Source organism: Adiantum capillus-veneris, chromosome 16 (genome assembly GCF_014529385.1).
Source record: "Adiantum capillus-veneris isolate H3 chromosome 16, ASM1452938v2, whole genome shotgun sequence".
Lineage (NCBI taxonomy): Eukaryota > Viridiplantae > Streptophyta > Polypodiopsida > Polypodiales > Pteridaceae > Adiantum > Adiantum capillus-veneris.
In genome coordinates this window covers 19,850,707-19,916,623 of record NC_140946.1, presented here as the reverse complement: position 1 = coordinate 19,916,623, position 65,917 = coordinate 19,850,707, and the positions used below count along the sequence as shown (strand labels likewise).

Here is a 65,917-nt window from a genome sequence, read left to right as displayed (position 1 = left end):
TCGTAGCTCTGAAGACTACCCTGTACTCAGCTTCACAACTGGAAGTGTCCGCAGTAGGTTGCTTCTTGCTTATCCATGATATACATGAATTGTCGAGCATGAAACAAAACCCACTTGTGGACACTTGCATGTCATAACAACCATCCCAATCTAAGTCCGAAAAAACATGCAAATCTAGTACCAATGATCCCCCCTTGGGATAAAACAACCCAAGATGTAAAGTGCCACTCAAATACTGAAAGATTCTCTTGATAGCCTACCAATGCTTAGACCATGAGCTATGCATAAATCTGTTGATCTGTGATACTAAAAACTGAATATCTAGCCTCGTATGGTTTACATAAATAAGGCATCCAAGAGAAGTTTGACAAAGAGTGACATCAGCAAGATCACCAACATCATGAAGTTCAATTTGGAGTAGAAAATCTTGAAGTCCAAACTTACATAGTAATGTTTCTATGTAGCTTGCTTGACACAAGGCAATACTTCCATCACACTCCTTAAGCTGTATGCCCAAATAGGCATAGGATGAAGTTTCTCAGGGTTGCTCTTGCTTGAAGGCACATGGGCCTTCAAGTGGGAGGCTGCTAGGGCTAAAGGCCATGTCGTCAATTGCCCAATGTGGAAACACACACATAGTGTATTCATCCTATGAGTAGTCTAATGGATAAGACTACTCTCGCTACACTTCTGTGTGTGTGTGTGTGTGTGTGTGTGTGTGTGTCTGTTTGTGCATGCACCATGAGTGCAACTACATTGTGACAAAAAAGCATTGAGTGTTATCGTTGTAAGAATATGGGACACATCAAGGAAATTTGGGAAGTTAAAAGAGAAAAAGAAGAAGGACAGGCAAGGAAGTGGAAAGATCAAGGCTAAGGTTGAAGAGGTTAACTTAGCCACAACCGATGTCAATGATATCATGTTTTCCTTCTCCTTACTTGCATGTTTCTTGACAAGAAAACATGGATCAATTAACCCAAGATTGGGTCTTGGATACTTATACATCATTTCATGGTACTCCTCATAGAGAGTGGTTCTCTACACATGAAAGTAGAAAATGTAAAAGAGTTGCTGGGGCAATGAATTTACTTGTGACATAGTTGGTGCAAGAGATATATATTGAGGCTTGTCAATGGTTCTCCATTTGAGACTTGCCACTAGTTCCCCACTTGTTTTCCTAAATGTGAGATGTGTGTGCTCAACTTTTAAAGTTTGAGCTATGTGAACATTGCATGTATGATAAGCATGCTAGATAACCTTGTACAGGCATCATCATAGCAATAAGAAGCTGAGAAGTGAAACCTAGCTCATTTGGATGTGTGTGGGTGTGTCTACCAAGTCACTAGATGGTGTTTCTTACTTTATTAACTTCATAGATTATGCAACCCATAAGGCTTGGGCATATCTATTAGAGCATAACAATGATTAAATTTATGTTTCTTAAACATGTTTAATATCAATTAGATAAGAAGCTTAAGTGCTTGAAGTCTAATACTGGTGAATAACATGTTTCTAATGACTTTCTACATTTTGGTGGTACACATGGCATTAAAAGAGAGCTTACTTCTCCTCGCACACTTACCCAAACTAGAGTTTTTAAGAGAACTAATTGCATGATTTTGAAAGAAAATTTATAGTATTTTACTTAATGCTAATTTCCTCACCTAGTTTTTGAGTTTAAGCATTAAAAAATGATGTTCCTGTAATTCCATAGGAATGATGTTCCTATGTGAATACAACATTCATGAATGCATTAGATGGTGGTGTTGTAGAAGAAGCATCGAGTATATGTAAATTTGTACACGATCATTTGAGAATCTTTGATGTGTGTTTTCCTTAGCTACAGAGAAAATAGTGACATGAGTTATCGTATGTAGGATCCTTTGTCCCATAGTATTCTTCATAGCAGTGATGTCATTTTCAATTAGAAGAAGATGAAAAAACTTCCTCCCAAAATTTGAGGCGAGGAAGATTACTTTTCAAGAGATTGCAAAGAGCCTACCTATTCAAGTGAGTCTATGTTGAAGGATAACAATCTTAAGTGGGAGAGTGCTACAAATTTATACATGAATTCTTTGCAAAAGAATTAATTTTTGAATTTCTTTCCAAAAGGGAAGAATTCTCTATCATTTAAATATGGGTCTATTAATCAAAGATCACACTCATTCATGGGAAGCCCAAGTATTGGCCAGATTGATTGCCAAAGGTTCCGAGCAAAAGCAAGGCATAGATTTTGAGGCGTTTTGCCTTGTCAATGTTGGGGTACAATTCTTGATTTAGTTTCCAAAGAGAACATGGAGCTTGCCCAAATGTTAATTAACACTAGATTGCTAACATGACACTTTTATGTCCTTGGACACTTTTATGTCATGTTAACCAAGCAATTTCCTATAATTATTGTAGGAGATGCTAATTTGGTTTTTAAATGTTTGATATTTACAAATATAGCTTATGAGCTGAAAAAACTTGGAATTTTTTTGGGCTGTTAATTTTGGCTCTAACATTGTGTTTGATAAGGATTTTTCAACCTATTGCCCCAAAAAACGTGTGCAATCTTTTACCATTTTCCATAAAATTGGTCATAGACCACCCTAGAACGCCTCTAAGTGGCTTCTAGGGTGCTGCATAATTAGTCTTTGCCATTCTAAAGGTTTTCTAATGCTTCAAATCATGACAAGCGTATATATTCAAAGTTATTGCCTAATTATAAAAAAATTGCCATGCAGATTTAGGGAGAAATTTTTGAATATGTTTATGCTATACAAAGGTAGTTTTGATTGTGCATATAGTCTCATAATTATGCAAGGCTTGTTTCATGAGTTATGGGGAACCTAATGCCCCAAAGAGCTAAAAATACAAAGTCAAAAGGAATTTCCATTACAAAATCGCACTCATTTTGAATTAGAAATGTATTATGTCCAATATTGGTCATTACATTTAATGAACATTTTCAACTTCTAGCTTAGGTCCATATCTAAGCATACAAACCCAATTTGGGTATAAGTAGCTATTGTTCAAGGAGGCTAGCATGGCCACAATGGGGAACCAAGTTCTTTCGTTCTCGCAATATTTGTGTCTTGTGGTTGTGTCTAGAATGATAATAATAAGACATGCTTGCATGTCTTTGATAGTTTTTTGGGTGTCAATATGAAGGTGAAGTACCAAGCTATATCAATAGAGAGGTTATATAGTGTAGAAAATGGGTATGGGCAAGCAAACATGGAGGATAGGTGAGCAGAATGCAAAAAATGCCACTTTTCTATATCTAATTCTACACATAGTTTAAGAATTTTTGTGGCTATAACAGCCATATACTAAGACTACTATCATAAAATCTAATAACTAACTAACCCAAATGATTTTCTCATATTGAACTGATCATTTCCTGTGGGAGAATAAACGGGAACAAGAGTTAGAATATAGACATGTGCTTTTAAATTTATCTCAGCATGGGACCAAAGGCAATGGGTACAAATGGGAGATGGTCTAGCAAATAGCAATGCCAACTAATGGAGCTTAGGGTTAGCTTCAATAAAGACCTCCAAAGGTTAATGTTAAAAGTCCTTAGACCTAGGGCCTTAGGCAAGCTAGGACTGAGCTTGAGGTGCTTATCGTGCTTGCTGACTAAGGTGCTTGAGGTGCTTGTCGTACTTGTTTACTAAGGTGCTAGAGGTGCTTGTCGTGCTTGCTAACTAGGGTGCTTGAGGTGCTTGTCGTACTTGTTAAGGTATTAGAGGTGCTTGTCATGCTTGCTAACTAGGGTGCTTGAGGTGTTTGTCGTGCTTGCTGACTAAGGTGCTTGAGGTACTTGCCATGATTATGGGACTAGGGGCTTGAGGAGTTTGAAGTCAACAAGGTCCTACAAAGAGGGGGGGGCAAGCGTACAAGCTAGGGGCATGAGAGCGCACGCACACGCACACACACACACACACACACACACACACACACACACACACACACACACTCAAGGCAAGCCCAAGCCACAAGAGGAAACAAGGACACATGTCAAGTTCCTCCCAATGTTGCTCTCATGGAGTGTTTGAATCCTATTGGCTAGGTTTGAAAGGGGTCTTTAATTAAACAATTATCTAGGTATTATCAGGCCCTCTCTCTCAAAGGGTAAGGAGGACACTTGTCCAAAGACTACCCATGTTGCTTGAAATGCATTGTGCATGTGATTGGCTAGGCTTAGAGGGGTCCAATGAGCTTCAATCTTGAGCTACAAGGAGGGGTCAACCAAAGCAAGCAAGGGGGGTGTTTGGGGGATATACTCCCTCTCACACACACTCACTTTATCTCATTCTCACTTTGTGAAAGTGCAAGAGTTCATCTCCTTCTTGAAGCTTGAGAAGTTGAGAGCGTACACCAACACTCTTGGCTATGGAATGCAAATCCAACCAAGAGCCATGCTTCAATGCTATGCTAGCCATCTTCTTCATCTCCATTACCATGCTACTATGCTATGCTAAGCTACAAGAGTAATACAAGCGAGGAGTCTATTTATTTCTCGTAAGTTTACTTCTTCTTCCTCTTCCCTTCACTCACTCCCTGCTAGTTCTCTCCACCTTTGAAGGTGTTTGAGGTATTGGGATTGAGGCCGGGGACAAGTTAATGCTTTGGTAAGATAGTTAAGGGCACAATCTTGGTGCATAAATCTTTCCATATTCATTGCACCAATGAGGTTACAAAGAACACAAATCTTGTATCGCATCAAGTCTCTCTATATGATAGAATTTAAAATACAAAAGGCTTTTGGAGGCGAGACTAGCTCCAAGTAAATCCGGTCCTCAACTGTTGTCAAATTTCTCTCTCTCTCTATCACTCTCTTGTACAAGTATTGTTCATGCCAAGCTAATTAGGTGTAAGTTCATTTTGTTACTTTCAACAATCAAGTACTCTTCTTATGCTCCTTAAATAACCCTCTTAAAGGAAATGTTCACCATGGTTATTTAAATTCCGCTACTATCCATGTCATAGTGATATTCCATTACAATTAGGAACCTATTGAAGTTCATGAGAAAAATAGGTTTTTAGCATGAACAATTTTATATGTGGTGTACCATGGGGTAACCGTGAAAGTATGCTATTTTTGGTAAAATGTAGCACTACCTTGGCTTTGGAAGCTTTTCACGACCAAGAAATCAAGTGATAGGCATGTTACTTAATTTTTAAAATTGGAATGGGTTCTTAGCTTGAAGCTCATGTGAGGATTTTTGAAAATTCACACATATATTGAGGATTGATTTTTTTTTTTCAAAACCCTGAAAGAACACTTTTATGTCTTGGTAGGTTACCAAACTAGTGTTAAGACTTTGTTCTTAGATGGTGAGCTTAATGAGCACATTTATGAACTGAGAGAAACAAACCATATTCTTGGCATGAGTCTTATGTGAGATTGGGATATGAAAGCTCTTTACTTGTCTTAGAAAGAGTACATGTACAAAGTACTTAAGCATTTGATTTGGGGGAAGGGCGGGGGGGTTGTCAAAGTCGACATTGTGGAAGCGTATAGCCAAGAGAGAGAGACATTACTAAACCAAGCAACTAGGCAATGAAATAGATTATAATACAATGGGGGCTGGGTGCTGGGTGCTACATATATACTAGCTTGGGGGCCTTAAGTACCCCCCTTAGCAAATACCCTACCCAGAACATTAAAAAATAAGTAAAATAAATACCTAAAGCTAAACAAATGTTGGGAACACATTGTGCTATTCACTTGAGATGCTATAACTTTTACACCCTCTTTGCAGCTCATAGTGGACACATGTAGGAAGACCAAGTTGATGAAGAAGTTACCAGGCACACCCCAACAACTGTACACTCCACTAGATACACCTCAGTTATGCTAACACCAACTTTTTACCTTAGAAGAATGCCATCTTGAGTAATGGTTGCCTCACAAAAAATTGAAGTGTAGGCCACACTATGTCCAAGAATCCCCATTCGTGAAATGTGAACACATCACATCCAAACTTTCCTAGAAAATGAAATTTTGGAACACATCTTGTCCATAATCTGGCCAACAACAATAGATTGCCTGCAACGCATCCATAGTGTTTTGTATACATTATGTTGATTTCTTGCCAGATGCATGTGCCTTGAACCCACGAGTTAAAACACTGATCACTTGAACTCCAACACATGGGTCAAAATCATTTGTAGGGAGAGCTGTTTTCCCCTCTCTACCACTCACAAGCCTCTCTTTTGTTGAAGCATGTTGCAACAATTGCCACCTAACTACAAATTTAAATTAAGGGCACTGTGGCTACTATCACATATGCCGTGTTGCTCTTCTCGATGGAATATGTACCTTTGTTATCCCCGTCAAACTTGCCTTTGCCTTTTTTTTTTGGCTAGCTCTTGCATTTCCCTTTAGCTTTACACAAATGAATTGCCAACTCACTTGAGAACGTTACTTGTGTCAAGACAGTTGAATGGGTACCATCCAATCCACTATCCATAGATAGGTTGATCCAAATAGTCATTAGTGGCCGAAGCTTTTTCCAAACTTCTTCCAAGAGCCACCCCTTTGACCATTCCTCCAACTAGCGTCTTAAGAGGCATCTCCCTTGGCCAAAGTCTACTCTGTCGGTGTTTTAAGACGTTCTCCAACAAGCACTTTTGACACTTCTCCAATAGCATTTTAAAATGCAAGAGACTAGGAAGCTTTTGTCGCCAAAGAGTGCCTCATTTGGTCTCTATCCACTATGTTGTAAAATGCTAAAGAGTAGTTGCCATTAAAGGTCCTAACCTTAGCATATCAAAACGCCCTATTGAGTGAAGGCCACCCCGCCTGTCCAAAACTACCAAGGATTATAATCAAAGCCTCTTTTTTATAGGCGTTTTGAAAGATTCTCCATGCAAGACTCCCCTTGTCAGCAATGTTTCAACACGTTCAGCAAGTCAAGGTCCAGAGGTCGTGTGCCCATGTGCAATCTGCCAAGTGTTCTGAAACGTTGTAACGAAGTCGCCAGTGAGTGTTCAAAAGGCTAGTGCAAGGTTGTTAGAGCCCTATCCCACAAAATTTTTAAATGTAGCAACAAACACTAGGGATTTGAGTCTCAAATGATGCATTTCAAAAAAGGAAGTTCAAATGCTACCAATGGAGAGGTCCTTGCGCCTCCATTTTTTAGAAAGTTACTAGTGCTGCCCTATTTTCTTGCATTTTAGGTTAGAGGATGGGGGAAAATAACCTCCTAATGAGAGAAAAAAGTGTCCCGACAGCCCTAAGTGTATTCACATACATCACTACTATATACATGGCAACAAATCGACATTTGGGAGCGCTGCGGTGAACGAGAGCTAGCACATAGAGTAGAGGGAAGTGCCATGCCTTACAAACATGATTAGTCCATAAAGAGAAGCAAGTCCAAAGTTTTGCGGAAAGCTTCTCACTTCTCACGAGGCAATGCATTTGTGACAGATCCACAAGGTTGTCATATGGTGAAACAATTGCTTCTTCATGGAGTTGAAGGATGGGGTGTCTCTAAGTCTACTTAAAAAAAGTTTGAGAATGTCCAAAAGTCTTTTTACACAAAATTTCTCCAATTCAAGATCAAAACACAATAGAGGGTAAGGGGGCCAATAAAAAGCTACCCCCAAAGAAAGGACAATGACAAATGCTGGACCTACTTTGTTCAAAAGGATGCTGAACGGTCAATTTATTTGAAATGAAACCTTTTCATTGGGCAATGGGTAAGTTCAAGCTTTGTCGGCACCCATGTCTCTCTTTTGGGGTTGGTGTGCCTCTTTTTTCACACCCATTTTTGTTACACACGATTGCACAAATGGAATTGTAACTTCCAACTCCGATTGCCAAAAAAGCTGAGATCAAATTTTTTAGCAAGCTGTCAACGAGATGAATCAAATAACCTGTTATAATTGAGCTCGGAGACCGGAGATCTAAGCTCCCTTTCATAGGTGGCCTTATATTGGCCCCTTTGCCTTACATGCTTTTTCTTCTTTCAAGTGCGGATCACTTCCCATTGAGGTTATGGATATGGAGAGATTTGTGGAGTACATTGCTAAGATGTGGCAAAACTCTTCACATAGCCTTCCAAGAATTGCATGGGAAGCAAGCAAAAAAGTCCAAAAGATGCACAAAAGTAAAATCTTAAGTTTGGGATGGATGTAAGACATCAAGAATTGGTTTGGAAGATGGGATGCCTTACAATTACTTGATGATGCCTCCATAGACTCTAAAGTGAATGAGGATTTTTTACAGTGCCAATGTATCACAGCTTGAGAGAAATTCGGGGACTCACGCTTCATACATTACACCACAGATGTTGCCCCTGACTACAAAACCATCTTCTTCTCTGAACGAGGGAACCGGACCTAGCCTTACATGCGAGAGCCCATCCCCTTGAGTGCGATTTGCACTATTGCCTCCATTTGGCTCAACCCTCAATTCTCTATGATGCGAGACATGGGATTGGGGCACCAACGAGGACTATGCACTTTGTCCCATAAAATTTGCGAGTTTGAGCATCACACCCTACTTGAGTGCTCAACTTTTGATCACATTAGAGAGCCACAAGCTCTCCCTACACACATCCCTCTCTCACCCACGATGTGGACTCTCTATTGCGACGCTCATTTTTGCAATTCTTGATCCACCTTTGAGCATATTTGCACCTTTGTGAGAAGGAACCCTAAGCTGGCTCTCGAATTTGAACTCACGACCAACAACCATACAAGTTTTGTTCCTCTGGTCAGGAAAAGAGGAGCGGATGCAGGCGGTGCGAAGAAGGCCCGCATGGTGATGCCATACGCAGGTGGCTCAAGTAAGCGTTTTACTCACAACTGTGTTTCTGAGAGAGAGAGAGAGAGAGAGAGAGAGAGAGAGAGAGAGAGAGAAGGCGCAAATGGTGACGCCATACGCAGGTTGCTCAAGTAAGCTTTTAACTGCTTAGAGCACGCACAAGCTCTTTGTGTTTCTTTACACGCCCAGACATGTCCCTCCTTTTTCCTTTGTGAAGTACGGGAAGAGATAACACAGGTTTCAGATTGTACTTTTGTGAATGCATGTGGAGAAGTGGGAAATCAATGTCTGAATTTAACTGATGTAAGAGAGTGAGACAGCGCATTACACCATGGCATGCATGACATTACACCATGGCCTTTATTGAGTTTCAAATCAACGAAGTAGAGAGAGGATTTAGATTTAGAAACTTGTTCATAGTTTACTTACCAAATATGAGTGCAAACTCTATACAAACTGAGATTGAGCTAGCTTTGATCCTCGGAACTGTTTTCAAGGGATGTCGATATGTTGAGAAAGATAGAGAAATCATCCTACATGTAAACTTAAAGGATAAATCCGCCCTACTCGTATCGGCTTTGACCATTTCTAAATTAATGGAATCTTGTCTTTTTGTTTACTCGATCTTTTTGAGAGATTTGGAAGAACATAAGAAGTCAATTTGTCAGAGTTAGAAAAATGCAAGCTCAAGGTGATTGTTTGTTTGAGGATTTGCCTGGAGAGCTACCTTGTGAGAGATGTGAAGATCATACGATTGAATTGATACACGGCAGTATGCCACTGAATTGGCCACCTTATAGAGCGAGCAAAGCCCAGAATGAGGATTTTAATGAACCAAGTAAAATAACTTCTTGAAAAGGATCTAATTCAACCTAGTGTTAAAGTTTATAGCATCTTAAGGGAATAGCGCAATGGCCCAATATTTATTTTGGCTTTAGGTATTTATTTTACTTATTTGTCAAATCTTGGGTAGGGAAATTTACTTAGGTGAGTATATAAGCACATCTAGCTCCCATTGTATAGGTTGATTGGTTCAAAAGTCCTCTCTCTCTCTCTCTCTCTCGTGCATCTCTCCTTGGTCCATCGCTTCCGCATTATCAACTTTGATATGGTGTTAGAGCTACATGCTTGAAGACCTTGGAGGCAACCCGCATGCGTTGAGAAGAGGAGTCTCTGGTGGCGTTTCCTTCATTGCTTCATCGTGCATATTGAAACGCAACTGGTGGACGCGTCGTCATCAAAACCCCCCCCCCCCCCCCCCCTCCTCCTTGTATTGTGGAGCCCGCTGCCAACGTTTTGAAATGCTAGCTATAGGGGGATTTTCCGGTAACGCTACCCGTCCTCTGTGTTTTGAGAGGCTCTCGTGGTAGATGCACTTGGTGCCCCTCCCTCCCCCCGTGCGCGGGCAGTCTGCATTTTATAACGCTGCGATTCCCTCTCATTGTTGACGAAGTGTTGAGTCACCTTCTTCCCCTCTGCTCGGTCCGACCTACAAGGGCTTGTTGCCATCGTTTTAAAATGCTGTATGTGGATTTGTTGGAATTGAAGCTCAGAGAGGGGCACCAAAGGAAGTTCTTTTTTGATCGACTTTGGGAGGTGCAAAATTGGTCGCAAGGGCAACAAATTTTTGATTAGAGTTTTGGTGTGACTTGGGGGATTCTTTGAGGCCTCTCTAAAGTGCGAGAAGAAATACGAGTTATCTCCAGATCTCGTACTTGCCCCCCCCCCCCCTTGCTCGAGTGCCAATGACAGCAATGATCAACACTAACTATTGCCTACAGAAAGTGGATCGACTAGTACCCAGTAGCGGCCTATGCACGGACAAAGTTCTCAAGGAAGCCTTCAATTTTTGTGGCTTGGGATTGTGAAGCCAAAAGCAAATGTACGAGTTTTTTAGAGGATAAAGACAGAGGAACGCTTGTCGAGGACGACCGTACCAGGACTTAGTTAGCTGTCTCGGTACCTACGAGGTCCGAGAGCCGTTGTTAAAAATGCGAGAAGACGCTTTGTTTGGCTCAAGAATGCGAAGCGAAAGTCAAAAGCAGGAACTCACAAGAGGACAAAGGCAAAAGCAAGGCGGACAAAGATAATAGTGATAAAGATTTGATAGAGGAGATAAGCATGGCACACATGGTGATGGCCAATGGCCGCGACGCCAAATTTCTAGTCAGTTGACGGGTGCTGCGACTAGCTTTAGCAAAGGAGAGGCTCGTGAGCGGTAGAGAGGGGCAAACAGTGCGCCCCCTACATATGATTTGGACTCGTGTGTTGGAGTTCCAGTTATCGGTTTTTGAACCTGTTGGTCGGAGTTCAATGCACATGCATCTTGTAAAATGCACGTATCTTAAAAACTATGGATGTGCACGCCAATTCATTGTTGTTGGCTGGATTGTGGATAGGATGTGTTTCAAAGTTCATTATCTAGGAAAGTTGGATGTGATGTATTCATAGTTTACGAATGGGGATTCTTGGACGTAGTGTGGTCTATGAGGCAACAATGCTCAAGATGGCATTCTTCTAAGATACAAAGTTGGGGGTAGCATAACCGAGGTGTATCCTTTGCTAGGTGTCCATAGTAGCTTCTTCATCGACTTGGTCTCATACTATGAGTTGCACAAACGGTGTTCAAGTTTATAGCATCTCAAGTGAATAGCCCAATGTGATCCCAATATTTAGTTTGGCTTTAGGCATTTATTCTGCTTATTTCTCAAATCTTGCGTAGGGCAATTTGCTAAGGTGAGTATATAAGCACACGCAACTCCCATTGTATAATGATCAATTTATTACTAAGGTTGGTCGGTTCAAAAGTTTCTCTCTCTCTCTCTCTCTCTCTCTCTCTCTCTCTTTCTCTCTCTCTCTCTCGTGCATCTCTCCTTGGTCCATTGCTTCCGCATCGTCAACTTTGACACCTAGTACACCGTCTTTTTGTTCACCGGTGCTTCTAGTTTTGAAGAGAACGTGCATTGACTAAAGAGCTCACAACAAAATCACTATCAAGAACAGATTTCAAATACCTTGGATCGATAACATACTTGACAAACTACAGGGTTCTCATCTTTCAACAAGTACAACACCCGAGGTGTCCTCTGCTCTCAGACTCTGCGTCCAAATGCTTTGAAGAGTGAGGCCCCTTGGGTCTTTTTATTCTTACAAGGGATGCCCCAAAAAGTAGAGCCTCAAAAGCAGTAGCTCAAGAGCAAGGAGTCCCAAAAGCGACTGGTCAAAAATCTACCAGCAAAAGCAGCGTGCGCAATATGCGGAAAATCTACCACGTCATCGTGCTGTCAACGCTTTTTACGAAGGGCCGTACAGGGTGCCACATTAGCATGTTGTGAGCGCGAATTGCAGAAGGCCGTACTGGTTGCCACGTAAGCATCCTGTCCGTATTCTCTTCCCAGGTGGTCATGCCACGTCATCTATACCCCCCTCTTGAAAGAATTGTAATCGCCCTCGATTACACCCTCAATCAAACATAAGCTATAAACCAATTCAGTGGACATTGACTCTAAGTACTGTCGTACTAGACGACACAAATCCAACACTTATACAAAGACGACAGTCACATCACATCACACTCAGAGCACATCACAACACTTGTACAAAGACGACACAAATCCAACACTTGTACAAAGACGACAATTACATCACATCACATTCAGAGCACATCACATAGAATCTAGGACCGTGATTCCTGGCAACTTATTTAGCAATCGCATCTAGATCCGCACCGGACCTCACTGATGTCAATTTAACTAATCCCATATTGCGATCTCGTCCATGGATTCCGTTCTGATCTAGGATCATGATTCCTGGAAACGTATTTAGCAATTGCATCTAGATCTATCCGAGATCTCACTGATGTCGATTTGACTAATCCCATATTGCGATCATGTCTATAGATTTCCGAGACCGAAATGCTACAGTCATTTGGTCAATCATTCCATTCGCACTCAACCATTGTCGTGTGCGAGTAATCATTTCCGAGGATCCTAATTCATCACACATTGAGTTCATACAGAACAGAGTGGTTCAATCATTCAGTTCTAGCTGTGTGGCCATCTCATCCCACAAGAACTCTTGTTGGGCTCATGACAGTTCCATTGAATCATTCGTGGTTCAAAATTCATGATTCGTTATCAGGTTCATTTGGGAGCTGTCATTGCTCCTAAATCATCATCTCGTTCTCAATCCTGACATCTGTTCACAAATAGCAGGATCTTCCATAAAACATTAGTTTCATACTTAAATTAAAATCATCTTCAAAAAGTCCTATTTCATTCATAAATTCATAAAGCAAAATAATGCTAGTTCATCCATAATTTTCTATCTAATATTTAATATGGAACGAGTATCTCCTCGCCTTGTTCTATTTTCAATCTATCAACCATTCTCATTCTTGTGCCTTTTTGGGGCACCGTGCAAAGATGTCCTTGTTCTCCACATTCAAAACACTTTTCCGCTTTGAAATATTTGTCTCTCTGTTTTTCTGTCAGTCGAGATGATGTATCTCTCTGTCGTCTGCTTCTGTTATGACCTGTGGAAGGTTTATTTGGTGGGTAAGTCAATGTAAGGTGCAACGGAAGTGAATGTTGAACTTTGCTCAAGATGAGTGCTCCGAACTGTGCTCAAGGTTCCTTTTACTTAGGGAAGGGAGAGCCTTCCTTCATTTAATGAGAGAGTGCAAGTGATCACAAACAAAGTGGATAAACACTGTGAATGAAGGTGCTGAGATTGAGAGATAGAGAGATAGAGAGATAGAGAGAGAAGAATACGACACCATACAAGTTGTCAAACCCTCCTCCAAGGGCCCCTCTCTCGATGATGAGAGAGGTCTACGCTAATGATTGCACAAATCTGGTACAAGATGCCGATGCAAGTCGTGAGAGTATGATGCAAGGTAGATCTAATTTGGAGACGACTGCGACAAAGAGGATGGCGAGGACGACGGCTGAAAATGCTGTGCTGGGCAGTTCCTTATCTGTGAATTCTACTGTTGCAATCGCTGCCTTGCTGCTATGTAATCGTTGATTTGCTGCTGTTGTAAAACGCTATTTGCTGCTGTCCAAAACGCTAATTGCTGGCTGAGGAAACGCTGTTGCAGGTTGCTGAAAATTGCCAGGTCTATGGGGCTGAAAACCGCTGTGGATAGAGGCTTCAAAACGCTGGTTGTGCTGCTGAAAATTGCCAATTTTATGGGGCTGAAAACGCTGGCTATGGTGCTGAAAAACGCTGATGGTTTTAGGGGTTTGTTCTTGCTTGAGAGGGAGAGGGAGATGCCTGCTGCAAGTGGCTTTGCTTGTGCACTTTCCTCCTCTTCTGCGAGATAAGCCTAGCGCTAGGTTTGCTTATATATTATCTTAGCAAAACTACCCTACCTAGTTCCCAACAAAAGTCACTTAAAAATAATAAGTAAAAAAAAGTCAAAAATAGGGAAAATAGGTTCTGTGCATTGGAAAATGCTCTTGATGGATCATGCTGTGTGCAACCAGAGGATATGCATCTACTGTAAGTGCCTGGGCATGCACGGTCTGCGAACAGACTCACAAAAGTGCTAGAACACTTCCTAAGCTAGACTGACTGGATTGACTGAACCCTTGTCATGAAGTAGCTTGTCCACGTACACATAGGGTTAGATGTGTCACGTGACATCCCCTCCTTTTTAAAGTGAGGTACTGGTACCGAGCTGCATGGCTTCCTTGTAGTCTGCCAACAACTTTGGGTAATCTTTGAAAACTCTTCATCTACCCACATTGCTTCATGGGTTCCTTGATCCTTGATGTAACAAACTTGGACACTCCAAGTCGAGAATCTACCGCGACAACACAAATAACTACTTCAAAACAGTTCACAGTTCACAATTGATTCGACACTGGCTCGGCGGAGTTTTGTGCCTAGAGATATTGGCCCCAAAGACTGCACCCCTTTCGGTATTTCTTTTTATATTAATATGAGTTCAACGTACAAGAGTGTAGGTAGACGCTCACACTCAGACTCTGCGTCGAGATGCTCTAAGTTGTGAGAGGCCTACCCACATATTTAAAGAGTACAAGGGATGCCAAAAGCAAAGCCCAAAAGTTGAAAAATTAAAAGCCCCAAAAGCTTCTAAGTTTAAAAGCTTTCAAAATAAAGCAACTTTAATTTTCCCTCTCATAGGCTTAGTGGAAAAATAAAGCAACTTGCTTTCTTTCTCTCTCTCTCTCTCTCTCTCTCTCTCTCTCTCTCTCTCTCTCTCTCTCTCTCTCTCTCTCTCTCTCAACTACTTGCGTAGAATAAAGCTAGAATTGCGTAGCCCCAAAAGCAGCCAGAATCTCCGTACAACTGCTACCACGTAAGCATTCCGCAAATTCCGTCGTATTTTTCGGACAGGCTTGCCACGTCATCATTCTGCAGGTCTTTTTTCCGCTCGGATTGTCCATGTCTAGGAGTAGTGTGCGTGTACACTTGGCAGCCACGTCACCAGTTTGTGACATACCCCCTTCTTGAAAGCAAAACACACAGAGGCCATAAATTGCCTTAGCAGACACTGATTGTTAGTACCGACGCACTAGGAACACACATCTAGCACATGTACCAATCGACAGTCACATCACAGGACATCACTTGACATCACATGACAAATCACATTCAACATTCATTCGGATCTTAGACCATGATTTATCGGCAATGCAGTTAGCAATCGCATCTAGATCCACTCAGGACCTCAAAGATGCTCCATTGACTAACCCCTATTGCAACCATGTCTATTCGAGATCATTCAGACCAAAATGCTGCAGTCATTTTGTCTATCAGTTCTTGCACTTAAACAAGTCAGTTTCATATTTTCCGGAATTCCATTTCATAAAGTCATCCAGCAGAATACTGTCAGCTCTCAGTATCCCTGAAGCTCAAAGAGACATCAGTGACTCTAGTTATTCAAAAATCGAGGCATCTGTTGACAAAGGAGCGGAGTAACTCCCCTCTTGTGCAAACCCACTACACCAGATCTCCGGCCAAGCTGAATTCGGGGTTCCATTTGGAGTAGACTATGCTAAACCAAAAGCTTCAAAGGTAAAGATTCACATTCTTGAGGAATATCTACTAGGTCTTCCTCCTCCATTCGCTCCGCATCCATTGCGAAGTAGGTCTTGAATTTAACCAAGAACCGTCAGTTCGCTTTACCTTCTTTCTTTCTTTTTGTGCCAATTTCTGCTTTGGAACGAGTATCTGCTCGTTTTCGTCCAATTCGGGTTGCACATCTAGCTTCCCATCATCAGGCACATCGCCTTCAAGAGACTCACGTGAAAAATATTGTGAATCCTCCAAGTATTCTGGCAGCTTCAGTCCAAAGGAAATATCATTTATCTTTTCGGAAAATCTGGAAAGGTCTACACTATCTCATGCTACTCTTTGAAAGAAGTCTCTCCTTTCCCTTTTTCTTTCTCAGGCGTGCCTTCTCAAAACGTAAGAGCACCCAATCATCCTCCTTCAATTTCAAATCGCGACGATGGCGATCTGTTGCCTTTTTCTGAGGTTTCTCGAAAGCCTTCCGGACCAAGTCCCTCGTGAACTGGTCAGCTTCAAAGAAAAATCTTATCTTTCGTGCTAAGGAAGGGTGAAACCTTCGTAGCAAATTTAGGAATCTCAAATGGCACCTTCTCCATCAAAGAGTTAATCGTGTTTCTGTAGGCATATTCCACCAAAGGTAAAAACCTTTCCTAAGTAGTCTTCTGATTCAACAAAGAAGACTTCAACAAATCCAGTACCACTGAATTAGCAATCTCTAATTGCCCGCCAGTCTGCGGGTGGAACGATGACGAGAACTGCAACCGCGTGCCTATGTTCTCCCAAATAGCCGTCCAAAACAAACTCGTGAACTTGGGGTCCTATCGGAAACAATCTCTCAGGCATACCATGTAATTTGAAGACCTAGGCAATAAACAATCGTGCTCAGTTGTGTTCTTGAGAGATGAAATCCATTATAATACTTTCCCAGGGGCGGGTGGGTATGGGTAAAGGTTGTAACAATCCCTGTGCTTTATGCCTATCAAACTTGACCTTGTGGCATACCAAACAACTGTGCACAATCTCGTCCACATCCTTCTTGAGTCTCAGCCAAAAGAAGTCTCTCTCTACCCCTTTCAAGGTGGTAGCAATGCATCGGTGACCCTTAAAAGGCGAACAGTGGCATTCGGTTAGAACCTTTTCCCTCAACGGCTGTGTAACGCACAACATGGTTTTCTTCATCAAGTAGCCATCCCGAATGGAATAGTCCGCTACTATCCTTCCCTTTCAGTATTCAACTGAATACATCTGCAAAATCTGTTCTGTGGCGTATTGACCGACCATATCCTCGAAGTTCCTATGATGTATCGGCAAAATAGCCAGAATCAATGGCTTTCGGGACCAAGTACCAATTTCTTCTGTCCCTGCACATGGACAATCCGGAAGTAAACTGTGACAAGATGTTTGCCCATCGTATCTATGTTTTCCGATAGCTGCTTCCGTGACAAGAAGTAGCGTAAACTCTCATCATCTGTGAAAACCGTAAAATCGGCTCCGAGTAGGTAATGTCGCCACTGAATAAGAGCATGGATAGCCGCCAAAAGCTCTTTCTCACAAATCTGTGCTGTCATTTTCGGCCTTGAGAACAATGTAGGCAACGACATTGGCCTTCTTGCATTAAGACCGCATCCAGACTACAACCACAAGTATGACTATATTTCAAACGACTTCTGCAAGTCCGGCAAAGTCAAAACTTGTCCCGTAGTTAATTTCTCTTTCAAAGTCTTAAAGGCAGTCACCTCTACCGGTCCCCACGAGAAAGGGACTCCTTTCTGTGTCAAGATATGCAAAGGGGAAGCAACCTCTGCAAACGTTTGAATGAACCGCCTGTAGTACAAACACAGTCCCAAGAAGCTTGTAACTTCCTGGACATTCTTCAAATTGGGCCAATTACGGATAGTCTCTATCTTGGCCGGATGCATCTGCACTACTGCTGCTCACACAATGTGTCCCAAAAAGTGGATCTCTGGTAGGAAAAAAAATTCACTTTCTTTGCATTAATTACTAACTTGTGATCTCATAATGCCTGAAAGACTTGAAGCAGATGATCTCTATGTTCTACCTCATCCTTGGAGAAAATAATGATGTCGTCAAAGAAAGTGCCAACAAATAGTCTATACTCTCGAAAAATCCCGTCCATCATCCGGTTAAATGTCGCAGGAGAATTGGTTAAGGCATCACCAAAAACTCAAATAACCCAAAAGTCGTCCGAAAGGTTGTCTTGTAGACGTCTCCCGACGCGATTCGGATCTGATGATATCCACTCTTCAAATCAATCCTGCTAAAACACGAGGATCCCTGTAATCTGTCGAGTATATCATCGATCCTAGGAATCGGAAATCTGTTCTTGATGGTGATTTTGTTGAGAGCTCTATAATCGATGCACATCCTCCAAGATCCGTCTTTCTTCAAAACCAACAACACTGGAGAGCAATACGGTGAAGTACTAGGCTAGACAAGACCCTTTTCCCAAGAGGTCTTTCACTTGGTTCATAATCTCTTCATTCTGGGCTCGCCTCACACGGTAAGGTGGCCGGTTCGGTGGTGTGCTTCCTGGTATCAGATCAATAGTACGATCTTCAGGATGAGCGGGTGGTAACTTGCCTGATAGGCCCTCTGAAAAGCAATCGGCATGAGTATGGAGAAAATCTTGGCGTTCTTTTGTTCAGGTCAAAACATATTTGACCTTCATCCATCGTTCAGTTCTCTCCTAAAAAAAAGTGAGTAAAGAAACTGAAGTTCATCAAGTACAATCTCTGAGCCCTTCATTTGTCTAAGTTGCATTCTCGGTCCGGTAGTCAACAACGTCGTTGTTCTTGTGGTACCAAGGGATTTCAAGTAGAATGTCACAACCTTCCAAGGCAATTACGTAAAACTCCGCGTGCCCTAAACACCCCTGTCATTGCAAACGAAGTTTGCCAATGCTCGGTGTAATGGCAACATCCCGTCCGGGTGCCGCTCGAACTACCTTCGCTTGTGGCCTCCGCATGTGCGGCGTAATTCCAAATCGAGCAGCCAATTCACAAGAAGTTGGCCTTGGCTCCTTCAAAAAAGCTTCCGAATCTTTCCTTTTGCCCTAAAAACGACAAAGTTGTACTTTCATTTATTTAATTCGGTTCGGGTCCCAGGCAATGTGGTACCAGTGCTGCTTTTATCTGCCTTTTTTGTCACGTCCCTCAGCTGCTTTAGAACTTTTTGGCCTTTCATCTTGTTCATTCGGTGCCTTATTAGGGCACCTCACGTAGATATGTCCAATTTCCCCGCATCCAAAGCACTTCCCTTCCATGATGTAGCGAGCTCTCTCCTGAGGAGTGAGCTTGGGTTGTGCATCCTTCTTTTCTGGGTTGCTCTCTCTCTTTCTACTTTCATTTGTCGAAGTCTGTTCGGCTCTTTGTGTCATGATCTCATCGGTGGGGTAGGTCAAACTGCCTTAGTGAATGACAAAACCCCGTTTCGCATGACTCATCAACTCCTGAATGGAAGCTGACTTTTGTTCCAAGCAGTGATCTCGGATCTCTGTAGGTAGACCCAAGGTAAACCGCTTAATCTGTTCCTTGAACGAGATCTTCTTAAATGAAGAGGCGGGTAGAAAAGAGCTCCAGAATCTCTCGCAATAAGCGTCCACTATATCCTTCTTGGTCATCCGAAGATGGTTCCAAGCAGTTCGTATATTAGGGGACGGGAGGTGGGAAGAGCCACACAGGTGGATGGTAGTGCCATCTGAGCACACCTTCGTCCATGGTGAAAAATGGCCTAGGACGCCAAAGTCGAAGAAAAGCCTCTCTGTGCTCCCGCATGCGGTCGGAACTGCCTTGGAGTCTCTCGAATTGTCCTCTGAGAGTATGAACTAGCTCAAGCCAAAGATCCCGAACAGTCTCTGCTGGTGGTACAGGCCGCCTTCGAAGATGCGGAAGCAGCAGGCTCGCCAGATGAACCAGAGTGTCAGGCCTCTGATGAGCTCCCAACACTCCTCTCTCTCACTGCACCTTTCCTGTGGAGTAAGCTCTTGGGCAGGCTGGAGTGTAGGTCGCCCCCCTTGCATCACTATCATCCTGCTGGTGGATGATAGCTCAAACTGAAGTGCCAGGCCCGTGAGAGTGGACCAAGCAGCTGCCCCCCAAGTGTATAGCCGAGCCGTGGAAAGAGCAGGCATCAGCCGAAGAACACGAAGCCACACCTGCTGTGCCAAGGGACAGTCCCAGTCCCAAAGACAGCAACGCTGACTCTCCACAAGGTGTCACAAGCTGTGCATGCGGACGAGAGGCCACTATGCACAAGCCAACTCTCAACTACTGTAGCTCTGTGTGCGACCAGCCACTGAAACAAAGTGACTCGCCTCGGCAATCTGGAGTCCCTCAACCTCTCCCAAAAAACTGCCAAGAACTCAGCTGTGAGACCCTCCTCCTGCCAATGAGGTGCTGCAGCAGGGCGAGCCTCTCTGTGTGCTGCCAGTATGTGACGTCCTAGTCGAAAAGTGTACTGAAAGAAAGGGACGCCTGGGTGGTCTGCAGAAGAAAAGGGGTCCCTCCAAAGCCACTCTCCAAGATCCCACTGTACTCGTGCCAGTGGACAACACTCCCAAGTCCACAGTCTCCAATGTCTAGTCGCAAGAGCAGCTGGGTCAGGATCGATGACACAAGTCCTCCCACAGATGCCCACCACTCGGATCCTCTGAAAACAACACTCTGCCACCTGCGGGGCCTCTACTGCAACTCGCTGTAAGCATTCGTCACCCTGTAGCTCGAAAAACAGGGAGGGAACAGTCTCTGAGCAAGCTCGAACAGAGATGAGAACCTCCAGTCGCGTGAAGGCTCCCATCCATCTCGGCGCTGTTGACTCGAGAGGCGTGAGCCACTCAGTTGATACTGCCTCTGAGATGTCCTAGCACATGCTATGCACCCCTCTCATGCCTTGTGGCTGAAAGCCCTGAAGCTCCTCTGACAAGCTTGAAAACTGTAACCAGTCCCCTAAGAGCGTGCTGGACCCACTGCCATGGAACCCCAGGAAACATGAGGCCGACTACCAACCAAGTGATCTCTCTGAGTGCTAACCATGGGGTTCCAAACAAGGGGCTGTCGCAGGTGCTCCTCTGTGCAAGTAGGTTGACACTGCTCGAGGCCTCGCCGCAAGTTCTCCCAAGATTGAAGCAACCCCACAACGAAGTGATCCTCCAGTCTCCTGCTCAAACCAACTTTACGCATCTCTGTGAAGATCCATCTAGTCAAAGGTTGCCAGGCCCCCAGAGGCCTCCTGCTTGGGGCACCCTAGCACGAAGCCGATGTAACAAGAACTCCTTCCAGGGCTCCTCACCTGGAAGAAGACCTCGGATGATGAACTTCCCAAGAAGGGCTCTGCTTTGCTGTGCTGGGTCTATGATCCCAAGCCCTCCCTGTGAACAAGGAAGAATGATGACCTGCCAAGCCACTTTGGCCCGGGCTGTCAGAGTGTCGCCCTGACCAAAGGAAATTCCCGATCAACCGCTCTACTTGGCTGATATAAGAACTCGAGAAGATCCAGCAAGAAGTGATGTATAACATAGTAGCCAACAACACCTGGTTGGCCACTACAACTCTGCCAGCGAAAGAAAGTCGTGCGGAGCTCCAATGTAACAACTTCCTCCTGATAGATAGGAGGAGGGGAGCAATCTGCTGCTCGGGAGACAAGTCCAAACCAACCTGACAGCCCAAGTACCGAACTGCAGTCCCTGGGGGGATCCACTTGAAACCCTCACCTAGCATCCAATCGGGCACAGGAGCACTACCAACCGAGAAAGCCACTGTCTTTCTCCAGTTGATCAGTGTGCCAGATGCACAACAGAAGGTCTCAAGAGCCTGCTCACACCTGTGAAGGTTGGCCTCCTGGCCATCCAAGTACAAGGCTGAGTCGTCAGCAAACTTAGCGTCCAGTAGCTCATCTCCCCGAATAGGGAGTGCTAAACCCCGTAAACCAACCTGCTGCGACACCAAAAACCTGCTCATCGCCTCAGCATAGAACAGAAAGAGGAAGGGGGCAAGAGGGCAGCCTTGTCTGACCGAACGTGTGAGCATGAAATGATCACCTCTACCTCCTGAGAAAAGTACATGACTGTGTGCCTGTCTGTACAAAGCTGACACCCCTCTGATCCAAGCATTTGAGAAGCCCATCTTGCGTAGAGTGCCCTCTAGAAAGTCCTAGTCAACTCTGTCGTAGGCCTTCTCAAAATCGAGAAGAAGAATCACCAGATCCTCACCACGGAGCCGCGCTAGGGCAGAAGCCTCCCAAAAAGTAAAGATGTTGTCAAGGATACTGTGCTCCTTGACAAAACCTGTCTGAGTCCCATGTCTAAGGCTCTCAAGAAGTGGCTGGATCCTCAAACTCAGAGCCTTGGCAAGAATTTTGTAGACTGAGTTGAGGATGGTGATGGGGTGCCACTGTCGAATCTCATCCAAGGAGCCACCCTCCTTGGGAATGAGGTAGATCAAACCCTCACTCATGCTGCCAGGCATCTCTCGTGTGTGCAAGATGTACTGAAAAGCACTACAGAGATATGGGCCAAGCAAGTCCCAGTACTCCAAGAAAAAACTGGGAGTCCAGCCATCCTCACTTGGACAGCTACCACGGGGGAGTGCACTAAGAGCCGTGTAACAGACTTGGACACTCCAAGTCAAAAATCAATCGCGACAGCACCAAATAACCACTTCAAAACAATTCACAGATCACAATAGATTTGCACTGGCCCGGCGGAGTTCCGTGCCTAGAGATATTGGCCCCAAAGATTGGCGCCCCTTTCAATATTTCTTTTTATATTAATCAGTTCAAAGTACAAGAGAGTGGCTAGGGTTTCACTCTCAGTCTCTGCGTCCAGATGCTCTGAGAAGTGAAGCCCTCACCACTTATTTATAGATACAAGGGATGCCCAAAAGCAGAGCCCCAAAAGCTTTTAAAATAAAAAGCATTAGTTCTCTCTCTCTCTTAGAGAATCTTAAATTCGCGTCGCTTATCATTTTTCAAAAAAAAAAAAAAGTCTCTACGATTTCTGGAAATTAGGGTTTGCAGGAATTTTAGGGTTTCTGGCAGAAATTAGGGTTTCTGCTGTCCGCCACGTCATCACTTTGTGACATACCCCCCTCTTGAAAGCACTGTAATCGATCGCGATTACGCTTGCAAAACCGACAAAAGCCATAAACCATCTTAGCAGACACTGACTGTTAGTACCTGCGTACTAGGAACACACATCTAGCACATGTACAAAATCGACAGTCACATCACAGGACATCACCAGACATCACAGGACATCACATGACATTCAACATTCATTCACATCTTAGACCATGATTTATCGGCAATGTAGCTAGCAATCACATCTAGGTCCAATCGAGACCTCATCGATGTCCGATTGACTAACCCCTATTGCAACCATGTCTATTCGAGATCAATCAAACCAAAATGCTGTAGCCATTTCGGCTATCAGTTCTTGTACTCAGAAGAAGTCAAGAACAAATCAGTATAATTATCAGGAATTCCATTTCATAAAGTCATCCAACAGAATACTGTCAGCTCTCAGTATCCCTGAAGCTCAAAGAGACATCAGTGACTTTAGTATCAAAATCGAGGCATCTGTTGACAAAGGAGCGGAGTAACTCCCCTCTTGTGCATCCCACTGCACCAGATCTTCGGCCAAGCTGAGTTTCTGGGTTCCGTTTGGAGTAGACTATGCTAAACCAAAACATCGAGGTAAAGTTTCACAATCCGAGCTGTATCTGCTAGGTCCTCCTCCTCCATCCACTTCACGTATCAAATGCAGGAAAGTTCTTGAACTAAACCAAGAACCGCCTTCGGACTTTACCTTTCTTCGTATCGTTATGTGCCAAAATCTGTTCAGGAACAAGGATCTCCTCGTTTTCTTCCACTTCGGGTTGCTCATCAGGTTCCCCATCATCAGGCACATCACCCTTAACAGGGTTCAAGAGACTCACATGCAATGCATTATGAATCCTCCAAGTATCTGGCAGTTTCAATCGGAAGGAGACATCATTTATCTTGTCAGTGATTTGGAAAGGTCCGTAGTATCGCATACTAAGCTTTGGAAAAAGCCTCTCCTTTCCCTTTTTCTTTTGTAGGCGTGCCTTCTCAAAAGTAAGAGCACCCAATCATCCTTCTTAAACTTCAAGTCGCGACGATGGCGATCCGCTGCCTTTTTCTGTCGTTCTTGAGACTCCTGCAAAGTCTCGCGAACCTTGGCAAAAGCCGTATCCAAATCTCGCGAATATTCATCCACTTCAAATATCTAATCTTTCGTGCTCAGGAAGGATGGAACCTTCGCAGCACTTTCAACAATCTCACCTGGCGTCTTCCCTGTCGAAGAGTGTATCGTGTTATTGTAGGCAAATTCCACCAAAGGTAAGTTCTTTTCCCATTGAGTCTTCTGATTCGAGATACAAGACTTCAATAAATCTAAAACCACTGAATTGGCAATCTCAGATTGCCCGTCAGTTTGCAAGTGGAACGATGACGAGAACTGCAACTGCGTGCCAATGTTCTCTCAAATTGCCTTCCAAAACAAACTCATAAATCTAGGGTCTCTGTCAGAGACAATCGTCTCATACGTGCCATGTAATCGGAAAATCATCGTGATCATTCTGTGTTCTTGGGAAATCAAAAATGAAATCCATTGCAATACTTTCCCAGGGGTGGGTGGGTATGGTAAAGGTTGTAACAATCCCTGTGCCTTATGCCTGTCAAACTTGACCTTCTGGCATACCAAGCAACTGCGCACAAACTCTTCCACATCCTTTTTGAGTCTCGATCCAAAGAAGTATCTCTCTACCCCCTTCATGGTGGTAGCAATGCCGCGGTGACCCGTAAAAGGTGGACAGCGGCATTCAGTCATAACCTTATCCCTCAACGGCTGTGTAACGCACAACATAGTCTTTCTCATCAAGTAGCCTTCCCGAAGGGAGTATCCCGCTACTGTCTCCCCATCCCGTATTCGTGTGAAAATATCTGCAAAATCTGTGTCTGTGGCATACTGATCGACCATATCGTCGAAGCTCCTATGATGTATCGCGGAAATAGCCAGAACCAATGGTTTCCGAGACAAAGCATCTGCCACCACATTCTTCTGTCCCTGCACATGGACAATCTGGAAGTGGAACTGTGACAAGATGTTCGCCCACCGCATCTGCTTTTCCGAAAGTTGCTTCTGTGACAAGAAGTAGCGCAAACTCTGATGGTCTGTAAAGACAGTAAAATCCGCTCCGAGTAGGTAATGCCGCCACTGAGTAAGAGCATGGATAACCGCCAAAAGCTCTTTCTCATAGATTTGTGCTGTCATCTCCGGCCTAGAGAACAAACGGCTCTCGTAGGCTATGACATGGCCTTCTTGCATCAAGACCGCACCTAGACTACAACCACAAGCATCACAATATACTTCAAATGACTTCTGCAAGTCCGGCAAAGTCAAAATAGGTCCCGTAGTCAATTTCTCTTTCAATGTCCGAAAGGCAGTCACCTTTGTGGGTCCCCACGAAAAAGGTACTCCTTTCTGTGTCAAGGTATGCAAAGGGGAAGCAACCTCTGCAAATTTTCGTATGAACCGCCTGTAGTACGAACACAGCCCCAAGAAGCTTCTAACTTCATGGACATTTCTCAAGTCCGGCCAATCACGGATAGTCTCTATCTTGGCCCGATCCATTTGCACTCCTGCTGCTGACACAATGTGTCCCAAAAAGTGTATTTCTGGTAGGAAAAAATCACTTTTCTTTGCATTAATCACTAACGTGTGATCTCGTAATGCCTGAAAGACTTGAAGCAGATGATCTCTGTGTTCTGCCTCATTTTTGGAGAAAACAATGATGTCGTCAAAGAAAGTGCCAACAAATAGCATGTACTCTCGAAAAATCCTGTCCATCATCTGATTAAATGTCGCAGGAGCATTGGTTAAGCCAAAAGGCATCACCAAAAACTCAAATAACCCAAAAGTCGTCCGAAAAGCTGTCTTGTAGACATCTCCTGGCGCTATCCTGATCTGATGATATCCACTCTTCAAGTCAATCCTGCTAAAGTAAGAGTATCCCTGTAACCTGTCGAGTATATCATCGATCCTAGGAATCGGAAATCTGTTCTTGATGGTGATTTCTTTGAGAGTGCTATAATCGATGCACATTCTCCAAGATCCGTCTTTCTTCAAAACCAACAACACTGGAGAGCAATACGGTGAAGTACTAGGCTGGAGAAGACTCTTTTCCAAGAGGTCTTTCACTGGGTTCATAATCTTTTCATTCTGTACTCGGCTCACACCGTAAGGTGGCGAATTCGGTGTCGTGCTTCCAGGTATCAGATCAATGGTTTGATCTTCAGGCCCTCTGAAAAGCAATCGGCATGAGTGTGGAGAAAAATCTTGGCGTTCTTTTGATCAGGTCAAAACATATTCAATCTTTATCCATCGTTCAGTTCTCTCCCAAAAGAATGAGTAAAGAAATTGAAGTTCATCAAGTACAATTCTCTGAGCCCTTCATTTATCAAAGTCGCTTTCTCGGCCCGGTAGTCAACCACGGCGTAGTTCTTGTGGTACCAAGGGATTTTGAGTAGAACGTCACTCGCGTGCCCTGAACACCCCTGTCATTGCAAACGAAGTTTGCCAATGCTCGGTGTAATGGCAACATCCCATCCGGGTGCCAGTCGAACTACCTCCGCCTGTGGCGTCAGTCTGTCGGGCGTCATTCCAAATCGAGCCGCCAATTCCAAGTGAAAAGAAGTTGGCCTTGCCTCCTTCAAAATAGCTTCCTGATCCTTCACTTTGCCCCAAAAGCGGCAAAGTTTGTACTTTCATTCATTAGATTCGGTGCAGGTCCCACGCCATGTGGTACCAGTTCTGCTTTTCTATCTGCCTTTTCTGCCACGTTCCTCAGCTGCTCTTGAACTCTCAGGCCTGTCGTCATCTTTATCATTCTATTCTTTCTGTGCCTTTTTTGGGCACTTCGCGGAGATATGTCCATGTTCCCCGCATCCAAAGCACTTCCCCTCTCTGATGAAGCGAGCTCTCTCCTTAGGAGTAAGCTTGGGTCGTACATCCTTTTTCTCTGGGTTGCTCTTTTTCTTTCTACTTTCATTCCCAAAAGTCTGTTCGGCTCGTTGTGTCATGGCCTTATCCATGGGGTAGGTCAAACTGCCAGAGAGCCCCGCTTCGCATGACTCATCAACTCCTAAATAGAAGCTGATTTCTATTCCAAGCAGTGATCTCGGATCTCTGTAGGTAGACCCAAGGTAAACCGTTCAATCTGTTCTCTGAACAAGATCTTCTTGAATGAAGAGGCGGGTAGAAAAGAGCTCCAGTATCTTTCACAATAAGCATTGATTGTGTCTTTCTTGGTCATCCGAAGATGGTTCCAAGGAGCTCGTATATCTCGTTCATATTCTTGCGTCAACCAAGAAGGAATAAAAAGCTTCTTAAATTTCAGCCATTTAACTGGCGCAATCTTGTTTAAAAGAAGCGTAGACCACCAAGTACGAGCATTCCTCTTAAAGTAAGAGGCAGCTCTCCGAATCTTGGAGTGCTCTGAATAGTGTCCTCCCGCGAAAGCGATGTCAAACTGCTGTATAAAAGACAAAGCCTTCGAAGCATCTGAGTATCCTGAAAAAGTATTAAACTTGATCGAGTGGCCACCTTCCTTAAACTCTCGGACTTTCTTCCTTTTATCTTCGAGAAAGTCATACTGGTTAGCTTTGTAAAAATTCTTCTTGTTCGCATAAAGTTTCCGTCATCGGAATCTGAGCTGTCTGTAGACGAGTCCTAAGTAGAACTGTCAGTCTCTGGGCAAGATGTAGCCTTCTTTGCCCTTTCCGAAGCTTTGTTTCTCGCTTCGCTTTTTACCTTTTCTGTCTTCTTCTCTCGAATCTGAAGAGCTAGAAGAACTGTCAGAAGAAGAAGAAGAAGAAGAAGAAGAAGTGGGTACTCCTTCAAATCGAACACGCTTCTTCTGTTTCTTTGCCTTGTCGAATGTCGACCGACGACCCAAATATCCCGGGAAGTTAGTGCCTTTCTTCTGCTTTTTGCCGTGCTTTTTGCCTTTCTTTTGCACGTCGAAAAGCTGAGCAATCCTGTATCAACCATGTTCTCCAATTCCTTCTCCGTATATATCTTGGAGGCAGAAGGTTTCTTGAGAGCGGGTTTCAGGAGTGGTGTTGTGGTTCTTTGCCACTCCATGTGTACCTCTTCCAAAGAGGTCTGGTTCATATATTTTGCCATCTTCGGGTCCTTGGCAAAATTGAGCATCATCTTTGTTGCATCGCCATTAAGTTGACGACGCTCCATCTCTCTTTGCTCCACCTGAGTAGGCCGAGGCGGGCCATACTCTCTGTCTGAATCTTCATTGTGATCCCAGCCTGCATCTCCAGATGCAGAGGGAGTCGATTGATCATTGCCTGAAGCCATAGGTGCCGCCGGAAAAAAATTTCGGGGATCGGATTTCTCGCAGAAGAGAAATCGGCCGTGCTCTGATACCACTGTAACAGACTTGGACACTCCAAGTCAAAAATCAATCGCGACAGCACCAAATAACCACTTCAAAACAATTCACAGATCACAATAGATTTGCACTGGCCTGGCGGAGTTCCGTGCCTAGAGATATTGGCCCCAAAGATTGGCGCCCCTTTCGGTATTTCTTTTTATATTAATTAGTTCAAAGTACAAGAGAGTGGCTAGGGTTTCACTCTCAGACTCTGCGTCCAGATGCTCTGAGAAGTGAAGCCCTCACCACTTATTTAAAGATACAAGGGATGCCCAAAAGCAGAGCCCCAAAAGCTTTTAAAATAAAAAGTATCAGTTCTCTCTCTCTCTCTTAGAGTCTTTTCGCAAAATTCGCGTCGCTTATCATTTTTCAAAAAAAAAAAAAAAAAAAAACCATCGCGATTTTCGAAAATTAGGGTTTCTGACAAAAATTAGGGTTTGCAGGAATTTTAGGGTTTTTGGCAGAAATTATGGTTTCTGTTGTTCGCCACGTCATCACTTTGTGACAGCCGTGTGCAACTCCCCAAGCTGAAGTGGCAGCTCAAGCCTCTGGCGCATCTCCTCAGTCACAAGGCAAGGCACCTATGCCCACACCTGCTCCCTGCATGCATCCTGACGCTTTGTGTGAGGCTCTGCAGACAGTAACTCACGGTAAAAGTCAGTAGCAACTGCACGCATGTCCTCTGGCTCAGAAGCAACTGACCCGTCGGGCCTCCTCAACTGACTGACCTTGGCATGCGTATGCCGAGGTCCCACTGCCTCGAAGAAAGCACCAATCACTCTGTCACCCACCTGTGTCCACTGAGATGCCTGTCGATGGAAAGCAAACTCATGGCGTCGCTCCTCTGTGCTAACAAGCTCCTGGCGAGCCTGTTGTAGCTGCTCCTCCAACGAAGGACTGTCTGGATGCTGATCCTGCATCCTCTGCAAGGAAGCAACGCCCCGTCTGAGACGTTGCTCCTCCTCTCTCGCTGCAGCCAGGCGAGCCAAAGACTTCTTGAGAAAGAAACGACTAATCTGAGCTAGTCCTGAGGCCAGTCTGTTAGCAGGAGAATCTTGCATGTCCAAGCTCTTTGTCCAGAGAGCCTCTACTCGCTCTCTGAGTGTAGAGTCCAGCAAGACCCTCTCAGGGATGCGAAGCATTGTGCTCCCCCTCCTCTATCTGTTTGCCACTGTGAGGATCACTGGTGCATGGTCCGAGAAGGAAGTCCGTGCCAGAATGCCAACTGTCCCACCCAAGTCACTGAGAGAGTCACTAGTGTAGAAGCGATCTATCCGCGATAGATTCACTTCTCCCACTCTGCGGTCCTAATGAGAGAAGGCCAGGCTGTCTGGGGGCCTCACAAAACTAGAGTGCTGCCACACATCCGACAAAGTCATACAAAACCTCTCCCAAGCTGCCAGCTCAATTCCATGCACAATAGCATGGCTACCACCAATCCTGTTAGAAGGGTCCTTCAACATGTTGAAGTCACCCCCTATACACCAATGTTCTGCCTGCGGTAGAGATTCAACAATCTGTGACCAAAACTCTGCTCGTGCACTTGCCACATTGGGCGCATATATGTTCAGAAAGCCCACAAGGCAACCCTGAACCTGCATAGTGATCCACTGAGCCCTGCCTGGCACAATAATCCCTGTGCCCACAATGGCTTGCTGCAAAGAATTTGCAATAGTCATACATACCCCACCCTGGATACCTTCAGGTCCAAAAGCAGCTGACCAAAAAGTATCATATCGTCCACGCAAGAGCTGACCACAATGTCTAATGCGGCTCTCACACAGATGATGCTCCTGTAGCATAAGGAGATCAATCTCTCCTCCCACAAGGCAGCGTTGGAGCTCTTGACGCAGTCGGCCCCGCTGACACTGAAATTGGGGCCCACCAAGTCCTTGCACGTTCCATGAGACGATCCTCATGGGGAGCGAGAGAGAACGGATGTTGCCGCAGCAGCTAAAGGTGCTATCTTCGAGGCTGGCTTGGATGGGGAGTAATCCGCATCCGAGCGTCCTCTAGATAGGCGTGGCTGCAACGAGTGCCTGGCCCAAGCCCAAGTAGAGCGAGCCGTACATAAAGCAACCTCCTCTGTCCAGGAGTCCTCATGAATGTATACATAGCATGGCGAGCACTGAGTATCAACAAAGAGGTGAACCACAATGTGTCTACATCCTGCTGCATCTGGAGGAGTCACCGCAAACTTGGCCAATGGCCAGAGAGTAGAAAGCAAGTCTGTAACTCCTAGGTCTCCCATGTGGTGAGAGAACTCTAGGACCTGTGTATGTAACCACTCCAACACTGAGTCGGGAGTCCACTCAGTCTGGTCCTTGCCGCAAAGGGGAAAAGAGAAGCCAACTGCTGAGTCTAAGGCCTCTATCCCCCTAGCTACAAGGAACAGAACATGAACCTTGAGGCAGGTTGCCTCATGGTGTAAGGTGCAGCGGAATGAATGAAGTATTTTCTCAAGATTAGTGATCTTTATTGCTCAAGGTTCCTTTTAGTTCTTAGGGAAAGAGAGAGCTTTCCGTCTTGTTGAGTGCTGTGGTCACGAACAAAGTGAGTGGATATTGTGCGTGCAAGTGAATGAGACTGAGAGAAGGAGAGAGAAGAGATACGACACCGAGAGTTTGTAAAACCCTCCTCCGAAGGCCCCACTCTCGTCGACGAGAGTGGTCTACTTTGATTGCACAAAGGTGTACAATGCGAATGCAATGGACTGATGCAATGGGACTATGCCGATGACGACGACGATGGTGACGACGACGACTTGATGGCGGAAATCTGAGATCTTCTAATCGCTGAATTCGGGACTGTTTCGGTGACTGAAAATGACTGTTTTGGCTGCGTTTTCATTGCTGAAAATGGGGGGAACATCTGCAACCGTCTATGGGCTGATCTGCTACTGCGTCATAGGCTGAAAACTGCGAGAATCCAACTGCTGAATTCTGCGTTTTTGCTACTGCTGAGCTGGCGTTTTTGACAAGGGCTGAAAAACGCTGAATCTGCAAGTGATGCTGGCGTTTTTGTTAAGGGCTGAAAAACGCTGGCTGAGAGGTATCTGCTGAGGTTGGAAAACGCCAGGCAAGAGGACTTGTAGGCGATGGCTTGCTGGGAGGAAACGCCAAAGGGAAAGAGTGGATGGCGATGGTCTACTGCTGAGGGGGGGTACTGCTGAGAAGTTGCCTGTTGAGCGGGAAGCTCCTGCTGCCTCTTCTGCTAGAGAGTGCTAACTTGGGTTTGCTTATATATTAACTTAGCAAAATTGCCCTACCTACTTTTGTTGGAAAGTCATTAAAAAATAATTGGAAAGTCATTAAAAAGTAATAAGTGAAAATCCCAATAAATAGTCTCAACAAGACCCCTTGGCGGTTTCCCCCTCCAAGTAAGAAGAACCATCAGACCCTTGCCCTAGCGTTTTCTTGTCAAGGAGATCCTCGCCAGAAGCAAGCTCAGGCCTAGCGTTTTGCATCAGCATCGTCGCCACAGTACCCCCATTACCTAGCGTTTTTGAAGACCTTCCCTAGCGTTTTCAGAAACACATCAAAGCCTAGAGTTTTTGACAGATTGCAGCCCTGGCGTTTCCATGAGGATTAGCGTTTCAGAATTGCAGCAGTAGACATCACCATTTCCAGCAGTAGAAGACCATCAAGATCAGCCCCTAAAGAGTAGCAGATTCAGCCCGGAAAGACCATCATTTTTCAGCCTTAAGAACCTCAGTTTTCAGCCCTTAAACCTGCAGATTTTCAGCGTCAAAGACCCACAGAATCAGCCCAAGAATCAGCGTTTTTGGACTAGTCGCAGATTTCAGCCCATAGCGTTTCTGGATAGCAGTTAGATCCACACAGATTTCAGCCCTATTGTCGGCCTCGCCATCCCGGTTGTCATCGTCGACATAGCCTAGACCTGCATCAGTTTCATGCATCATCATTGTACCCGTTTGTGCAATCAATCGTAGACCACTCTCGTTGGCGAGAGTGGGGCCTTCGGAGGAGGGTTTTACAACGTCTCTGGTGTCGTATCTCTCTTCTCTCTATCTCTCAGTGTCATACACTTTCACGCACAGTGTCCATTCACTTTGTTTGTGATCATAGCATTCTCTCATTTAGAACGGACTCTACCTTCCATAAGAACAAACGGAACCTTGAGCACAGTTCGGAGCACTCATCTTGAGCAAAGCGCAAACATTCATTCCGCTGGACCTAACATTGGTATCAGAGCTTTGGCAGTGTTGTGTATCACTCAAGGAAAGAACCACAAGTTTTTTTTTTACTTTTTGCGGTCGCACGAACCCAAGTTCGCTTGGGCGTGTCGATTCCTAATCGTGTTTTTGAAGAGTGACGGGAATCCCAGGAAAGAAGGGCTTGTCCAGCCTCCCCTTGTGTCTCTTTTTACTCATTGAGAGCGGACCGTGCACTTAGCGGCTGGCCAATTGACGTGAGGTGGGAAAAAGCAACCTTGGTGTGAGCGCAAGGCCGCCAAGGGGTGCACCCGCGGAAAAGAGCAGAACTCTGGTGAAGAGAATATCCTTCTCTAACACGGTTTGCAACCTCAAGAACCTCAAGAACCCAAGACCCCCAAGAACCCAAGTTCCTAGTGAACTTAAGAACCCAAGACCACAAGAACCCACAAGAACTCACGACTTTAGAATGGTCATCACTCGAAGCGGAATGGATACTTCGCTTGGAGGTGATGAGCATGAGAGAGGCGAAGATTTTTTTGACCCTTCCCCATCTACGACAAAGATTGCACTAACTCCTATGGAGGAGTTGAAGTAGTTGTCTATGGAAAGAAAGCTAGAAGGCGAAGAAAGAGAAGCAGACAGAAAGGCCTACGAAGAAGAAATGGCAGCGATAGATCGTGACTACGAAGAAGAAGTGGCAGCCATAGAGCGTCAGTACGACTTGGAAGAAAAAGAAAGTCAAGCAAGATTTGATCGCGAGACCAAAGCAAGAATGCAAGAGATGTTGCGACTCTTTTCTCAAGTTCAGGCACAATGCAAGAGATTCGGGAAAAGGAGACTCTTGATTTGTTCTTCTCCAAAGCATGACACACAGGATTTGCATGATTATGAGAAGCATGATGATGATTTGAATGATAATGATGAGCATGATGATTTGAATGACAATGACAAGCATGATGATTTGCATGATCAAGATGTGATTTCTCACAAGCATGATGATTTGCATGATCAAGATGTGTTTTCTCACAAGGATGATGAGTTAGTTGCTGCTTTTTCTAGCGAAGCTAACCTCGTTGTAGATTCGATCAATCAAGAAGAATTGATCTTGACTTTCGAGTCGAGGTCCACAGAACCCCCACAGGAAGATTCGATAGATTCCGAAGAAACGATTTTGGCTCTTGAGCCTAGGTCCAAAGAACCCTCACAGGAAGTATTATGTGTTCGCATGATTGATACGCAAGCATTGTACGAGTGTTTCATTCGTGATCGTTTCCTGTATTTTAGTCAGCGTCTTTATGTGATCCCTTTTACTAGGCATGACATATTGTACGTTGAGCACGTTTCACTCATGAATGAGCACGAATGTATGCGGATTGTTCATGAAAAGCTTAAAAGTATGTATGTAAGGAAGCCACATTCCATGTCTCTTCCTTGGCATGACACAGTACAAGAAAGAACACATGAAAGTATGAGCACCAAGCATGGGCATTTCCGTTCTGAATTGCCACAGTTGATTGCTCTAGATCATAAGAGAAAGATTTGATCTCATTTGTTTGCGTGTGTGTGTGGTGAACGGTTTGGCACTCCGTCTCTTTGTTTATCTACATTGCATGCACAGTCTATTAGGACGACAAAATTTTTTCCACTCACTTTACATGGAATAGGTATGTTCATGGTTTTGTGTCGGAAGTGGTTTCAAGAATTTTCAGCCATGGAGATTCTTGAAGAAGAAAGAAGTATGACTTCGACAAAGTTGAAGCATTGAAGGAGCCACAAAAGACTTTGTGTCGCTTTCGGCGCGGCCCAAAGAAGCAAGCATTGCAGACCTTTATGAAGTTCAAGTACCGCACGACCCACACATCAGAGTGGGCCGGCGAAGAGTCCCTTCCAGGATTCCAGATACTATTGGCTATCTCCCTCGACGCCATACAGTTCGGTACCAGTACCTCACTTTGAAAAGGAGGGGATGTCACGTGACACATCCAACCCTATGTGTCCGTGGACAAGCTACAGCATGATCAGGGTTCAGTTACTCCAGTCAGTCTAGATTAGAAGCGATCTGGCACTTTTGTGAGTCTAATGCCCAGTCACTTAGTGTAGATGCATATCCTTTGGTTGCACACAGCAAGATCATAAGCATTCCCATCATAATCCATCAGAATTCTTTAGGGGAATTTTCCAGTGCATTTAGCCTATTTTACGTATTTTTAGCAATTTTCACTTATTATTTTTCAGTGACTTTTGTTGGAAAGTAGGTAGGGCAAATTGAGTAAGTTTGTATATAAGCAAACCTAGACTAGCACTAAATGGCAGTAGAGGCAACAGGAGCGAAGCTCAGCAGGCAACAACAAGATCCCTTGGCGGTTTCCCCCTCCAAGCAAGAAGAACCATCAGACCCTTGTTGAAACGATCGAGGAGAAACGATCGAGGAGAATAGCCACCATCTGGCAGCTCCCACGTGCTGGGGCCAGCGTCCGAGGACGTAGGCGTGCACCTGTAAGACCGAGCGTCCCATACCACCCAGCCTCACCTCCTCGAGGTGACCTCGCGCACTCCTAGCCTCGCGGGCTAATCACTGGCACTCTGCCAGTGGGGTCGATAACTGTTAATGAGGCCTTGGCCTCCCTTTTATAATAATGGCCGGCCACACTGGCCGGGTTCGCACTACGTCCGCCCGGACACTGGACGCCCATCCCGACGGCATCTGGGCTAGATCCCCTCTCCTGTGAGCGGGACATAACATACTTCCCCCCTTAAGAACCATTGATGTCCTCATCAATGAAGTGGGGATACTGAGCCTTCAAAGCTCTAACAGGTTCCCAAGTAGCAAACCTTTCAGATTGGCCCTTCCATTTAATTAAGTACTCGTCATAATCCTTTTGGCGCGAATGACGAGTACGATGATCTAAAACTGCTTCTGGTTCCCGAGGAATATACTCAGTTTGCATATCTTGGCGTACATTTTCCTCGATAGGGACCACAACGTCGGCTTTGCCCAATTTCTCTTTAAGGCGGCTGACATGAAACACGGGATGTACAGTAACATCCAAAGGAAGAGCTAGTTTGTAGGCAACTTGGCCAATTTTCTTTGTGATCAAGAACGGACCACAATATCTAGCTGAAAGCTTATAATGCTTTCCTGTTCGCATAGTCTTGGAATCCTTGGGTATCTTCAGATAGACCCATTGTCCCACATCTAGAGTCCTTGGAGATCTATTTTGATTAGCATAAGTAGTGACTCGATCACGAGCCGTTCTTATACTATCCTTAGCCAATTCGAGCATCTCCTGCATGTCATATAGGAAATCACGAGCTTGGCGGTCCTTGACTTTCTCTAAGCCAATAGCAATCGGGGATTTAGGCTCAAATCCATACATCAGCATGAACGGGCTAAATCCAGTAGCAGAATGCTTGCTACTATTATAGGCAAACTCTAACTGTGAAAGATACCTTTCCCAATTAGATTGCCTGTGAGAGACATAGGCTCTCAACATGTCTTCTAATGTCTGATTCATCCTCTCAGTTTGTTCGTCGGACTCAGGATGGTCAGAAGACGACATACTCAACTTCGTCTGAAGATGAGCAAACACATCTCGCCAAAATCGGCCAGTGAATTTAGTATCTCGATCACTGACGATATCCTCTGGGAGACCATACAGCTTATAAAGCTGATCGACAAATAAAACCGCCAACTCATGGCTTTTTACTGTCGACTTTGTTGGTATAAACTTCGCCATTTTTGTGAGTCTATCGACCACAACCCAAATAGCGTCATTGCCTCGACTAGTATTTGGCAAACCAACAATGAAGTCCATGGAAATACTTTGCCACTTGGCATCTGGAATTTCCAATGGGTGTAGCAGGCCAGCTTTCCTAAGGCGCTCTGCCTTATTGACCTGACACTGCGCGCATCTCTTCACATAGCTCTCTATGTAAGAGCGCATTCTTGGCCAATAGAAATATCGTTTGACCAAAGCCAAAGTTCTTTGGATGCCTGGGTGCCCAGCGCTAGGAACATCGTGGCATTCGCACAAAATCCTTTGTTGAATCTCATCGATTTCCGGCACGCAGACTTTACCATTTCTAAACAATAGTCCACCTCTAATGGAATATTGTCGCTGTCTTGTCTCTCCAGCACGACTCACTTGGGTCTCCGGACCACCCAAGCCTGTATGCGAGTCATGCCCCGCTTCGACCTCGTTCCATATCTTGCCGAAATGGCTATCGGAACGACATAGCCCTCCGAGAGAGAGAGAGAAATCCGTCGAGATTTCAACCATAGACAAGGCATTGACCTCAGGAATCCTGCTGAGCGTATCGGCAACTCGATTGCTGGATCCTTTTCTATAACGGATCTCAAAGTCAAACTCTTGCATAAGCTCAACCCATCTAGCCTTCCGGCCTCTGAGATCACCCTGATCACAGATATAGCGCAAGGAATGATGATCTGTCCATGCAACAAACTTAGAGCCATACAAGTAGTGCCGCCATTTCCTCAAGGCGTGGACTACAACGTAAAGCTCCTTCTCATACGTTGGATAACGCATCTCAGCGTCAGAAAGCTTCTTACTTTCAAACGCAACAGGACGTCCATCCTGGTATAACACCGCACCAATAGCATAATCACTAGCATCCGTTTCAACCACAAACGGTTTGCTAGGATCCACAATGTGCAATATTGGCGCAGTAGTCACCAAGTGCTTTAGTGTCCGAAAGCTCTCGTCGAGACGCTCATTTCAGACAACAGGGGGATTACCTTTACGACGAGGACCCGAAGTCTTCGGCCCTTTCACCCCTCCTTTTAAAAGTTGCGTAAGCGGAGCAGCAACTTTAGAGTAATCCTTGATAAACTTGCGAAAGAATCTAGTAAAGCCTAAAAAGGACTTTACTTGGCGCACATTCTTCAGAATGGGCCAATTTCGCACTTTATCCAACTTTTCAGGGTCGACGCGAATTCCATCTCGAGTAATGATGTGACCCAAGTACAGAAGCTCTTTCTTAAAGAATTCACACTTCGAAGCCTTAGCGTAAAGCTTCTCAGTTCTCAGTACTTTGAGAACAGTGCGTATATGCACTAGGTGCTCAAACAAACTTCGGTTGTAGATCAAGATATCATCGAGAAATACAACAACGAAGTTTCCTAAAAAGGGTCTAAGCAGATCATTCATCATCTGCTGGAACGTAGCTGGAGCATTGGTCAAACCAAAAGGCAAGACCAAAAACTCGTAGTGACCATAACGCGTATGGAAGCCTGTCTTAGGAACATCTTCCAGTTTGATCCGTATCTGATGATAACCTGATCGCAGGTCTTATCTTCGTAAAATACAACGCTCCATGGAGCCGATCTATCAGATCGTCCATACGTGGGAGCGGGTACTTGTTCTTGACAATGAGTTTATTCAACCCCTTGTAATCCACGCAAAAGCGCATAGTGTTATCCTTCTTTCGAGAAAGTAGCACTGACGCTCCCCACGGGGATTTGCTAGGCCGAACAAAACCCCTGTCGAGATAATCCTTCAGCTGTCGCTGAATCTCGTCCTCGGTTTTACTAAACCGATAGGGTTGCTTTGAGAAGGGCTGACTGCCAGCTACCAACTCAATGCCATGATCTACTCCTCTCGAAGGCGGCAAGCCAGGAGGTAGATCATCAGGAAAAACATCCTTGAAATCAGTCATGATTTCTCGGATAAGGTTGGATTCGTCGGAATCCCCAAGTTCAACAGAAGAACATGAAACATTTTTACAAAATTCAGTGACAGAAGTACCAAGCACTAATGAATCAAACCAAGCAGATGGTACACATTGATAAAAGTCAACATCAGAAGACTTTATTTCTTTATACATTTCCAAAGCAGTAACAACTGGTATTGTAAAACCATTATTTACAGACTTCTGATTACAAAGCGACACAGATACATGAGGCATGTTCTGCTTAATAAAAACAAGAGAGTGATGTACATAGTCTATATACAACGAGTCTTGTTTATCATAAAACCATTGAATTCCTAAAATAACATCTGCTCTGTCCAGTCGCATGATGTGGAAGTCGAGGTTCTCTTTGTGATCAGCCAGCTCGAGCGACAGGTCTGGAACCATCCGATTCCATACATCCGTATCCACGCCACGAGCCATCTTCACGAGATACTCATGGTCACTGTCCTGCGTCCGCAGGTTTAGTTTCTGCACCAATTTTGCATCCACAAAATTGTGTGAGCTTCCATTATCAAGGAGTACGGTCACGTCGTGACCATTGATCTTCCCGGGAAAACGGAGAAGATCGTGCTTACCAAACACTTTGGTGCTAAAAGTACAATTTGTGCATGAACTGTGCGCTAAATGATGGATTTCAACTTGAACAACATCAGAGTTACCTGAGGTCTCGTGAATCTGAACCGAAGGACGGCCTTGCGGTTTCTGCGTCTTCTTCTTTTTAGGGCAATCCTTGATTTGGTGACCCGTCTGGCCACATCCGAAGCAAGCCCCCTTCTTCACTGCATCAGCAACTGAAGCATTTCTGGCTTTCTTCTTTTCCTGAGAAGACCTCGGCGGTGATTTGGATTTACGTTGGAATCGGGGTCGCTTCCTCGAAGCACCCTCACCGGATTGATGGTATGCAGTTCTTTTCTTCTCATAATTTGCTCCATTTATCAAATGGAACGTTCTGGCCTTTGCCACTGCATCCTCGACATCAGTCGGGGCTTTGTCCTTGATCAAGGCCCAACGGTAATCTTCATGTAACCCCAGTAAGTACATGTGCACGGCGTGTGTAGAATCCACCTTATAGAAGGTGAGCGCCTCTTTGAAAGCTGTCGTATACTTATCAAAAGATAGAGTTTTCATCGAAAGACTCTGCAGTTTGGCGTAAGCTTTTGAAGGGTCCATTTTTGGGAAATCCTTCTTGAATTTCACGCAAAAATCAGCCCATGTCGTAGGCTTTTCTGTTATATCACGCCACCGGGTAAGCGCCTTACTGCGCAGATAAAGAGGAATCGTCTGAATCCTCCGTTCATCATGCTCCCCATGGAGATCAAAGTATGTGGTCCATTGGTGCATCCAGTTATTTACAGCCAATTCCGTACACTCCTTCTCTTCACCTGAGAAATTTGTAGTTTTATACGGAATTGTGGCAGTCGGACCACCCTGCGAACGCCCAAAAGCAGCAATCTGCGTCCGCAAATGCTAGAGATGGGTTTCGCCCTCGGAAATACGCGCAGTCGTCGACTGAGCCATATTTTCGAGAGTAGAAAGGCGGGAACTGAGCCCCTGTACGACCCCTTGGAGAGAGGCCAAGCGAAGGTTCGTCTGAACATTCGCGTTTTCCAGAGCGGTAACACGCTGGTCGAAGCTCTGGAAAGTGCTCGTAATCCATGTGTAGAGAGCATGCGTGAATGGAATTTGAATGTTACCTGGCGCATTGTCACGTTGCACATCCGAGCTGGAGGAATCCATGGCGAAGTGCGTGAAAAATTGGAAAATTCACGCGAAACAGAGCCTTTTGTTCACTTTTCGGTCGCGAAAAGTTGAGGTCGCGAAGAGCTTCACGCGTCGGCGTGAGCGCCAGAAGGCGATCAAATGATGGCGGGAGTGCGAGAGCGTAAACGGGTGAGAGAGAGGAGGCGCGAGAGAGAAGCAGAAAACTCGAGAAAATGAATTCTCTGTAAGCTGTGAGGTCTTTGTAAGTGAGTTTTTAATAAACTCAGGTTTCAAACTTTGGCCTTAAAAAAAAGTCCTGGTCACTTAAATTAAAAGGCCACTTAAATAAAAAGTCCTTGGCCACATAACTTAAATGGGCACCCCCTTAAAAAAAAATAAATCAACGCAACTATGCTGCAGCGTAAAAAAAAGAACTCTAGCGCTGAAAAAAAAAAAACAAATTGTGCGCTGCCACAGCACGCTGCCGCGTGGAGGGAAAGAAAAGGCATCGCATGCGTGTGGCTGGGAGAGGGCACCCTTGCGCACACCTGTGCCACACACACGTCCTATTCCAGGTTGGCGCCCACGTTGGCAAGGAAAGAGAAAAAAAAAACCTGCGCAAGGCTCTCTGCAGACTCTCTCTCTCTCTCTCTCTCTTCGCTGCAGCAGTACACAGAGGTACTCTCTCTCTCTCTACAGAGAGAGCATAGCCCGCTGAAATTTACTGCAACAGGATAATTAAAACAATTAATTCCCTGTTTTTCATGCAAAAATAGCAAAATTCAGCAGTTCGACTATCGAAATTGCTTGTTTTTTAATAGAAAGCCAGCAACGGTAAATAAAAATCTGATTTCCGTCGGAAAGTCAGTAAAAATCAGCAACACATCACCTGCACACAGGCTTATGAGAAGAAAATAATTGATTAAACAATTAATTACTAAAAATTATGCAAAATTAAGGTTTTCTGACCCGAACCGTTCCGTAGGTGTGCACACAGTCCTTTGTGCAGCCAAGCCGGCTCTGATACCATGAAACGATTCGGGAGATAGGATCTCCCGGCCACACGGACCGCCTACAGATGCTCGTCGGACGAACCACCAGACCATAGCCACTATTCGGCAGCTCCTCCGTGCTGGGGCCAGCGTCCGAGGACGTAGGCGTGCACCTGTAAGACCGAGCGTCCCATACCACCCGGCCTCACCTCCTCGAGGTGACCTCGCGCACTCCTAGCCTCGCGGGCTAACCACTGGCACTCTGCCAGTGGGGTCGATAACTGTAAATGAGGCCTTTGCCTCCCTTTTATAATAATGGCCGGCCACACTGGCCGGGTTCGCACTACCTCCGCCCGGACACTGGACGCCCATCCCGACGGCATCTGGGCTAGATCCCCTCTCCTGTGAGCGGGACATAACACTTGCCCTAGAGTTTTCTCATCAAGGAGATCCTCGCCAGAAGCAAGCTCAGGCCTAGCGTTTTGCATCAGCATCGTCGCCACAGTATCCCATCACCTAGCGTTTTTGAAGACCTTCCCTAGCGTTTTCAGAAACACATCAAAGCCTAGCGTTTTTGACAGATTGCAGCCCTCGCGTTTCCATGAGGATTAGCGTTTCAGAATTGCAGCAGTAGACATCGCCATTTCCAGCAGTAGAAGACCATCAAGATCAGCCCCTAAAGAGTAGCAGATTCAGCCCGGAAAGACCATCAGTTTTCAGCCTTACGAACCTCAGTTTTCAGCCCTAAAACCTGCAGATTTTCAGCGTCAAACACCCACAGAAACAGCGTTTTCGGACTAGTCGCAGATTTCAGCCCATAGCGCTTCTGGACAGCAGTTAGATCCACACAGATTTCAGCCCTATTGTCGGCCTCGCCATCCCGGTTGTCATCGTCGACATAGCCTAGACGTGCATCAGTTTCATGCATCATCATTGTACCCGTTTGTGCAATCAATCGTAGACCACTCTCGCCAACGAGAGTGGGGCCTTCGGAGGAGGGTTTTACAACGTCTCTGGTGTCGTATCTCTCTTCTCTCTACCTCTCAACCTCATACACTTGCACGCACAGTGTCCATTCACTTTGTTTGTGATCATAGCATTCTCTCATTAAGAACGGAAGGCTCTACCTTCCATAAGAACAAACGGAACCTTGAGCACAGTTCGGAGCACTCATCTTGAGCAAAGCGCAAACATTCATTCCGCTGCACCTAACACGACAGAATTGTGATTGATCAATGAGTGATGTCTTTGTCAAAGTGTTGGGTTTGTGGAGTCTAGTGCTTAAGTATATAGAGTAACTGTCTAGAGAGAGAGAGAGAGAGAGAGAGAGAGAGAGAGAGAGAGAGAGAGAGAGAGAGAGAGAGAGAGAGAGAGAGAGAGAGAGAGAGAGAGAGAGAGAGAGAGAGAGAGAGAGAGAGAGAGAGAGAGAGAGAAATGAACTGAAATGAAATGTTATATTAACGTCTTCAAAAGGCCATAATGACCTATGAGACCCGAAAGTTACAAAGTGGTGGATCTGATACAAAGTCAGAGTAACAAAATAGCCTAATAACAGTACAAAACAAAGATATTTACTATGGGGGCCTAAGTTGGTTGATGTGAGCCAAGCATGAGATTAAGCGGGAAAATTTGGGTGGCTTGTTGGGATGGTTGAATCACAAGAGATCTAGCATCGGTCGTTGCCGAATCTCATCAATTTCCTCCATGGTTAGTAGTTTGACCGGGCGTCATGCATGCCTGGCCAGCGTGCTCCGAATTTTCTGTCGTAGAACCCGTCGATGCTGTGTAGTTCTTCGCAGTCGTGGGCGCCTGGATTTCCCTAGTTCAATTGCTTGGTCAATCAGTGTGCCTCTCGTGTGAGACGAGGGGGAGCTCTGTTGTGGGAGTGGCTCTTGCGGCCGTCCCGTGCCTGCTTTGAAGAAGTCTGTGATCCGTCTTTGAGACTGGCTAGCCTCGCCATTCATCAGGCTATCTCTGTGTCTGCGCAGCTGGAGTAAGAACAAACCCAGACATCTCTGATCTTCGTATCCCATGACTCTTGAGAGTGGTCCAAAACCCTCTCTGAACAGGCAGTGGAAGCGACCTCGTATCTCGTAGTAGACGGGGCAGCGGCATGTATAGTGTAGCTCTGTCTCAGGTTCTGTGTTACACAAGGGGCATGTCCTGTCCTCTGCTAGTACTCCGCTGTACCTCCCAGTCTCAATCCGCAACTGGTGAGAAGATGTGCGTAACTGGCCAATAGCACATTGTATCCCATGAGACAAGTAGGTATCCATGTATCTGGGTCTCGCCACAAAACCCTCTTCCGTAAGCTGGAGAAGGTGGTCTCTGTAGAAAGCCATCTTCGTGCCCAACTCCTGTGCTGGTTGTATCCATGTCCTCGTGGTGTCTAGCTGGGTTAGGTCTTGGCGGATGAGCTTGGTGATCTCTGACTGTGTAAGAGTGAGAGATGGTGCATCCAGTGAGTAATGGAATGGTGGCAGCCTGTCTATGTTGAACCCATGTGCCCAAAACCATGATGCCATCTCCCCATACCAGCATGTTGTATCTCCTTGTGTGGCTAACTGTGGAGAGGATTCAAGTGCTATGCGAGCATCTCTGTCTCTAGGAAGTTCCCCTGTGCGGTTTATGAAGGAGACCGATCTGGTGAGCGCCTCCACCACAAGTGGGGGGGCCGCTAGCTCTGCTCGGATAATGGGACGTGGTACTGGTGCCTTGGATCTAATGAGCCGCGAGATCATAGAGAGGAGAGGTTCCTCCATGTTCCCCCATCCGTCTGTGCGACCCGGCCTCCCGTGGTGATCCAGTGAAGGTCCCCATATCTCTGTTCCATAGAGCAGTGCTGAAGCCACCAAGGTGTCAGAGAGCCAGAGCTTCGTCCGGGGCTCCTGAAACTGAACCTACGAACACATCTTCTCCAATCTACCCAATGCTGCGTGGGCTCTAGTAAGTTTGGTCTCTGCTGCTCTTCTGAGTGAGAATGTAGGTCCGCTATAAACCACTCCAAGGTAAGTGTAAGCGTCGGTGTACTCCACAGTCTCCTGGCCGTATGTGAATGTAGGTGCTGACCTCCTGATCCACTGTGGGGTGGTGTTAAACACCATAACCTTGGTTTTTCCCAGGTTGACAGACAAACCACTTTCGTGTGTAAACGTGTGCAAAGCATCCAATTGACATTGCATTCCCTCTGGGGATTCGGAGATCAACACTATGTCGTCAGCATATAACAAAAGTGGAATCCATGTCCCTGCCAACTGAGCACCTTTATCCCCATCGCTGTCAATGTAGTCAGAAACCTCATCCACATACATACCGAAAAGGGTAGGAGAGAGCGGGCAGCCCTGCTTCACCCCAATAGTGGAGTGAACCGGTGTAGAAAGTCCCTCCGGGGTGCGTACATGCCCTACTACTGATCTGTACAGTGCCATGATTCCCCAAATGAGTTCTGTGGGTACTCCCATTTCCTGTAATCTGCGCATCAGTCTAGCTCTGGGTACCGTGTCGAAGGCTTTGCGGAAGTCCACAAAGCTACAATAAATCCGTCTCCTATGAGATCTGCCTTCCTCGATGATGGCCCTGAGTGTTAGGATATGGTCAATAGTGGAGAAGCCTCTCCTTCGCAGTCGCGGGCGCCTGGATTTCCCCAATTCAATCGCTTGGTCAATCAGTGTGCCTTTGGTGTGAGACGAGGGGGAGCTCTGCTGTGGGAGTGGCTCTTGGGGCTGCCCCGTGTCTACTCTGAAAAAGTCTGTGATCCGTCTTTGAGACTGGCTAGCCTCTCCATTCATGAGGCTATCTCTGTGTTTGCGCAGCTCGAGCAAGAATAAACCCAGACATCTCTGATCTTCATATCCCATGACTCTTGAGAGTGGTCCAAAACCCTCTCTGAACAGGTAGTGGAATCGGCCTCGTATCTCGTAGTAGACGGGGCAGCGGCATGTATAGTGTAGCTCTGTCTCAGGTTCCATGTTACACAAGGGGCATGTCCTGTCTTCTGCTGGTACTCCGCTGTATCTCCCAGTTTCAATCCGCAACTGGTGAGAGGATGTGCGTAACTGGCCAATAGCACATTGTATCCCATGAGACAAGTGGGTATCCATGTATTTGGGTCTCGCCACAAAACCATCTTCCGTAAGCTGGAGAAGGTGGTCTTTGTAGAAAGCCATCTTCGTGCCCAATTCCTGTGCTGGTTGTATCCATGTCCTCCTGGTGTCTAGCTGGGTCAGGTCTTGGAGGATGAGCTTGGTGATCTCTGACTGTGTAAGAGTGAGAGATGGTGCATCCAATGAGTAATGGAATGTTGGCAGCCTGTCGATGCTGAACCCATGTGCCTGAAACCATGATGTCATCTCCCCATACCAGCATGTTGTATCTCCTTGTATGGCTAACTGTCGAGAGGATTCAAGTGCTATGCGAGCATATCTGTTTCTAGGAAGTTCCCATGTGCGGTTTATGAAGGAGACTGATTTGGTGAGCGCCTCCACCACTAGTGGGGGGGCCGCTAGCTCTGCTCGGATAATGGCTCGCGGTACTGATGCCTTGGCTGTAATGAGCCGCGAGATCATAGAGACGAGAGGTTTCTCCATGTTTCCCCAACCGTCTGTGCGACCCGGCCTCCCGTGGTGATCCAGTGAAGGTCCCCATATCTTGGTTCCATAAAGCAATGCTGAAGCCACCAAGGTGTCAAAGAGCCAGAGCTTCGTCCGTGGCTCCTGAAACTGAACGTGCGAACACATCCTTTCCAATCTACCCAATGCTGCGTGGGCTCTAGTAAGTCAGGTCTCAGCTACTCTTCTGAGTGAGAATGCAGGTCCGCTGAAAACCACTCCAAGGTAAGTGTAAGCGTCTGTGTACTCCATAGTCTCCTGGCCGTATGTGAATGTAGGTGCTGACCTCCTGATCCACTGTGGGTGGTATTAAACACCATAACCTTGGTTTTACCGAGGTTGACAGACAAACCACTTTCGTGGGCAAACGTATGCAAAGCATCCAGTTGATGTTGCATTCCCTCTGGGGATTCGGAGATCAACACTATGTCATCAGCATATAACAAAAGTGGAATCCATGTCCCTGCCAACTGAGCACCTTTATCTCCATCGGTGTCAATGTAGTCAGATATCTCATCCACATACATACTGAAAAGAGTAGGAGAGAGCGGGCAGCCTTGCTTCACCCCAATAGTGGAGTGAACCGGTGTAGAAAGTCCCTCCGGGGTGCGTACATGCCCTACTACTGATCTGTACAATGCCATGGTCCCCCAAATGAGTTCTGTGGGTACTCCCATTTCCTGTAGTCTGCGCATTAGTCTAGCTCTGGGTACTGTGGCGAAAGCTTTGCGGAAGTCCACAAAGCTACTTTAGATCCGTCTCCCATGAGATCTGCCTTCCTCGATGATGGCCCTGAGTGTCAGGATATCGTCAAGAGTAGAGAAGCCTCTCCTGAATCCTGCCTGCCCAGTTGCACGTATTCCTTCCGTCTCTGCCCATCTACTCAGCTGTTGCTCAAGAATGGATGCATACAACCGTGCCAGTGTGTACCCAATCATAATAGTGCGATAATTCCCAGGCTCCATGGGGTCTCCTGATTTGAAGATAGGTACGATCGTAGATAGGCTCCAAGTGTCCGGTAGGCCCTCACACATGGCCCGGTTAAACATAACTGCTAGGAGCTCTGCTAGTAGGTCTTTGGCATGCATGAAATGCTCTGCGACTAGGCCATCATGATCATATGCTCTCCCGGTCTTCATCCTGTCAATACCTTGTTCACCATCTCACCGGTGAAAAAGCCACATGCATGTGGGCATGGATCGGGGGGGTTGGGGAGGGGCGGCTGTCCAGGTACTGTGTACAAAGATGATGCGTATTGACCCCATGTCTCTGTGGAGGAAATAGCCGGGGGGGGGGGGGGACTGCTCATGAAAGAGCCGCCACGCCTCACGAGAGTCCTGACTCAAGAATAGCTGATATAGATCCTGCTTGAGTCGAGCCAAAAAAGCCCTCTTCCTTCGCCGCACCAAGCGTCAGAAGTCACTTTGTGACTGTCTGTGAGTGACGTTCCCCAGTAGCACCTCCCTCTGGAGGCTGGCTCTAGTCTGGCGGCACTCCTCGTCATAACCGCTGTTCTGAGGCATGCTCCCCGATCGGCGGCTTTGCTCAGGTTGGGTGTGTGGGTAGGCTTCTGCTGCTGCCTCATGTAGTGTCTGTGTCAATATAGTAGTTAGCTCCTCCAGAGGTCGCCCCGGGTCCTTAGTGCATAGGCGTCTGTAGATTCCGTCCATGTATACAGAATCCGTCTCCCGTGTGAATGTGTAGCGAGTAGGGGCTACTACTCGTGGCCTGTGTGCTACACTGAATTGGAAGGAGATGGTCATTGACACCAGAGCATGATCCACTGCCACCCCGACCGGTCTGGGCCCAACTGTGAGATCCTGGATACTGGAGATGAGATTCGGCTGTGCCATGACATAGTCCACTGTGCTGGCTCCATGTCTGTGTGGGAAGCATGTAAATCCTCCTGCTGCAGGAAATCTCTATAGGCCGTTCAAGATGGCCAATCCATGTGCAGTGCGCATGTCTATCAGGTGTCGCCCATACTCAGTATATTCCATATCGTGTGATAATCTGGAAAGGCCCGTCTCTTCAACATCTAGTTCTCTTAGCATCTGCTCTGAAGTATCATAAAACACTGCCTGGTGATGGGCAGTCCTAGCATTGAAGTCCCCTAGGATGATAATGTCACCGTCCCTAGAGAACTCCCATATGTCATCATCCAAAATAGAGAAAGGGGACTGTCCTCTGGGTGATGCATAAACTGATGTACTCGGGGGAAAGTAGCAAATAGCTACATAGAGGTATCTGCCTGTCTCTGCTTTCAGTCTCACCCACATGTACCTAGCCTGCTCGTCCCTGCGGACTATATGTATCAGTGGCTGCAAATCCTCTCTAAATAACACTGCCACTCCTCCCGAGCCCCGCCCTCTGTGCTGTGAGCGTGTCTCCTGTCTATAGGCTGTCTCCCACCTGTATCCACTGATGTGAGGCATGGATTGCCCAGGGGCCTAGTGTGTCTCAGAGTAAAAGATGATGTCTCTTCCAGTAAAGCTATCCTGAAAAGCCCCCACATCAAGACGCATAGATCCATTGCAGTTCCAGGCAGCTACTTTGAGTGTGGTCCCATAAGTCTCGCACCGTCATGTGGAGCGTCGCTGTAGTATCACCACTTTCCTGTCTCGGTAAAAAGCGATCTTGCCTTTTCCCCCTGCCGCTCTAATCTCTGGCATTACTTCCTGCATATGAGCAATCTGCGAGAGGGTGAGATCATCCCCGAGAAAGATGCCAGTCTCTTATAGAGTTGGTCTTTTCTTCAGGAATGACTTCTTTGCTTCCATGGAGGGAAAACGGAGGATGAGTGCTCTTTCTTTTGAGGTTTCTCCACTGCTTCCATTTTTCTTTATGTTGCCCACTCTCCATGCCCTTGTGTGCGTTGGCTCAGGAATCCCCATCAAGGTTGTGAGTTCTTTTACTTCTTCGTCCACATTGCCTTTGTCTTTAAGACCGCAAACTCTCACATGTAAAGCGCACACCCTTCTCCTCTGCTCCTCCTTTAGTGTCTGATTGATGATGTTGTTGGGTGTGGACGTGGGCGTTATCTCCTTGCCTTTTCCTTTCTTGGCCACCTTGATCCATTGCTCGGCTTCGTCCGCCTTCTGTTGAGTTTTGGTAAGAACATCCACCCAAGAAGTCGTCATTTCTTTGTGCTGCTCTTCTCCCTCTTTGATGGCCCGTACTTGTTCCTTGATCGTGTTGATTTCGTCGATTACTGAGGGTTGTAGTTCGCCCTCTTCCAGTGTGTTTCTTGATCGTGCTTCGGCGAGATCTTTCTTGAGTGACGCGATCTCTTCCTCTTGGGCCGTCACTCGGTCTTCCAGCGTGCTTATGTTACTCTCTTGGATCAGCACGCGTCCTTCGAGTATGTTTATTGTGCCCCAGAGATTGCGGTTCAACTTGGTAACGGTCTCCGTCATTTCCTCTTTGCATTTTTGAATGGCATCCTCCAAGGGGTCGGCTTTATCGTTCATCTTCCTCATGCTTGATCGCCGTCCGCAAGGGAGTTAGATGACGCGTGCACCCCCCCTAGCAGCGGGTGTGGCAGCTGAGCGAGTGGGGGGGTCGTCCGCAAGGGGGGTCAGTAAGTGTGCATGTGCACCCACATTAGCGACGGGCGCGGCGGGTGGTGGAGTGTGAGGCGGTAGGGGCCCGAGCGGGGGGGGGGGGGGGGGGGGGGGGGTTTAAGGTATGGTAGAGAGAGTTGGGGAGGGGGCGAGGCGGGGTTCAAGAAGGGGGGGGGGGGTAGAGAGAGAGAAAGAAAGAAAGAAAGATTTTTAACGTCTATGTCAGGCCGAAATCGGCCTATGAGACAAATCAAATGTACATGGTGTGTATGTCATCCGTCTATCGGAAAGACAAATGAAACAAAACTGATACAAAACTGAACTGAATGTAGGTAGTGGAGTATCTGAGGAGGGATGGAGCTCTATCTCTAGGGGTATATGCATGTCTATATGCTCAAGGTAGTACAATCATGAGAATGCATCAAGCTATCTAGCTCCATCCTGTACTAATGGGGGGATGTAAGATGTGGTACATGGGCGGGTCTGGTGCCAAGGCTACCTGGATGAAAGCTGTCGGGTCGGCCCTCATCTGAGCCACTCGCTCCTCAGTGGCACGGCGCTCCTGGGCTCGGATCTCCTCGATCTGTCGGTGGTGGGAGCTCGCGCCCCTGTAGCCTGTGACTCGTGGTCGTCGTCTAGCTCGGCTCACCTCCGCCTGTGGGAGTGTCACTCCCCTCTGAGTGTCTGGTGAGGGAGGGGCGGCAATCCTCTGAAAGAAGTCTGTGAGCTGCGACTGTCTCCCCTCTGTCTGTGTAGCTGTGTGTGGCTGTAGTAGTGTGTCCCGATGGCTCTGTATCTCTAGTAAGAAACGTCCGAGCTGTCTCTGATCTCGAGAGTCCATGATCTCTCGGAGAGTGGGCTGTCCTCTGAATAAGGCCTCATACCTGCCTCTGATCTCAGTGTATGCTCTGCATCTACATACAAAGTGCTCCTCACTCTCCACCTCCTCTGTGCAGGCTCTGCAGACTCGCTCCTCCCTGGGAACACCAATATGTCTCCTGATCTCAATCTCTAACCTGTGTGAAGCCACTCTCAGCTGACCAATCGCCACCCGTGAGCTATGTGGCATATATGTGTCCATGTAGCGTGGTCTCTGTATGAACCCCCTAGACAATATGGTGAGAAACTGGTCTCTGTAATCTGACATCCTCGTCCCCAAGCCAGGTGCCTAGTGTATAGCTGCCACAGATCCTGTCTCAATACCAAGTTCCTCTCACTGCGAGAGAGGTGAACATATGGTGAGTGGGGGTCGTACTGGAATGGTGGTAGGCTCTCCATGTCAAGACCGTGTCCCTCAAACCATGCTCTGACCTGTGAGTACCATGCTCTCTCATGCCCACTCTCTGATAGCTGTATAGCTGCCTCAAATGCTCTACGAGTAAGTCTGTCAGGAGGTAGCTCTCTCATCCTCTGGATGAAGCAGACTGTCTGGAATAGTGCCTCTACAACCATAGGTGGTGTGGCGAGCTCGGCTCTAATAATGTCATGTGGCACTGTCTTCTTGCTGCGGAGCAAGCGTGAGATCATACATACCTGTGGCCTCTCAAGCTGTGTCCACTGGTCAGCTGTCAATCCCGGTGCCCATACTGCCGCCGAGTACATCAAGGCCGGGGTGACTAAGGTGTCGAAAAGCCACCCCTTCGTGCGGGGCTCCTGAAAGTGTGCCTGGTGGCATCTCTGCTCTAGCATGGCCAGAGCTGCATATCCTCGGGTGAGCCTGTCAGCAGCAGCCTGCCTCATAGTGAAGGGTCCTGGTAGGCTGGTGAATGTGATGCCAAGGTAGACATAGGAGGTGACTACATCAACCTGTCCTCCTGTTGCTGTGAAGGTGGCAGCGCTCCTCACTGCACTGGATGTGTGAAAGATCATAACCTTGGTTTTGCCAAGGTTCACAGTCAACCCCCTGTGTGTGCTGAATTCGTCCAAGGCCTCAAGATGGCGTTGCAAGCCCTCAGGTGACTCTGAAATCAACACAATATCATCAGCATATAACATGATGTGGACCGGAGTACTTGCCAAGTCGCTCCCCTCTCCTCCTGCTCGCAGTATGTAGTCGGAGATCTCGTCGATGTAGAGCCCAAAGAGTGTCGGGGAGAGTGGGCATCCTTGCTTAACACCAATGGTGCTAGCAATGGTCTCTGAAAAACCGCCTGGGCAACGAACTCGACCCGTCACCCTCTCGTAGAGAGCATATATGGCCCAAATCATCTCTGTGGGTACCCCAATGCTGTGAAGGCGCTGGAAGAGTCTCTCGCGTGGGACTGTGTCAAAGGCCTTGCGGAAATCCACAAAGCAGCAGTAAAGCCTCTTCTTCCGCGCCTTTGCCCCATCAATGAGGCAGCGCAGAACGAAGATGTGATCAGTGGTGGAGAAAGCTCGTCTGAAACTTGCCTGGCCTGGAGCTCGTAAACCCTTGATCTCTGCGTAGCAGCTGAGCTGTGCCTCAAGTACTGCTCCATATAGCTTGGCCATCGTGTGGCCAATCATGATAGTCCTGTAGTTCCCTGGGTCTAGGGTGTCGCCAGATTTGTGGATAGGCACTATGGTGTGCTGTGTCCACTCCTCTGGGAAGCCCTCCCCTATAGCCCGGTTGAAGACATGTGCAATCAACGGGGCTATAGTGGAGGCCGCATAAATGATGTGCTCACTCTGTAATCCAGTATGGTCAGCTGATCGTCTGTGCTGCATGCGGCGTATGGCCCTCTCTACCATCTCTGCTGTAAAGAAGGAGGAGCACGTGGGGCGTGGCTCGTGTGGCTGTTGGATAGGAGGCTGCCCTGGCACCTCATAAAGTCGCTCTGCATAATCATGCCATATCTGTGGATCCTCAATAGCTGTAGTCGGACGTGGCTCGCGCAGGGTTCGCCATTCCGTCGCGCTATCCATGCTCATGAATAGGGGGTATAGCTCAAGCTCTTGTGCCTCTTCGAATGCTCGCCGCTTTTGGCGTGTCAGCGTCTTCATATGCCGTCTGGCCTCTCTCTCTGTGATCTCTCCTAAGGCTCGCCGTGCACGGAGGCGTCGGTATAGCTCTCTGCACTCATCATCATACCAGCGGTTCTGAGGCATAGTCCCGAGGGGGGGAGTGCGTCTTGTGTGAGTGGTGTGTGGAAAAGAGCTAATAGCTGAAGTGTGGAGAACGGAAGAGATATGTGATGTGAGAACTGAGAGTGGTGTGGATGGGTGGAGGAGGCATAGGCCATGCTCGACCTTGGCCGAGTAAAGAGAGGCTAGCTCATGTGTGAAATGGATGGTGGTGTGTGGAGTGTGTGCTGTGGAGCTGTGTGGGATGGTATCTCCGGTGATGGAGAAAGAGAGGTATGTGTGGTCGGCTCCGATGGGTATGGGTGGAATGGTGAAGGATGTGATAAGGTGTGTAGCCTCCCTGGGTCCCAGAATATAGTCGACTGTACTCCCCCCTCCCTCTGCAACTCCATGTGGCATACAAGTCAGGCCCCCTGAGGTGGGCCACTGAACCATCCCGTTATAAATAAGGAGACGGTGCTGGGAGCCAAGTCGAAGTAGATGTCGTCCGTAGGCTGTGACTGGAGCTCTGTCTGTTGTATCTCTCATAGTAGCCTCCTCATCTAGAGTGTGTAGTACCTCTGGGTCCTCGTGGTCATATGCCTCACACTGCTCACTGCGCGTATGAGCATTGAAGTCTCCCATAAGGAAGACTTCACCCAGTGTGGAGTACTCCATAATCTCCTCCGTGAGGCATAGGTACGGTGACTCCTGCTCAATAGGGGCGAATCTGGAGCCTGTGGGAGCAAAGTAGCAAAGGGCAATGTAGACGATCCTGTCTCGTGAGAGCTCGAGGCGAATCCACATGTAGCGGGCCTGTGGGTCCCGGGCAACAATCTGTAGTCTGCTGTGAAGCCCCTGTCTAAAGAGTATGGCCACTCCTCCTGATCCTCGAGTGGTGTGCTGGCGCATACATCCCCGATGTAGAGACTCCCACTGGAATCCATGTATCCGTGGTAACCCTCTCTCTGGGCTCTCGTGTGTCTCTGTAAGTAGAATGATGTCTCGACCTCTCATCACCTCCTCAAGTCTCTCTGGGTGTGTCCATAGGTCTCCATTGCGATTCCAAACCGTGACATGAATCTCCTCGTGTGTCCCACAGGCCGCGAGTCCCTATGCGATGGTCTTGCCATCAATGATAACCCTACCATCTCGATATACTGCCTTCTTCCCTTCTTTGCGGGCTTGGTGGACTCTAGGCATGCACGCGCGACGGTGATCTTGTTGCATCTTTGTGAGGTCATCATCAAGATAAATCGGGGGGCCTTCTAGCCCTCTCAAGATGACCCTCTTTCGGAGGAAAGAAGTTCGAGACTCCTCGGAGGCGAATTGGAGGATGAGAGCTCTCTTCTTTGGATCTTTGCCGGCTCTCCAAACTTTGGAGAAAGGGATCTCTTCTTCCTTGTATCCCACTCTCTTGCATAAAGCTTTCCCATCGCTCTCTGGTGTAGACCCTTCTTCTTCTTTGATGCCGGTCACTCGCACATTGAGACGGCGAGCTTGTCGCATCTTCTCCTCCTCGATGGTTGTGTGTACGATGAGTACCTCATCTTTTTGGGCTTCCTCTCTTGCTACCTTCTTGATGTTCTTTTTGACCACTTCGACCCATCCTTCTTTGGTGGCCTCTAATTTGTCCTCAATGCTTGCGGTGAGGGCTTTGGTGGTCTCCTCCTTGAGGGCTTCCTTAGCCTCCTCTGTAATCTCTCCTTCCTCGGGGGTGAGGGATGTGATGGAAGCATGAAGGAGATCGATTTGTGCCTTCATCTCTTCTTGCTCTTTCCTCCATCTCTCCCTCTCCTTCTCGTTCTCCCGTTCCCTTCTCTCCTTCTCCTCTTTGAGATTTTGGATTTCCGCTCTCATGTCCTCCTTCTCTTCGTTCCATAGCTTGATGAAGGTGGCTTTCTCCTCCTCCCATATCTCTCTCTCCATCCGCCATTCTTTCATGTCCTTCTCCAATTGTGCAAGCCTCTTGTTCGTGAGCATGAAGGTTGTCTTCATTGTCGATGTCGGCGTCTTGATGATGGGGGAAGACATGGTTGTCTTCGTAACTACCCTCTCTTCATGTTGTGAAGAAGAGGGGAGAAGGGGAAGAGAGGGAGTACGTGTGTGTATGCGTGTATGTGTGTAGTGTGTGTGTGGGTATGTATCCGTGTGTGTGTGTGTGTGAGAGAGAGAGAGAGAGAGAGAGAGAGAGGCTGCGTGAGAGAGAGAGAGAGGTGGCTGCGTGATGGGGAGCGAGGAGGGGCTGCGTGAGGGGGAGGGAGGGGCTGCGTGAGAGAGAGAGAGAGAGAGATGGCTGCGTGATGGGGAGCGAGGAGGGGCTGCGTGAGGGGGAGGGAGGGGCTGCGTGAAGAAGAGAGAGAGAGAGAGAGAGAGAGAGAGAGAGAGAGAGAGAGTGGAAAAAACGTGATAGGGTGCGGACGAGAGAGAGAAAGAGAGAGCGGGGACCGGGGAGGGGCGGGGGGGGGAACAACGCGTGGGGTAGGGGGAGAGAGAGAGAGAGAGAGAGAGAGAGAGAGAGAGAGAGAGAGAGAGAGAGAGAGAGAGAGAGAGGCAAGACGATAGACTTAAAAGGACTCAAAAAAGACTTAAAATGAAGAAGCGATAGACTTAAAACATGGGGGGTGTGGGGGGTTTTAAAAAGTTAGTACGTGAAAAAAAATTAAACAGCGCGATAGGGAGAGAAAGAGACTTAAAAGATGGCTGCGTGATGGGGAGCGAGGAGGGGCTGCGTGAGGGGGAGGGAGGGGCTGCGTGAAGAAGAGGGGGGGGAGAGAGAGAGAGAGAGAGAGAGAGAGAGAGAAAGAAAGAAAGAAAGAAAGATTTTTAACGTCTATGTCAGGCCGAAATCGGCCTATGAGACAAATCAAATGTACATGGTGTGTATGTCATCCGTCTATCGGAAAGACAAATGAAACAAAACTGATACAAAACTGAACTGAATGTAGGTAGTGGGGTATCTGAGGAGGGATGGAGCTCTATCTATAGGGGTATATGCATGTCTATATGCTCAAGGTAGTACAATCATGAGAATGCATCATGAGAGAGAGAGAGAGAGAGAGAGAGAGAGAGAGAGAGAGAGAGAGAATTGTGTTAACTTTTTTTTTGTTTTGATAGGTCTCTCCTTGGATTTTTGTATCATAAGTACGAGCTAAATATGGAAGTATGCTATGCGGAGCAGGATCCCAACTCTTCAGTTTGTCAGTTTGGGGCCCATTCTCATGGAGGTACTTCCCATGTGGGTTCCTCTCAGTCAACTTTGTCTGCCTCTGCAGTGGGAGGAGGTGAACAGACGGCCGTTTTGGATTCTTCTCGTGTAGCAATGCAAATTGCTTCTGACCAAGTAGTCTGGCCTATTATCCCCAAGCCAAATGAGGTTATCCCCAAAATTGAACCAGAAAACCAACAAAGCCTTCCCTTCGTAGATGCCAACAGCACCTTGCACTTGAACCCCCAGAGTGCTGATTTTGCATTAAGACATGCAGACACACCAATTGAAAAGTGCAAAGTGAGGAAAAGACGATTGACTTCGGAGGATGGAGAGGCCCTGGATGGGGATGGCACAAGTGAAAAGCAGTCCATTATGAGATGGAAAGATGAGTGGGTTGCTCAGCTGATTCACATCAAGGGACGAGCACAGGCAGCTGTTTCTGGGCCTCAGAAACAGAGGGTAGATCTTTGGCAAGTAATCAAAAGTGAAATGGCCAGGACTTGTCATGGGTTTGACAAAGATTCAGAAGCCTGCAGGAAGAAATGGCGCCGTGTCTACAAGGAGTACAAAGATGACAAGTGTTTACGAGCAGCAGGAAATGGTTCGCAGAAATGCAAGTTTTACGACCTGATGGATTTCTACATGGGCGAAAAGACCAGTGGCACCAATAACATGCAACTAACTGCAATTGGATGTAATAATTCTCATGTATTAAGTCCAGGAAAGGGTGACCAACATCCTGATATTGGTGAAGAACCTGCTGCATATGATGCATCTCAAGCATTAGCAAGGTTCTATATGCCTGGTGCAGGTCAGCCTCCATCTTCAACAGGGGAGGCTCATGCCACTAAAAGGCCATATCGCAGAGCAAATTCCCATGCGGCAGCTGACGAGTCAGCAGCTTCAAGCTCATTGTCGTCTATGCTTGCCGAGTTTGTAGGACTAGGAAAAGAAATGCTGAATATTACAAGGCGGTATGAGCAGGAAACTGTTGATCTTTTACATTCAATGAAAGAGGCATTGTATGAAATTTCTAAACAAATTTAAAAAAAGTGTTCCTTTCTGTTGTTTCTTCAAACTTGTATTTGGAAATTCCATCCATGATGCATGTGAACTTCTTTGAAATGACGTAAAGAACAAGTGTATTATTACTATTTTGTCAGAGTATTTTGGTTTTTAAGGCTGTAGAAAGGCCTTGCTGGCTGCAAGAGAGTGTTCAGGAGCCAGATCACAGAAGGTTTACTTTTCTGGGTAAGTAGATGTTTGCTTTTGGAATGTGACGCGCATGTGTGCTTTTGACTTTTACATGGCATATATTCAGTTGCTGATTTTGGCATATAAAATTTTTGCAAGGTTGGGATGACGACTCAGATTTGTCTTGTCAATTTTGGCTGGTATGGTCATTTTCGTTCTTGTTCAGATTGAACATTGCATGTTTACCGTTGGGAAGTTGCATGGATAAATGAGAAGAAGAAGAAGAAGAAGAGAATTTTAACGTCGTAGAGAGAGAGAGAGAGAGAGAGAGAGAGAGAGAGAGAGAGAGAGAGAGAGAGAGAGAGAGAGAGAGAGAGAGAGAGAGAGAAATGAAATGTTATATTAACGTCTTCGAAAGGCCATAATGACCTATGAGACCCGAAAGTTACGAAGTGGTGGATCTGATACAAAGTCAGAGTAATAAAATAACCTACCAACAGTACAAAACAAAGATATATACTATGGGGTCCTAAGCTGGTCGATGTGAGCCAAGCAACAAACTAAGCAAAAAATGGGCGGCTTGTTGGGATAGCTGAATCACAAGAGATCTATCATTGGTCGTTGGCGAATCTCATCAATTTCCTCCATGGTTAGTAGTCTGACCGGGCGTCGTGCATGCCTAGCCAGCGTGCTCCGAATTTTCTGTCGTAGAACCCGTCGATGCTGTGTAGTTCTTCGCAGTCGCGGGCGCCTGGATTTCCCCAATTCAATCGCTCGGTCAATCAGTGTGCCTCTGGTGTGAGACGAGGGAGAGCTCTGCTTTGGGAGTGGCTCTTGCGGCTGTCCCGTGTCTACTCTGAAAAAGTCTGTGATCCGTCTTTGAGACTGGCTAGCCTCTCCATTCATCAGGCTATCTCTGTGTCTGCGCAGCTCGAGCAAGAATAAACCCAGACATCTCTGATCTTCATATCCCATGACTCTTGAGAGTGGTCCAAAACCCTCTCTGAACAAGCAGTGGAATCGGCCTCGTATTTCGTAGTAGACGGGGCAACGGCATGTATAGTGTAGCTCTGTCTCAGGTTCCATGTTACACAAGGGGCATGTCCTGTCTTCTGCTGGTACTCCGCTGTATCTCCCAGTTTCAATCCACAACTGGTGAGAGGATGTGCGTAACTGGCCAATAGCACATCGTATCCCATGAGACAAGTGGGTATCCATGTATTTGGGTCTCGCCACAAAACCATCTTCCGTAAGCTGGAGAAGGTGGTCTTTGTAGAAAGCCATCTTCGTGCCCAATTCTTGTGCTGGTTGTATCCATGTCCTCCTGGTGTCTAGCTGGGTCAGGTCTTGGCGGATGAGCTTGGTGATCTCTGACTGTGTAAGAGTGAGAGATGGTGCATCCAATGAGTAATGGAATGTTGGCAGCCTGTCGATGCTGAACCCATGTGCCTGAAACCATGATGTCATCTCCCCATACCAGCATGTTGTATCTCCTTGTATGGCTAACTGTCGAGAGGATTCAAGTGCTATGCGAGCATATCTGTTTCTAGGAAGTTCCCATGTGCGGTTTATGAAGGAGACTGATTTGGTGAGCGCCTCCACCACTAGTGGGGGGGCCGCTAGCTCTGCTCGGATAATGGCTCGCGGTACTGATGCCTTGGCTGTAATGAGCCGCGAGATCATAGAGACGAGAGGTTTCTCCATGTTTCCCCAACCGTCTGTGCGACCCGGCCTCCCGTGGTGATCCAGTGAAGGTCCCCATATCTCGGTTCCATAAAGCAATGCTGAAGCCACCAAGGTGTCAAAGAGCCAGAGCTTCGTCCGTGGCTCCTGAAACTGAACGTGCGAACACATCCTTTCCAATCTACCCAATGCTGCGTGGGCTCTAGTAAGTCAGGTCTCAGCTGCTCTTCTGAGTGAGAATGCAGGTCCGCTGAAAACCACTCCAAGGTAAGTGTAAGCGTTTGTGTACTCCATAGTCTCCTGGCCGTATGTGAATGTAGGTGCTGACCTCCTGATCCACTGTGGGGTGGTATTAAACACCATAACCTTGGTTTTACCCAGGTTGACAGACAAACCACTTTCGTGGGCAAACGTATGCAAAGCATCCAGTTGACGTTGCATTCCCTCTGGGGATTCGGAGATCAACACTATGTCATCAGCATATAACAAAAGTGGAATCCATGTCCCTGCCAACTGAGCACCTTTATCTCCATCGGTGTCAATGTAGTCAGAAATCTCATCCACATACATACTGAAAAGAGTAGGAGAGAGCGGGCAGCCCTGCTTCACCCCAATAGTGGAGTGAACCGGCGTAGAAAGTCCCTCCGGGGTGCGTACATGCTCTACTACTGATCTGTACAATGCCATGGTCCCCCAAATGAGTTCTGTGGGTACTCCCATTTCCTGTAGTCTGCGCATTAGTCTAGCTCTGGGTACTGTGTCGAAAGCTTTGCGGAAGTCCACAAAGCTACTTTAGATCCGTCTCCCATGAGATCTGCCTTCCTCGATGATGGCCCTGAGTGTCAGGATATCGTGAAGAGTAGAGAAGCCTCTCCTGAATCCTGCCTGCCCAGTTGCACGTATTCCTTCCGTCTCTGCCCATCTACTCAGCTGTTGCTCAAGAATGGATGCATACAACCGTGCCAGTGTGTGCCCTATTATAATAGTGCGATAATTCCCAGGCTCCATGGGGTCTCCTGAGTTGAAGATAGGTACGATCGTAGATAGGCTCCAAGTGTCCGGTAGGCCCTCACACATGGCACGGTTAAACATAACTGCTAGTAGCTCTAGTAGTAGGTCTTTGGCATGCATGAAATGCTCAGCAACTAGGCCGTCATGATCATATGCTCTCCCAGTCTTCATCCTGTCAATAGCTTTCTTCACCATCTCAGTGGTGAAAAAGACACATGCGTGTGGGCATGGATCGGGGGGGTCGGGGAGGGGCGGCTGTCCAGATACTGTGTACAGAGATGATGCGTACTGACCCCATGTCTCTGCGGAGGAAATCGCGGGGGGGGGGGGGGGCTGCTCATGAAAGAGCCGCCACGCCTCACGCGAGTCTTGACTCAAGAATAGCTGATATAGATCCTGCTCGAGTCGAGCCAAAAAAGCCCTCTTCTTTCGCCGCACCAGGTGTCGGAAGTCAATCTGTGAGTGAGACTAAAAGCAGAGACAGGCAGATACCTCTATCTAGCTATTTGCTACTTTCCCCCGAGTACATCGGTTTATGCATCACCCAGAGGACAGTCCCCTTTCTGTATGAAGGATGATGACATATGGGAGTTCTGTAGGGATGGTGACATTATCATCCTAGTGGACTTCAATGCTAGGACTGCCCATCACTAGGCAGTGTTTTATGATACTTTAGAGGAGATGCTAAGAGAGCTAGATGTAGCAGAGACGGGCCTTTCCAGACTATCACACGATGTGGAATATACTGAGTATGGGCGACACCTGATAGACATGGACACTGCACATGGATTGGCCATCTTGAACGGCCTACAGAGATATCCTGCTGCGGGAGGTTTTACATGCTTCCCACACAGACATGGAGCCAGCACTGTGGACTATGTCATGGCACAACCGAATCTCATCTCTAGTATCCAGGATCTCACAGTTGGGCCCAGACCGGACGGGGTGGCAGTGGATCATGCTCTGGTGTCGATGACCATCTCCTTCCAGTTCAGTGTAGCACACAGGCCACGAGTAGCAGCCCCCACTCGCTACACATTCACACGGGAGACGGATTCTGTATACATGGACGGAATCTACAGACGCCTATGCACTGAGGACCCGGGGCGACCTCTGGAGGAGCTAACTACTATACTGACACAAACATTACATGAGGCAGCAGCAGAAGCATACCCACACACCAAGCATGCCTCAGAACAGCTGGTATGATGAGGAGTGCCGCCAGACTAGAGCCAGACTTCAGAAGAGAGAGAGAGAGAGAGAGAGAGAGAGAGAGAGAGAGAGAGAGAGGTGTAGGGAAAGGACCTCTTGTGTCCTTTCCCCATAATGCGTGCGACCTCATGGCGACCAGCGTTAGCCAGGAACCACATGGGAGCACGCATTACGGGAAAGGACACAAGAGGTCCTTTCCTGGCTGTCAATGGTCCAAGGCGAGGGGGGCAAAATGTGAACGATGCTATTAGGTCGAGCATTTTGACAAGGTGTCGACCTGAGCGAGCCTGTCGTGCGAGTGAAGTGGGAAGCACAAGTCAAGGGCGAGGGATGCACGAAAGGGTGGGCGAGGGCTGAACTGAGCTCTCTCAGTTGGATGGGAGAGGATGGAGTGCCATTGTTTTGTCTGTTGTCCATTGATGTTGGCAAAGGTGGGTCTGTAGAAGGTGGCGCAGGAGCTTGTGATGCGAATTTTGCAGGCGCTTGTGATGCAATTTCTGCAGGAGGTTCAAGAGGTCCCGATGTCCTTTGTGCAGGAGGTTCTGATGCCCTTTGTGGAGGAGGTTCTGAGTCAATTTTTGCAAGAGGATCTGCTACCCTTTGTATAGGAAGTTTGGATGCAATTTCTGGATGTAGGTCGTATTTATTTTTGTGCTGATTTTGTGTAGTTTGCGCACACATTCACAAGCACATACTATCTGTCAGGCACAAATCATTCAGCTTATGCTATCTGAACTCCATCTACGAGTGCCTCATTACACTGTAATTGCCGCTCATAGTAGAGATTTCTAGGGTTTCAATGAGACTTCTGTACCTGCAGTTATGAGCTGCTTTTCCTTATGTTGCTGCTGCTAGCAATGAGTTGTTGCTGCCTAGGCTGTAATTATGCTGTGGGACTCCGCAATCGCAAGAGCTCACCACCATAACAAAGGAGGGAGTCTAGCACTTAGGGCTTTCTTGACCGTGCATCTGTAGGTTTCGTGTAGTTTTCTGTAGGTTTTATTTGAAAAACTTAACTCTATGGTGCTCTTTGATTCTTTTACAGAGGGTGATGGCAGCCAGTGCGTATGTGTTTTAGATGAGAGAAGTATGGGCAACAGGGGGCACTCTCTACGTGCTGGTGGTAGAAAAAATTCTGGTTTTCTTGTTACTGGGGTCGGTAGCCAATTTGGGCGAAAGTAGCACCAAGCAAAAGGATAATTGGGGTTTTCTTGTAGCAGTTGAGTTGGCACACACATGGACCATAAGCAAGTCTTGAAATTATATATGCGGGTTAATTATGAATGTGTCTTTTGGTCGATTATGAATGTGTGTAATTCCCTGTGGTGGCCAGTGTATTCTACAGGTGTGGTGAAATTGCTCTTCTTTATATTTGTGAAACTTTAGCGTGTGAAGCTGCTCTTGTTAAATTATGTGTCATGTTGCAGTTATATTCCCTCTGCTGAGATGTCAATTTTCTGTTAAATTCCCTCTGCTGATGTGTCATGTAGAGCTTAATATTCTTGCTGCTGATGTGTTGAGCAGTGATGAAATTCCCTTTGCTGAGGTGTCTGTTTATTATTTGATGTTGATGAGTTGACAAGTCCGCAGGTAACAGTGTCCTCTGACATTCTGCCTTGTGCCCTCTGACATTTTGCCTGCTGACCTGTCATACATCCAACGGTTGGTTGTGACAGTCCTTGATTTAATGTATCCTCCCCTCCCCTGGACCTTGACGAAGAAGGGGTAGGGAATGGTCTGTCAGTGACCATTCCCAGGAATGTAGGCGACCACATGGCGACCGGTGGGGAGCCGGGAGCCATGGTGGGAGCCGCATTCCTTGGGAATGGTCACTGACAGACCATTCCCGGCCGTCACAGTCGGGGGCGGAGGGCCAGCAGTGAACAGTGACCTTCAGACAGTCAACACAAGCTGGCAGCTGCAAACATGCCATTCGACTGCTGAATCAGTGCTGATGTTGGTCGCAGTCTCTCGCAGATTGCTGATTTTGTCGCCTAGGCTTCTGCATACAATTATCTGCACTGGCTTGGTGTGTTTTGATTGCACACTTTGCAATTACGGGTGCTTACGTGTCAGCTGCAGGATATATTCTGAACGCTGATTTGGGAAGCGATAATTGGTTGCAGCCTGTCACTGCGCTCTGAATAATCTGCATGCTGATTTGGAGGGCCCTCATTGGTCTGCAGACTCTCCACAAGGCTCTGACATTCCACCTGCTGAGCTGTCCAGCATCTAATGACTGCGCACTGCAATTCTGGCCAGGAATCGTTGCGAAATTGATGGCTGAGATTCACTGCCCTCCGACCCGTGACTGCGATGAAGAAGAACTTTTGTGGCTTACATAGCCAATGTACATGATGAATGTCATTGATGATGTCTCTGGCTTCATAATCAAGGTTCCCATATATTGAGCCAACCTAATACAAGGGCATTATGTAGAGTTCATGAATTCTTAGCACCCTCTCCCTCCCTCACACTTCACTTGCCTAATCACCATACTAAATGTGATTCGCTGGTTGGTCTTTATTCTAAACATTCACGGTCAGTGCACGAACCTGTGTGATAGAGCTAGCTACATGTAGCTCTCTCTCTCTCTATTGGGATAGTTTCCAACAATGTAAAAACAATCTTCTTCTCTCTCTCTCTCTCTCTCTCTCTCTCTCTCTCTCTCTCAATCTCTTCAATTGTAGACTCAAGTGCATTGAATATTAGTGATTCCAAGGGATGTCTACGTTATTTGTGGCAACTTTATTGTCTGCTCTTTCCTCTGCATAAGATCAACTCGTCATGGTCGGGGGGCAGCGCTCTATAGCCGTCCATTTGCTAGGCTTTCCTCTGCGGAATCCACCGCTGCAGTTGCTCGATAATCAACACCTCAGCCCTAGGAAAATTTGCACTACTGCCCAATCAAAATTCTTGTTAGTTGTTGGTATGACTACACACACCGGTGCACACAATCTTGATTTTTGCCATGCATCCCGATGTTTGCCACACAAGCACTCGGAATTTGCAACATGTGAGCATTGGTCACAAAAGCACAGTGCCATCTCACCACTGTCAGCACAGTTGTGATTGCTATCTTGCAGTGCTGTTCAGACGTGAACGTAACTGCCATCTGCCAGTTTTGCTCAAACCAAAACAGAGAAGTTGGATAAGCTAACTGTCATCTCGCAAGTCATTGCCCCCCTCCCCCCGACACATGACGGACGGATAAGTTCATCAAGTGACCTTTCCATTGCAATGCGTGCTCTCGTCATGGCTCTTGGCCTCCGCCAATCGCCATGCAGTCGCCCGCAATACAGGGAAAAGTCACTTGGAGGGAAAGGTCACCCAAGTGACCTTTTTCTACCCCTTTGAGAGCAGAGCTCAAGGTATTAAACTTCTCAGAGTCTTTTCTTTATTTTGCGGCCTCTCTCTCTCTCTCTCTCACACACACACACACACACACACACACACACACACACACACACGGTGCACTAATATAGGTACACAAGTGTGCCTCTCTCTCTCTCTCTCTCACACACACACACACACACACACACACACACACACACACACGGTGCACTAATATAGGTACACAAGTGTGCCTCTCTCTCTCTCTCTCTCACACACACACACACACACACACACATGCACACACACACACACATGCACACACACTTTCTTTTTTATAATGTCAGATTGGATTACCAATGGGAAACATCAAGACGAAGAAAACCCGTGAAAAAAACTACAAACTAGAAATAAAAAACAGTCAAAAGTAGAGATCGTAATGGCTAGCCGGAAGCTCGTCCAAGTCATAGGCAACTCGGAGAGACAGTCGGAGAGATGTCTTGAAGAAGTAAACATACTCCACTTGAATCTGCTGAAACATGAGGGAATTACGTGCTCTCCACACCGTCCAAAGCACTCACAATCTGACCCAACCAAAAAAGTATGCACATGGCCGAAACAATGACGGAAGTACTCCAAAGATCCAGAAAGATCTACCGAAATGCATGCTAGAGAAACGCGTGCGAAGAGCTGTAAAGATGCAATCTACAAACTGTAGCGTACGAGAACAAGACCACAATGAATGTGGAATGTTCTCAACGGTTGCACCACATCGAACACATCACGAACAGGCCAATCTTCTAGTTCGCAGAAATTTGCCAATTGGGAGAACCCCAACGATGCATCTCCACATAAACAATCGCTCCTTCAGAGGCAACTTCGCATTCATGACTTTACTCCGCCACCATGTAACACTCTTGTTCATATTCCTTACCTAATTACAATGTTCGTGGATCTGGGAGAATGACTGCAAATTACAATACACTTTCTTTGCAGAAATCGAAGAGCGAACGTAGAGCCAATCACAAATTCGATTTTCCACAACCACCGGTGGAATGGGAGATATCAGGACCTCTTTCTCTCTCTCTCTCTCTCTCTCTCTCACACACACACACACATAACACACACATACACTGTGCACTAAGGTTGAGTTCAGACTGAAAAGGTGGAAGAAAAGCACCCTTCCACCACTTCGAGACGGAATATAGGGGGGCTCCTCTCCCGCCCTACTGTTCACACAAGGCGGCAGCCGCAGGGGGTTCACATGCTTGCATGGCAATGCTCCATTGGCTGGAGAAGGAAGGTGTCAGGGTGGAAGTGCTCAACCTTGGAGGGGGGCTGATATGAACCCAGCCTAAACATGCATGTAGAGAGACACAATTTACTGCTAACTTCGCACAAAATGAGAGTGGGCAATCGCAAATGGTAAGATACTTCGAAGCTGCTTGTGTGTGAACTAATTTCTGTTGTCGTTAGACACCCTTTATCTTTTGTGCATATCCATTTAATTGATTTCACGTGGTAAAATTTTCTCCTCCTCATCTACGTGTTGAGTCTCAGAGCTCAACTTTTCTTCACTCTACAAAGGCTGTATATGAACCATGTTGGAGATTACGAAGTCATTTATTTAGGCATTCTATAGAGAATCTATATAGACCAAGTTGGACAAGTGGAGATTATGGTAGTAATTAGATGGCCACAAGCATTGTCGGCCAAGTGGAGATTATACTAGTAAGTAAGTTGCCACAAGCATAACTCTAGAGTCCAAGCTAGAAATTTGATAACTTTGAGGACCGATTTTATCATTAACTGTCAAGGTCAAGGGGTAGCCCCTCCCATAATCCATCTCTTGTCAGTTTCAAGCAGGAATATGACCCTCCACGCAATGGATGATCATCATGTCAGCATGTGAAATGGAAGTCACACCTACACAATCATGTGATGGCAAGTCAGCAGCTTGTGCTGCTGACACCTTAGTACTCAAAATGGATGCCCCATTCCTCAATTAATGTGTGCCAACTCAGTAGATAGAAAGGTCTTTGGTGCTACTAGTGCAGCCTTTGGCCATGTAGTAGCCAGAGCACAGGTTGCACATCTCTACCCCATCTCTTAAACCTTTGCACTATACTGGCATTTGATGAACACACCTTACACATCTTTCCAACGTTTGCTTAGTATTGACATCCGACGTTTGCAATGAT

General features: G+C 46.6%; 1 protein-coding gene across 1 annotated transcript; it reads left to right on the top strand.

The window, feature by feature from the left end:
• Window positions 1-8,637: 8,637 nt before the first annotated feature.
• Window positions 8,638-56,346, top strand: LOC147438670 (uncharacterized). The gene is made up of 2 exons (XM_086484684.1): window positions 8,638-8,789; window positions 55,190-56,346. The coding sequence occupies exon 2, from the start codon at window positions 55,230-55,232 to the stop codon at window positions 56,328-56,330; it is 1,101 nt and encodes a 366-aa protein (XP_086340810.1). The 5' UTR covers window positions 8,638-8,789; window positions 55,190-55,229; the 3' UTR covers window positions 56,331-56,346.
• Window positions 56,347-65,917: the final 9,571 nt, after the last annotated feature.

Coding starts and splice junctions, on each gene's coding strand:
- LOC147438670 (XM_086484684.1), top strand. CDS start 55,230: ATGGAAGTATGCTATGCGGAGCAGGATCCCAACTCTTCAGTTTGTCAG.